General features: G+C 42.2%; 1 pseudogene; it reads left to right on the forward strand.

The window, feature by feature from the left end:
* The first annotated feature begins 26,501 nt into the window (after window positions 1–26,501).
* On the forward strand, window positions 26,502–41,241 carry LOC140711836 (pregnancy-specific beta-1-glycoprotein 2-like; annotated as a pseudogene).
* The last annotated feature ends 30,848 nt before the right edge of the window (window positions 41,242–72,089 follow it).

A 72,089-nucleotide genomic window follows, 5' to 3' on the forward strand; every position in this document is an offset into this window, starting at 1 on the left:
GGCTGGAAACCATCATTCTTAGCAAACTATCACAAGAACAGAAAAACAAACACCGTATGTTCTGACTCATAGGTGGGAACTGAACAATGAGATCACTTGGACTCCGGAAGGGGAACATCACACACTGGGGCCTATCATGGGGAGGGGGGAGGGGGAAGGGATTGCATTGGGAGTTATACCTGATGTAAATGACAAGTTGATGGGTGCTGACGAGTTGATGGGTGCAGCACAGCAAGATGGCACAAGTATACATATGTAACAAACCTGTACGTTATGCACATGTACCCTAGAACTTAAAGTATAATAATAATAAAAAAAAATAAAATTTAAAAAAAAAAGGCAAAAAAAAAAAAATGTTGCAAATCACATAGACAATGGTTTCATGCCCAGAATATATAAAGAACGGGTACAACTCAATAACAGAAAGATAAACCACCCAATTTATATAAATGGGCAAAGGACTCAAATAGACATTTCTTCAAAGAAGATATGCAAATCATCAAGAGGCTCCTGAAAAGAAACTCAACATCATTAGTCATTAGGAAAATACAAAGTCAAAGCCACAATGAGATCCCACACTACACCTACAAATATGTCTACCATTCTTTTAAAATGTTAAATAACAAGTGAAAGCCTTATGTAGACTTTGGAATCCTCACACATTGCTGGTGAGATTATAAAAAGGTGCAACCACTAGGAGTAACAGTTGTGCTTTTCCTCAAGAAGCTAATCATAGAATTCTCATATGAAACAGCATCCATTCTTAGGTATGTACCCAAAGAATTGAATCCAGGGACTCAAACAGGTACTTTCATGGTAATGTTGATTGCAGCATTACTCACAAAAGATAAAATATGAAAACAATCCAAATGTTCATCAACACATGAACAAACAAATGTGGTCACACATACAACAGAATGTCAATCTGCCATAAAGAGAAATGAAGCTCTGACATCCGCTGTTACATTCAAGGACTTTGGAAACATTATGCTAAGTGAAATATGTCAGAAACAAAGTAACATATTTGTATAATTCATATATGTATAATTCAAAATAACATACATGTATAATAATTTATATGAAACATGAAGAATAGGCAAATTCATAGAGACAGAGTAGAGATGATCAAAGTCTAGGTTGGAAAACACAGGGAGTTATTATTGTTTCAAAGATACAAAGTTTCAGTTTAAAATGAAAAAAATTTTCTAGGAAAAATAGTGGTGATGGCAACTAAACACTGTGTATGTGGTTAATTCCACTTGATTGCACATTTTAAAGTGATTAAAATAGCACATTATTCACAGAACTGTGAAAAATCGATTTCTATTATTTACTTCACCCAGGCTAATATAACAGTTATGGCAGCTCAAGCCCATGAATACATCATCTGACCCAGTGTTTTCAAAGAAATGTATCAGTTTTTCAATCAAGCTAGCTGGAAGCTCCTGTCCCCAGAAGAACCAGAGATCCCAAAAGAAGAGCTAAAGCAGGAGTTCAATCAGCACAGGTCCCATAGGGCAGCCTCGATGTCAGGCCCTGGATGGCATGTGAGGCTATAGTGATACAACCACAAGGTGAAAGTGTAAGTGTTTTTTACTACTTACAGACACTGGGGAGCACTCAGCACACCTGGAGACCACAGATACAGAGGTCAGTGAGTCCAGGCAGGGAGGAGAGAAGAGACTGGTAAGCCAGTGGCTTTCGTAAGTCCAGGTGTTATCTGACAGGTTTCCAGCAGGGAGCTTTAATGGATGTGTTTAAAGCAAGCAGCAAACACTGGGACCAGGAGATAGTGCTGTGACTGACAAGTGGTCACTTTAAATGTGAGGGCAAATGTCAGAATTATCCGTTTAAAGAAAGCAGCTGGAGAGAGGGGAGCCCAGCACACCAAGCAGGAGAGATGCCTCTTAGATTTTATATCTGGCCACCAACTGGAGAAACTTGAACCAGATACAGTATTGAAAAGTGCCATGGTGAGCAAGGCCTGCCTCTGATGTGAGGCAAATAAATTTACACTTTAGAAAATGAATGCCAAGGCAGCATGACACTATGAACACTCCTGACATCCTGGGACACCAGCAGGGTGTGGTACTGAACCCTGGAGTCAGAATCCTGGGTTGTGGTCCCTTGGCTTGAGAAAATGAAAATGACTTGTCCCTGCTCCCCTGGCATTGATCCTCCCGACCTGCTGCTCCGTCTTCTGTTCCCAAGCCCATGTGCAGTGCTCAGTCCCAGACATCACTGCCCCCAGGGCATACACAGTGCCGCCTACTGCACACACACACAAACTCACAGGTGACAAACATCTGCATTTGGGACAATCTGCGATTGTGAAAGAGGGAGAACAGTGAACATAGAGCCACAGAGACTGGGACTCACGGGGCTGTAAGGTGATGGAGCTGTAACATAACATACGTGTGACCTTGTGTGAAACGTGCAGATCTTTGTGGAATAAAACACGCAGCCTGGCCTGGGACTTCGGCCACCCACACTTCCCTTCCAGTCCACCAGAGGGCGGCAGAGTCCCTCCAGCCTGGAGCCTTCCCAGGGGATGCCGACCTCCCTCAGCAGAACCCAAAGAGGAGCAGGGTCCACCCTCACCAGGATCACCTGGGCCCAAGTCCTCAGTGCCCTCCATGCTCCCCACAGGGACTCTGTCAGCTCCTCCCTGACCTGGCGGCCGTCAACCTAACACCACTCCCTCTGCAGGCAGCTCCTGCACCACACACCTGCTCCTTCCCTGGGATCAGCTAGAAACACTTCTCCCAGGGCAGCGCTGGTGCAGGTGACACCACACTGGGCGCTTTCCCCTCATGAACTCTCTCCATCCTCATCAACTCTTTCTGTCACTGCTCCCTAAATGCTCGCCCCTGCTCCATGTGTCCTGTTCTCTGGGGCATCCCAGGCCAAGCCTAGCGCTGACACAGAACAGCAGTTGCCTAAGGGCCCACAGACTCCCTGGGAATCAGTCCGGCACCCTGTGACCTGTCTGTCCGCTTCACCCCGGGGGGCGAAGAGCGCGTGTGATCGTCACACACACAGGCACCATCCAGGATGTGGTCACCTACCCCCAGCTATCCCTTGGGAAGACAGACCTCTCCTGTGTCCCTGTCGGGAGAAACGGGTATAATTGCTCTTTGCTCCCAGAACACAACTCACCCCCACCCGCTCTCTCATGGGTGAGAAATGTCCAGGCTCTCTGGTGACTGTCTGTTCCTCTTGTACAGAGAGCAACTTGGCCCGGTCAAAACCCTCAGGACAGACCCCTGGGTATGTCACCACATGGAGGGCTGAGCCCATCATGACCACGGATTAAGTCAGGATGAATCTTTCCAGCTCTGAACCCCTGCTCTGTCCCAGGCTCCCCTTCCTGCATCTCAACGAGCCATGTTCCACGGGGTTCCTGGGTAACTCCCCACTTCCTCCTGCACCACCATGGGGAAGGTGTGGTAATCATAGGACAATCAGCTGGACAGAAACAGAGGACACCAAAGATGGTCAGGAAGAAATGAGAAACCCTGAGCCCCTGCTCAGCCACCAGACCCCAGGGAGCAATAAAGTGACTGAGAACTGTCCCTTTGACCATGGGACTCACAGCCCCCACTAAGCAACCAGCACAGGCCTCTCCTCCCAAGAGGCATGAGTGATTCACGCTGCGCAGCTCCAGGAAGCATAGTTTCCTCTGGGACACCCAGGTCCTGAGAAGCACTGCTGAAAAAGACAGAGGCCTCCACAATTCCCAGGGACCTGACACACAGACAAAAGGAAAAAGAGAAGGAGGGACAAGGAGGCAGGACTGAGAGGGGAAGGGACAGAGAGGTGTCCTGGGCACAGAGCCTGCCCATGAGCCTGAGAAGTGCTCCTGCCTTGGGAAGAGGCTCAGCACAGAAGGAGGAAGGACAGCACAGCTGACAGCCGTGCTCAGAAAGTTTCTGGATCCCAGGCTCATCTCCACAGAGGAGAACACGCAGGCAGCACAGGCCATGGGGCCCCTCTCAGCCCCTCCCTGCACACTGCACATCACCTGGAAGGAGCTCCTGCTCACAGGTGAGGAGAGAACTTCCTGGGAGAGGACAGGAGGAGGAAGCAGAATGATTGGATGAGGTTTCCTGGAGAGGATGGGGTTCTAAGAAATAAAAGAAGCCAGCACTTTGGGAGGCTGAGGTGGGTGGATCGTGAGTTCAGGAGTTGAAGACCAGTCTGGTCAACACAGTGAAGCCCAGTCTCTACTAAAAATACAAAAAATTAGCCAGGTGTGGTGGTGTGCTCCTGTAATCCTAGCTACTTGGGAGGCTGAGGCAGGAAATTTGCATGAACCTGGGAGGCAGAGGTTGTAGTGAGCCGAGATCGCGCCACTGCACGCCAGCCTGGGTGGCAGTACAAGATTCTGTCTCAAAAAAAAAAAAAAAAAAAAAAAAAAAAAAAAAAAGAAAGAAAAAAAGAAAGAAGAAACAAAAAACAGGAAAGAAGGCTCTGTTGTAGCCTGGATAGGGGAAAATACACCAGAGAGGGACAGGGGTTAAAACAGGAAAATCACATTGAACTGGAATTGGTAAGAGGTAGGAAAATCTCAAGTGTTCTGTTTTCCTGGTTAATCAGCACTGGACACCACATTTTGTAAAATGATAATAATAACTATTATGAGATGACACTTCAAATGAAAATATAAGCAGGGCATGAAACACTGTCCTTAGCAAAATGAAACAACCCAGGCATGGAGGGCCCTGGGAACTCTCAAATCTACAGAAGTCTGCAGCCTGTCCCAGGCACTGGGGTGCAACCAAGATCACAAAAGTCACTGTCCTCATGCAGCTCACGCTGTCATTGGCAGGAAGACAGACAAGCAAAGAGATCTAGAATGTGAGGTCAGGTGTTGACAAGAGCTCCGGAGGAAGCAGAGCAGGGAAAGGTCAGAAAGGGAAGGCCCAGAGTCTCTGATGGAGGTATCAGGAAAGAAGTCTAAGGATGTCCTGATGTGAGCAGGACCTGAGGGTGTTGTGGAGGGAGCCATGAAGATCCCTGGGGAAGAGGATTCCAGACAAAAATGCCAAAGTCAGAAGGGTTGAAGGAATGGGGGTCGTGCCGCAGACCTTGAGCCAGTAGCACAGTAGGACACAAACACACAATCACACACACACAAAAAAGGGGTGTGTGTGTGTGTTTGTGTCTGTGTGTGTCTTCAAGGCTGATGATTGAAGAGATCATCTCAGGACACAGGGCCCCATCTTTTCACCCCAATACATAGATCTCAATATTGACTGATGCTCTCTCCACCTCCTAGCATCACTTTTAATTTTCTGGAACTCGCCAACCACTGCCCAAGTCAGGATTGAAGCTCAGCCAACCAAAGTTTCTGAGGGGAAGGATATTCTTCTACTTGTCCACAATTTGCCCCAGAATGTTGCTGGCTACATCTGGTACAAAGGGCAAATAATGGACCTCCAGCATTACATTACAGCATATACAATAGACACTGAAACAATTATATTTGGGCCTGCATACAGTGGATGAGAAACAGTATATTCCAATGCATCCCTGCTGATCCAGAGTGTCAACCAGAAGGATGCAGGATCCTACACTGTAGAAATCATCATAAAGCGAGGTGATGGGACTGAAGGAGTAACTGGACATTTCACCTTATACCGTGAGTGATTCCACATGATCCCTGGGTGTTGGAGGGCGAGGGTCACTTCTACTTTGCACACACAGGATGGTCAGGCCTAGACTGGGCCTGCGTCCCTCTCTGCATTATGTCCTATGTTGGGGTTTCAGCATTTAGTGCAGGACACACACAGAGGAGACAAACTTCAACAGATCAGAATTCCTTTTCTGCCTCCAGACCCTGCAGGCACTTGCTGCATAGGAAGGACAGTCTGATGGGGGAGGTGCTCAGCAGGAAGAGATCAACCTCAGCCAAGCACCTCATGTCTTCTTCATAAAGTTGACCCTGAGAAAGATCCTGGAGAACTGAGTAGGGCTTTGCCTAAGAGGCCCCCAGAGATACTCTCAGAGAAGCTCAGCCCAAGAAGCCTCAAGCCCAGATCCTGTCCCTAAATCCTTACTCCAGATAAAGCTGAGGAGCCTGTGCCAGGGCTGGGTTGTGGCAGGGCTTACTGGGACTGGGGATTCACCAGCGATCTGAGGACTGTGTCTCCTGGAGCTGCTCACCAGCCAGGGCTCAGCCCTCAGAGCCTCATCTGGGCAAGGACAGAGCTTTCTTCACCTGAGACTCAGAGTGGAGAGGACAGAAAGACGAGCTTTGTAGGCCATCAACCAACTGCCTTGTGAGTCTTAGGACACTCCATAGAAAGTCTCATGTCCCCAAAAGCAGAAACAGAAGAGAGAAAATGTACCTGGCAGCAGCTTGTCCACAGGGATCTGACCTAAAGGTGCTCTCTCATGGGAGTGAATAATAATAAATGCTGTTTGTGTGAACACCTCCACTGTGCCAAGCATTAGGTCAGGTGACTGTGAAGAATTTACAATGTATTCACAGATAGCTGAAAAGCCACAGTCCATTTGCCATTTCGCTTTTATGACTGAGAGAAAAGTGAGGCACAGGAAGGCACAGTCACTGAACCAGAGTCACACAAACACAAAAGGCAGATCAGGGTCATATGAGGTCTGTCTGCAGCCACAGGCCCATCCTCTCCTCCACCAGAAGTGAGGAATCATTGGGTTCCAAGGACCCCATAGTCATTTATTGGCTCAAATCCTCTCTTCTTAGGTATCCAAACCTCAGAGGAGGAAGAGCAAACGGTCAGCTGATCAGTCTGTTCCCCAAAACTAAATCACCTGCCTCAACTGTCAGAGTCAGTGCAAAAAATGTCCAGGCCTCCCCCTCAGATCTTCAGCCCTATCACTGAACCTGAAATTGTTTCCCAAAGTGTTCATGTCACTGGCATGACAAGATAAAGGAAAGGAGCTTGTGTTCTTTCCCCACTCACGCCCTGCACCAGCTCAAGTCCAGTGAGAGACACACACTCAGGTGCTCTCACATAACAAATGAAGGAATTGAATGAAGAAATGAATGATCCATAACCTCTTTAGAGACTGGATCTCAGATATAGAATCCTAGGAGGTTCTAGCCACACCTGTCCCTTCTCCTTCAGAGGCTGATGCCCATGTTTCATCCCCCGACAACCTCTTGCCGTTGAAGACACCCCACCTCATGTAACTCTGAAGCTCCTTGGGCACTGGAGGGTTTTCAGGGCTCCCTGGTCCTGGACTATGGAAATGGGGACACCTAGTCCTGGGGGTCTCTGAAGTTACTGTAGGCCCCACTGTTCACTGCCATGCTGTCTCTGCCTCTCTCTGCTTCTCTGTGTCCCTCATCTTCCTCCCACTTCATTCTAACTGGCAAACCCTGTCCTGCACAGCTTCTTCCTCCACCCCTAGGCCTTCCCCAGACACTCCCTCTAATTAGGCTGACTGTTCTATTCCCTTCCTGCTAACACTGTGGAATGGCCCACAACCCAGGAAATGGGAAAGGCACAGAAATCACCCGGAGTTGCCACTACTGCCAGGCTTCATCTTGAGCCAGTGTCCCCAGGTCACTAAGAGAATAAGCTTCCACTGTATCCCCATCCAGAGCTCTTTCCCTTTGTGAGGCTGTTCTTGGACAAGACCATGGAACATGGATAGACAACTCCTCCATCCACTCTTATAATTCCCAGACAAGTTTTTCTGGCCTCCTGCACAAACAAAACCAATTTATCCAGATGGTGATTTGCAGCAAATGAAGATTTTAATGACTCCAAGTCTGCCAAACAGGAGGACAGAGGTTTATTATTACTCAAATCAGCCTCCCTAGTGGATCAGGGGTTAGAGAATTTCAAGGATAGTTTCGGGGGCACAGGAGTAAAAAATGGGTACTGCGGATTGTTTGAGGGTGGAATCATGCGGGCGGAGGGAAATGATCTGTTTGTGCTTGAATCTGACTCTAGGTGGGGACCACGTACCTGGCTGAGTCATTAGTCATGGGTATGGATGAGGTCAGTGGGTTGCCAGAATGCAAAGAATGAGAAACATCTCAAAAGACCAATCTCAGGTTCTACAATAGTGATGTTATCTCGAGCAGCAATTAGTTACAAATTTTGTAAACTCTAGCCAAATGACATTTAAGCAGTAAGAGATTATAGAAATTGTGCCTACATTTTAGCAGAATTCAGTTCCCTCCTATAATCTTACTCTCATGGTCTTTCACCAGTTTTACAAAGGCAATCCCTGGGCAAAGTAAGGGTATTAGTTTTATGGAGGAAATATTATTCTTCCTTCAAAATTAAACCACAAACTAAATTCCTCCCATGGTTAGCCTGGCCTATGGCCAGGAATGAGTGAGGACAGCCAGCCTGAGACTAGATGCCAGATGGAGTCAGCCATACCTGTTTGTTGTCACTGTTGTAATCTTTGCACTGACTCACCAGGGTGTCAGAGGCTGGACAGGCCTGCTGTTTCCCAAACCCATGGGCTGATTTCACCCATTTCATTCGTGACTCCATCCTCAACCTTCTATGGAGCTCACATTTTCCAATCACTTCCTAGAGACTTCTGGTTTCTTGTCAGGCATATAACAAGTTTCAAATTTGTCACTCGCTTCTAAGAGTAAGTAAAAAGCTGAACAAACTCAAAAGTCAACAACTCGTTAAAATCCCTCAGAGATGGCCAGTCACAGTGGGTCACGCCTGTAATCCCAGCACTTTGGGGGACCGAGGTGGGTGGATCACGATGTCCGGAGATCACGACCATCCTGGCTAACATGGTGAAACCCCGTGTGTATTAAAAATACAAAAAAATTAGCCTGGTGTTTCCGGGCACCTGTAGTTCCAGCTCCTCTGGAGGCTGAGGCAGGAGAATGGCATGAGAAGACACAGGACAATCTTCTCTCTGTTATCTGCACAGTGGAGACTCCCAAGCCCTACATCTCCAGCAGCAACTTAAACCCCAGGGAGGCCGCGGAGACTGTGATCTTATCCTGTGATCCTGACACTCAGGACGCAAGATACTTGTTGTGGATAAATGGACAGAGCCTCCGTAACAGTCGCACGTTGCAGCTGTCCAAGAACAACAGGATCCTCATTCTATTTGTTGTCACAAAGGATACTACAGGACCCTATGAATGTGAAATGAAGAACCCAGTGAGTTCCAGCCGCAGTGACCCAGTCACCCTGAATCTCCTCTGTGAGTATCTTCTGTTCCTCTGTGAGCCAGGCTGCCATCCCAAATACACGTGGCCAGAGGCCAAGCCTCTCAGTCCCTCTCAGGTGCAAGTACAGAGACTTTTACCCCTGGACATCAAAGCTGGCCATGATGACGAAGAGTAGGCTTATACTTGATCAACAGTGGGAGAGAAGAGGCTGCTCCTGTCATGGGAGAATCAGGTTCCACAGCTTATGATGGGAAAAACAGGTGAGTGTCTCAGGCTCCAGATCAGTGAACACAGCAGGGATTTGGCTGGGACTTTAATGTTGTGACTTAGCTCACAGGGTCACTGTGGCCCTTCCTCTTTGCTCCAGATGGCCTGCATGCCCCCACCATTTCTTCTGCATACACCTATTACCATCCAGGGGAAGTCCCCAAGCTCTCTTGTCTCACAGACTCTCACCCACTGGCAGAGCATTCTTGGCTGATTGATGGGAAGTTCCAGCAATCAGCACAAGTATTCTTTATGCCCCAAATCACTAAAACATATAGAGGGTGCTATATCTGGTTCATCCATAACTCAGCCACTGGTGGAACAAATCTCATAATCAAGAGGATCATAGTCCCTGGTAAGTGGATCCCTGGAGCATTGGCAATATGTTTTCCAGTGAAGCCTATCTGGCTATCAGGGAAGAGCCGTGTGTCCTCTGCAAAGGGAGAGGGAAAATCAAAATCCCAGTACAGGGAATATGTTTCTGCTTCAAAACCACCAGCTTTTGCCTGTAACCTTCACTCATTCTAGATCATTCTTTAGAGTATGCACTAACAATGAACAATATGAATGGAACTTCAGAAAGAATGTACATTCTATTCATCAGCACATGAAACTTTCTTCAAGATAGGCCATAGAATAGGCCACAAAACAAGTCTCAAAAAATTTAAGAAAATTGAAATTATATGAAGTAATCTCTCAGACAACAGTAGAATTAAACTGGAAATCAACTCCAAAAGGAACCTTCAAAACCATGCAAACACATGGAAATTAAATAACTTGCTCCTGAATGATCACTGGGTCAAATGTGAAATCAAGACGGAAATTTAAAAACTCTTTGAACTGAACAATAGTGACACATCCTATCAAAACCTCTGGAATTCTGCCAAGAGTGTGCTAAAAGTTCATAGCTTTAAATGCCTACATCAAAATGACTGAAACAGCACAAATAGACAGTCTAAGGTTACATTTCTAGAAATTCAAGAAACAAGAACACACCAAAGCCAAACCTAGCAGAAGAAAGAAAATAACCAAGATCAGAGCAGAACTAAATGAAGTTGAAACAAAATAATACAAACTATAAATAAAATATAAAGCTGGCTTTCTGGAAAAATAAATAAAATTGAGAGACTATTGGCAAGATTAACCAAGAAAAGAAGAGAGAAGAGCCAAATAAGCTCACTTAGAAATGAAATGGGAGCTATTACCACACAAAAGATCCTCAAAGGTACTATGAACACATGTATGTGCATAAATTAGAAAACCTAGAGGGAATGAATAAATTCCTGGAAATATAAAACCCTCCTAAATTAAATCAGAAAGAATTCAAAACCCTGAACAGACCGACAAAAAGCAGCAAGATGGAAAAGATAATTTATTTTTTTTTATTTTTATTTTTATTTTATTTTATTTTATTTTTTAAATTTATTTATTATTATTAAACTTCAAGTTGTAGGGTACGTGTGCACAACGTGCAGGTTTGCTACATATGTATACTTGTGCCATGTTGGTGTGCTGCACCCATCAACTCATCATTTACATCAGGTATAACTCCCAATGCAATCCCTCCCCCCTCCCCCCTCCCCATGATAGGCCCTGGTGTGTGATGTTCCCCTTCCCGAGTCCAAGTGATCTCATTGTTCAGTTCCCACCTACGAGTGGGAACATGCGGTGTTTGGTTTTCTGTTCTTGTGATAGTTTGCTAAGAATGATGGTTTCCAGCTGCATCCATGTCCCTACAAAGGACACAAACTCATCCTTTTTTATGGCTGCATAGTATTCCATGGTGTATATGTGCCACATTTTCTTAATCCAATCTGTCACTGATGGACATTTGGGTTGATTCCAAGTCTTTGCTATTGTGAATAGTGCTGCAATAAACATACGTGTGCATGTGTCCTTATAGCAGCATAATTTATAATCCTTTGGGTATATACCCAGTAATGGGATGGCTGGGTCATATGGTACATCTAGTTCTAGATCCTTGAGGAATCGCCATACTGTTTTCCATAATGGTTGAACTAGTTTACAATCCCACCAACAGTGTAAAAGTGTTCCTATTTCTCCACATCCTCTCCAGCACCTGTTGTTTCCTGACTTTTTAATGATCGCCATTCTAACTGGTGTGAGATGGTATCTCATTGTGGTTTTGATTTGCATTTCTCTGATGGCCAGTGATGATGAGCATTTTTTCATGTGTCTGTTGGCTGTATGAATGTCTTCTTTTGAGAAATGTCTGTTCATATCCTTTGCCCACTTTTTGATGGGGTTGTTTGTTTTTTCCTTGTAAATTTGTTTGAGTTCTTTGTAGGTTCTGGATATTAGCCCTTTGTCAGATGAGTAGATTGCAAAAATTTTCTCCCATTCTGTAGGTTGCCTGCTCACTCTGATGGTAGTTTCTTTTGCTGTGCAGAAGCTCTTTAGTTTGATGAGATCCCATTTGTCAATTTTGGCTTTTGCTGCCGTTGCTTTTGGTGTTTTAGACATGAAGTCTTTGCCCATGCCTATGTCCTGAATGGTACTACCTAGGTTTTCCTCTAGGATTTTTATGGTATTAGGTCTAACATTTAAGTCTCTAATCCATCTTGAATTAATTTTCGTATAAGGAGTAAGGAAAGGGAATCCTTTCCCCATTTCTTGTTTCTCTCAGGTTTGTCAAAAGATAATTTAAAAATTAACAACAAAGGAAATTCCAGGAGCAGACAGATTCACAGCTGAATTCTACCAGACATTCAAGGAAGGGTTGGTAGCAATTCATTTGACAGTATTCCACATGCTAGAAAAAGATGGAATTCTCCCTAAATCATTCTATGGAGCCAGTATCACCCTAATACCAAACCCAGAAAAGGATGTAACAAAGAAAACTACAGACCAAAATCCCTGATGCACACAGATGCAGAAATTCTTAACAAAAGACTAGCTAACTGAATCAAAAACATAACCCACATGATCAAGTAGATTTCACCTTAGGGATGCAGGAATGGTTCCACATACACAAGTCAATAAATGTGGTACACCACATACATAGAATTTAAAAATCACATGATCCTCTCAGTAGACACTGAAAAGGTACTTGACAACATCCAGCATCATTTTATGATTACAACGCTCAGCAAAATTGGCACACAAACCCACAGCAAACATAATATTGAATGAGAAAAAGTTGAAAGCATTCACTCTCAGCAAGGGAACAAAACAAGGATGGCCGCTTGCTCTCACCACTTTTATTCAACAGAGTACTGAAAGTCCTAGCCAAATCAATCAAACAAGAGAAATAAATAAAGGGCATCTAAATTGATAAAGAGGAAGTAAAGCTGTCGCTGTCTGCTAATGATATAATCATATACCTAGAAGACCCTAAAGACTCCTCCAGAAAGCTGCTAGAACAGACAAATGAATTCAGCAAAGTTTCAGTATACAAAATTAATGTGCACAAATCAGTAGCTCTGCTACACACCAACAGTGACCAAGCAGAGAATCAAATCAAGAACTGAACCCCTTTTACGACAGCAGTTATAAAGAAATAATAACTTGGAATATATCTAAACAAGGAGGTGAAAGACATCAAGAAAAACTAGAAAACATTGCTGAAAAAAATCACAGATGACATAAAAAATGAAAATGTACCCCATGCTCATTCATGAATAGAAACATTATTGTGAAAATGACCACACTGACAAAAGCAATCTACAAATTCAATGCAATTCCCATTAAAATGCCACCATCATTCTTCACACACTAGAAAAAACAATTCTAAAATTCGTACGGAACCAAACAAGAGCCAACATACCCAAAGCCAGACTAAGCAGAAAGAACAAATCTGGTAGTGTCACATCACCTGACTTCAAACAATACTCTAAGTCCATAGTCACCAAATAGCGTGGTACTGGTATAAAAATAGGCACATAGACCAATGGAACACAATACAGATCCCAGAAATAAACCTAAATACTTACAGCCAACTTATCTTTGACAAAGCAAACCAAAACATAAAATGGGTAAAGGACACCTTATTCAACACATGGTGCTGAAATAATTGGCAAACTGAATGTAGGTGAATAAAACTAGATCCCCATCTCTCACCTTATACAAAAATCAACTCATGAATCAAGGACTTAAATCTAAGACCTGAAACTATAAAAATTCTAGAGGATGACATTGGAAAATCCCTTGTAGACATTGGCTTAGGCGAAAACTTCACGACCAAGAACCCAAAAGCAAATGCAACAGAAGCAAAAATAAGTAGTTGAGACTTCGTTAAACTAAAGAGCTTCTGCACAGCAAAGCAACAGTCAGCAGACTAAGCATATAACCCACAGAGTGAAAGAAAATCTTCACAATCTATACATCTGAAAGATAACCAATATCCAGAATCTACAAGAAACTCAAACAAATTAACAAACAAACAATCCCATGAAAAAGTGGGCTAAGTACGTGAATAAAAAATTCTCAAAAGAAGATATACAAATGGCTAACAAACATATGAAAAAATGCTCAATATCACTAATGATCAGGCGAATGCAAATGAAAACCACAATGTGATACCACCTTACTCCTGCAAGAATGTCCATAATCAAAAAATGAAAAAATAATAGTTGTTGGACAGGCATGGTGGCTTACACCTATAATCCAAGGTGGCCAAGATGGGTGAATCACTTAAGTTCAGGGATTTGACACCAGCGTGTACAACATGGCGAAACCCTGTCTCTACTAAAAATACAAAAAAATTACCTGGGTGAGGTGGCACATGCCTGTAATCCCAGCTACTCCAGAGGCTGAGGCAGAAGAATGGCTTGAACCTGGGAGGCAGAAGTTACAGTGAGCCAAGTTCATGCCACTGCACTCCAACCTGGGTGAAAGAGCAAGACTCCATCCATCTCAAAAATAAATAAATAAAAATAATAGATGTTGATGTGGAAGTGGTGAAAAGGGAACACATCTACACCGCTGCTGGGAATGTAAACTATAAATGAGTAGATAAAGAAATTGTGGTATATATATGATTGAATACTACTCAGCCATAAAAGGCATTAATGAATTAATGGCATTCGCTGCAATCTGGAAGAAGCTGGAGACTATTATTCTAAGTGAAGTAACTCAGGAATGGCAAACCAAACACTGTATGTTCTCACTCATAAGTGGCAGCTAAGCTACGAGGATGCAAAGGCATAAGAAGGATAAAATAGCCTTGGGGAAAAGGGTGGAAAGAGGGTGAGGGATAAAAGAGTACAAATTGAGTCAGTGTATACTGCTGTGGTGATGGGTCACCAAAATCTCACAAATCACCGCTAGAGAATTTATGTAATGAAATACCAAATCCCCAAATAACTATGGAAGTAAAATAATTAAAAATAAAATAAAATAATAAAAAATTTAAAAACATAGTTACTAAAAAATTCTTCTAAAATGTAAAAAAAGTAAAAAAAAAATAAGAAAGGTTCCTGAAGGTCATATACCAGAAACTCCATTGTGTTGCCTCTTAATGTGTGTATTTGAGCCCACTTCCTTGACTTTTGAGAACTTATCAGGAAGCGGCTGATCACCTGTTTCAGGTGTTTTCTATCTGTTGTGAGCCTGTATCTCCCTGTACCTAACTGCAACCAATATTACTTTAGAATTAACAGTCACTTGACTTGACCATCACCTGGTGATGAACACATTTCTAATGTGTGGAGGTGGAAGGATCTCTCCTGCCTTGCTCATGTCTGATCAGCTACCTACTGCAACACTTTTAGATTTTTTTTTTTTTTTTTGGAAGATGGAGTCTCGCTCTCTCACCCAGGCTGGAATGTAGTGGCGCAATCTCAACTCACCGCAATCTCTTCCTCCCGGATTCACACCATTCTCCTGCCTCAGCCTCCCGTGTAGCTGGGACTACAGGTGCACACCACCATGTCCGGCTAATTTTTTGTATTTTTAACAGAGACGGGGTTTCACTGTGTTAACCAGGAAGATCTCAATCTCCAGACCTAGTGATCTGCCCACCTCAGCCTCCCAAAGTGCTGGGATTACAGGTATGAGCCACTGCCCCTGGCCTCAGATTTCTTATTATCAGATTTTAGGTAGGACAAACAGCTGACATTTCTGGCTTTTGATTTTTTTTTTTAACCAAAAATATTAGATCCCAAATGAAACTAATAAGCCTCAACCAAGATTACGGCTTAGCCAAGCATTTATGAGGCATCTCCAAAGAGGTGAAGGAGCACCTCAAAAACTCAAAATTCACACAAATATCAAAACAAATAAGGCTTGTTCCTTCATCTGAAATTAAATCCAGGATGCAGCAGTAAAAGCATAAAATTTTTAACTATTCAATCACAAGGTAAAGTGGATTTTATTCTTATTTTCTCATAGGTTCTAAGGCAAGCAGTTTGAGTTTACAAAAAAAATTAACTTTGTTTAGGTCAGATTTTTGCTCTGTAATTTAGTTAAAAGAAATTTTAAGGCTAGCCATAACACTATTAGGTAGGTATCTTTCTTTGAAATTAAATCCTCTCATCAACCATTTGGAATAAGAGAGCTCTAAAAATTTTTTTTTTGTTTGTTTGTTTTTTTTTGAGACGGAGTCTCACTTTTTCGCCCAGGCTGGAGTGCAGTGGCCCGATCTTAGCTCACTGCAAGCTCCGCCACCCGGGTTCATGCCATTCTCCTGCCTCAGCCTCCCGAGTAGCTGGGACTACAGGCGCCCGCCACCACGCCTGGCTAGTTTTTTGTATTTTTTAGTAGAGACGGGGTTTCACCTTGTTAGCCAGGATGGTCTCGATCTCCTGACCTCGTGATCCGCCCGTCTCGGCCTCCCAAAGTGCTGGGATTACAGGCTTGAGCCACCGCGCCCGGCCTTCTAAAATATTTTTTAACTTAGAAGTCCCAATGTAAAGAATCCGTCTTCTGGCCATGGGCAATTAGAATTTCCAGTGATGTACTGATTCTAAGTGACTCAATCCAACAGCCTCTTTGGTGAAAAATCAACCCCAGTGATCTTTTCCCCTACTCCAACAAAATAAAATATGTACTCTCAGGAACAGGCTTAGGAAAGCAAAAGACTCGTGTTGCCACAGCCCTATCCAAGCAAAAAGACTTGGGATGACCAAAGTCCAAGATGGATGGGATATCTTATGACAAGCCCTCCTGGGAGCTTAACACATTTGGAAAACAAAAGAAAAAATAAAAAACCTCAGGTTCTCAGCCATGTTAAGGCTGGTCACCTAATGTGACTCAAAAATGATTCCTCCCCCTGATGGTGGACCAAGAGTGAGTGCTCCGACTTGGTCACAAATCAAGTCCTCAAGGACATAAAACCACTAGGGCGTAATTGACATTACCGACCTCCTGAGTAGAGAACAATCATACACCTGCAGATAATCAAAGGTTGTTCTTAAGACCATCTGAGTAAACTCCTCTACAATCCTTTGTATCTATACCTTTTAAGAGAATTCAGCTGCCTTCAGCCACATGTTTTACTGAAGCTATGCAACCTCCCCGGCCTTCCAAGAAGGTTTATGACTATTTCCTATAACTATCTTTATAATTTTTCCTCTAAAATCGTTTCCACCACCCTGACTGAACTCCCACATCTCCCCCTTTTCTGTTTCTTGTATCTCTCTCTCTCTCAAAAAAAAAAAAAAAAAAAAAAAGATTTCTCCCCACTTGTTCCCAAAGCTCTACGTCTAGCTTACCTTCTTTCAGGAACCATGGGTTAAGTGATACAATTTGCATTAGGTCCCTTAATTGAGCCTGCAAAACCGAGGCTCCAGTGGCTTTAAGCAGCTGTTTGAATACTTTTATATACTGCTCCTGTTGTGCTGATAACTGTTGTCCCGTGATAAAAGCCTACCCTGAACAATTCCCTCAAAATTGGAGATCCCAAGCGGGCATCAATGACCTACTACTGACTTAGTGACTTATCGACTTACTGGCTTATCGACCGCACAGTCTTCTCCTTAGTTTCCATAGGTTCTGTCACAATTATTTGCAGGTATACCTCAGACCTGGGCACCAACATGTCAGGTCCTCACATGGGGCACCAACTGTCTGGGTCCAACCAACAGACCCTGACCCAGCAATGGATGAACAAATACACTCAGACACTAATATACAGTGAAGGAGCAGGCTAGGTGGGTGAGTCACTCACGGATACCTAGAAGGGTCCAGTAAAGTGTGAACAGCAGCAGCCCTGATCTCAGTGAAGTTCGCATTTTTTTAGTATGGATTAAATGACAAAGGTCTTCAGTAAACACCACCAGAAGGTAACTGACATTGCCGACCTCCCCAAGAGTAGTTCCCCCAGCATAAGATTAAATGTTGGCTTTAGAACCGCCTGAGTAAACAAGCTATTTAGATAAACTCCTCTACATTCCTGTGTATCTATGCCCTAAGCTTTTAAGATAATTCAGCTGCCTTCAGCCAAACCTTTTACTGAAGCTATGCAAGCCTCCAGGTTCCAAGAAGGTTTGTGACTATTTCCTATAACTACCTTTATAATTTTTCTTCTAAAATATTTTCCAAGACCTTGACTGAAGTCCCAAAGTTGAGAAGACAGGGAAGGGCATCAGACAAGCAATAAAAAATTAGAACAAGTTTGGCCATAAGAAGTAAAATGTTGGTCAGGTCTTTCAACACAGATCAAAAAAAAAAAAAAAAAAAAAAAAAAAGGGAGATTAGGGCCATGCTATGAGGACACTGAATGGTAGCCTTCGTAATGGGAACTTCATCCTACAGATAAGAGAAGTCACTGGAAAGTTTTGAGAAGGTCGCAAACATGACAAACAGCATTTCCAGGAAGATTACTCTGACCAGCATTAGGTAAGAGAAGTTGGGAAATGATCTTTAACTTTGGACACTTAATAGAAATATCTAAAAGATCTATATTCCTTTTCTTTTCACATTTAATTTTGAAATAATTTCAGACTTTCTAAAGTGTTCCAAAAATAGGCAAAGTCCTTCTATGCTTTTTATTCAACTTCCCCAAATATTAACATTATAGATATGCACCCAATAATCAAAATCAATAAATGATTATTAACACTGTAAAATGAATGCCTGTACAGACCATATTCAGATCCCCTCTATCTTCTGACTAACGTCCTTTTTCTGGACCAGGAGCCAATCCTGTATCACATATTGCTCTTCATTGTACTGTTCTGTCAGTCTCCTTTAATCTGGGAAAGTTAGGATTTACCTTTAAGAGCTTCACAATTTTGAAGAGTATTGATTATTTATTTTGTAACATGACCCTCAGTTTGGACTTTTCTAATATTTTCTCAAGATTAAACTCAGGTTATACAGTTTGTAGAAGAATACCACAGGGATGATGCTGCACCTTCTCCATCCATTATATTAGAATGCCCTAAGATGTCGTTATCTCTGACTACTGGAGACGTTAACTTTGATCACTGGGTTAAAGTTCCTCCACTGCAAAATGACTCTTTTCCTTCAAAGCAGTTTTAAACAACCAATCTCTGGGATACACCACACATCAGCCATATCAGATAGGCTTGAGAGATGGTACAGGCATTGGTAGGCTTTAAATGCTCTACAAGTGACTGTAATCAATATCTGGAAATGCAAACATATGGCTTAGACAGTGAAGATTAGAATCCTGAAAATCAGCTAGGAGACCATTCCTAAGATTTCTCTTTAAAAAAAAAAAATCTAATTCTAAACAAAAGCAAATACATGTGGATTTTGGCATGGACATATGGTTGAGACATTGAGGAAAAATAGAAATCACCTGATCGGGAAAGAGATGTGTGAGTCGACTGCAGTCCAATTAAATAAAGAAAAGGCAGAATCAGGTGTGGTGACACTGGCTTGTAATTCTAGCAATTTGGGAGTGAAAGTGTGCAGATAGATGACTTGGGCCCACAAGTTTGAGAAAAGCCTGGGATTTCACCAGCCTGGGTGAAACACCATCTCTACAGAAACTAACACAAAAAATTAGCTAGACATGGGGTCACGTGCCTGTGATTCCAGCTACTCAGGAGGCTGAGGCAGTAGGATCGCTTGAGCTCACAAGGTTGAGATTGCAGTCAATTATGATCTCGTCACTGCACTTCAGCCTGAGTATTAGAGTGAGACAACCGCTCTTTAAATTAAAAACAAAACAAACAAAAAAAACAAGTAAAAACAATGTTCTAAGGTGAGATCTAGTACAAAAACTGCATCTTATTCTGTGATGTTTAGATGCTATAATTAAAATAGAACATGGAGGTGTTTCCATATGAATAGCTGACAGATGCTACACTTTTTATGCAGCTGCATCATATTCTATTGTGTAGATATAAGGTAATCTGTTGAATTAGCATCGTGCTGGTGAAAGTCTAGGTTGTTCCCAACATTTTGCTGTTAAACAAACAATACAGTGAATAACCCTGATTAGGTGTCATTTTTCATGACTGGTAGTGTGATAAATTTTTCCCAGTAAAGTTTGGGAGGCAAAAATATGTACTTTTAAAATTTTGACATGCATTAAGAAATTTTACTCTCCAAGGTTTGTACATATTTTTATGTTCCAAGAAAAGTAGGTGAGGGTAATATCACCTCAGCTGCTCTCACACAAAAGTCCTGAGTGACAGGACGTTTAGGGACACAGGCACATGGCCATATCCCTGGTGCCCACACAGGGCAGGGGCATTTGGATCCTGGGAAGCTCCAGGAAAGGTGGGGATCCCCTCTAGAGGACACCCAGCTAAGGATCAGAAAGGGGCCAAGGAAGTCAAGAGATTACAACAGGTCTTAAACTATGGGAAAGCTCCAGTGGAGGGCACTAAGGTTCAAGGAGCAAGCTGAGGTGAGAAAGTGGTAGAGACTGATGGAAGGAGAAGGTAAAAACTCTAGGGAAGCTAAGGAAGTCATATCAGGTTCTCCACTCCTCCTCAGCATTGAACTTTGTAGTGGTCATGCTGGTTGGGCTCTGTGAGGTCTAAAATGTTCAACACTATCTGGGGACTCTACCCACTCAAGGCCAGCAGGACTCCCTCCCCCAGCTCTAACAACCAGCAATGTCTACAGACTTTGTGGAATGATTTTCCCAATGAAAAATTTTACCCTGGCCGAAGCATTAATCTACACTAATCTATAAAAGCAAATCACCACTAAAATCCATCACCTCTTGGTAGAAGAATTACAAGTGTGAGAGGGGTAAAATGGAGGTCTTCAATATCTACTGAAATGACTTTTACTTATTCAGCAATTTGATGTCCCAGAAGGCATGTTTAGCGGTGATGCCACATGGCTGCCTGTACCTCACAGCAGAAATGCTGTGGGTTTTCAGAGGGTTTTAACCGTGAACTGGAAATGTCTGTAATTGTCAAAGGAAATGACACCCACTGGGTTACATTAAAAAATTGATGTAGGGAATTCTGTAGATATTGGGAGAAAAAAATACATAATGTAAACCCAAACACCATGCTGATTCTCTCACCATCTTAGGGCCATCTTTTCTATGTATGAATGGTAGCACAGAGATTTTTGTATATTTTCAAAATGGTATACTGTTGGATCATTTTTAAAATAGGAATAAATCCCAAACTGGATGAGGTATCTGGACACTACTGGAGTCTCACTTTTGCACAGAGAGCTGACAACATCCTGCTCCTCCTGGCCTGGACACTCTCTGACTCAGGGGCCTAAATGCTCTTCTATTATGGAGAAAGAAGATGTTTTGAACATTCTCATCATTCACCCATTCACCTCTCACACCCGTTGACCTCTCAAACCTCTTCTCCACTCCTGGATTTCATTCTCAATTTACTGAGCTCCATTTCTGTCTCTCATCCATTCCAACATGTGGTGGGTCCAGGTGGCGGCTTCTGCCCATGGTTTTGCAAAAACAAAAAAACAAAACAGAAAACAAACAAACAAAAACAATGAAAAAGACTTTCAAAATTGCTTTGCCTGAATCCTCCTTAGACTGACCTCCACCTGAAGCACCATGATCATACCAGCAGAATTTGGACACTTTTTCTGGTAATCAGATGCTTTCCATCTCTCATTAGGAAATGTGACTCTCTCCACCCTGCATAAAGATTTCCCAGTAGAAATCAACACAGAGATACTGCCTGTGTGTTCCCAAAGGAAATGGATTCTATCAGAACATGTGAAAGCTGCAATTATAGAAAAGACCATGTAAAACATACATTATGTAGATGATTCTCACCTTTCCTTTAAGAGATACTTTGTAAAACACGACATTAATAATTACTCAAAAGAATAAAGCGTAAATACTGTTTTCTTAAATTAATTTTAATAAGGTGGTTCCTCCCATGTGCCCAGGCTGGGACTCTGAACAAAATCCTCCATCTTCAGGGGCAATGCCTGAGAGGATGACATGGACTTAGGCCTGATATGCAGCCATTTCTGTCCACCCTGCCCCTGCTGCAGGACAGTACCAGCCCAGGGCCTAATTCTCCTGCTGAAGAGCTGAGAGAGAAAATGGAATATCCAAAGCCTCTTACCTTTTTCCAGTCCACTTGAATGCGTACCAGTGCAGTCCATTTGCCCCTGAGGACACCCACCTGCTGGTCTTTGGCTTTTAAGAGTCAGACCTCCCTGGCTTCTCTGAGTCTCAGCTGCTTTCACTCTGCTGAGCCCTACTCTTTCCAATGGGGTTCACTCCCCTTCCAGGCATGTCCTCCAGCTCCAGCTGACAGGTCAGCTAACTCAGAACCAAGAGAATCAACAAAGATTTCAATATCTAGTGTGTCCAGCAGAGATCTAAACTGCACAAAAAAATAAGGAAGTAGAGAGGCACACAGCTCCCCTGACAACATTGTGTCCCAAAGCAATGTCTTCTGTGCCCCTCATTAAGGAGCTAACTGTCTCTCACCACAGAGGCAAGTGGCTCCAGGGCCTCTGAATTCCTCAATGGGAGGCAACACACATTTTAACCCAGTACCCTCCGCAAAGGAAGTGGTGATAATTTACCTACTTGTGATAAAGTTCCTGAAAAGATCCCTAGACTACAAAATTCCCCTCCAAAATACGACAGAAAAAGCTTTCCAACTGCAAAACATTGGCCTCCTTGCTGTTAAAGAAGTACCCCTGAAAGAGCCAAAACAACTTTGCCAAAATAAATTGCAGAACTTGAACTTTCTTATTTGAAATCTCACAAAACGTTACAAGTACTAAAAACAGAAACTGCTGGCATAAGAATACAACTAGCGACCAAAGTGATAGAATTGAGAGTCCAGAAATAAACCCTCACCCTTATAGTTCATTTCTCTTGAATAAGGGTGTCAAGATAATTTAATGGAGGAACAATCATCCTGTCAAATAATGGTGCAGAAACAACTAGATAACCACATGCAAAACAATAAACTTAGAGAACTATACTTCCAACCATATCAAACAATTATCTAAAAATGGATAAGTGAGTTAACTGTAAGATCTATCACTACAAGAACATCTTAGAAAAAGACATGGGGGTAAAAGTTAATGACCTCAAATATGCAATGGATTCTCATGTATGACCCAAATGCATGAGAAAGAAAAAGGAAAAATAGATAAATTGGGCTAAAGATGCAAGCCTTTTGTGCATCAAAGGATATTATCAAGAAAATGAAAAGACCAAACAGAATGAGACATAACAGTTGCAAATCACAGAGACAATGGTTTCATGCCCAGAATATATAAAGAACTGATACAACTCAATAACAAAGAGACAAACCACCCAATTTATATAAATGGGCAAAGGACGCAAATAGACATTTCTTCAAAGAAGATATGCAAATCATCAAGAGGGACATGAAAAGAAACTCAACATCGTTAGTCATTAGGAAAATACAAAGTTAAAGCCACAATGGGATCCCTCAGTAAACCTACAAATATGGCTACCAATCTTTTCAAATGTTAAATAACAAGTGAAAGCCTTATGTAGAATTTGGAATCCTCATACATTGCTGGTGAGATTATAAAACTGTGCAGCCACTAGGAGAAATAGTTGTGCTGTTCCTCAAGAAGCTAACCATAGAATTCTTGTATGAAACAGCATCCATTCCTAGGTATATACCCAAAGAATTGAATCCAAGGACTGAAAGAGGTACTCGCATGGGAATGTTGATTGTAGCATTACTCACAAAAGAGAAAATATGAAAACAATCCAAGTGTTCATCAGCATATGAATAAACAAATGTGGTCACACATAAAACAGAATGTTAAACTGCCATGAAGAGGAATGAATCTCTGACATCCGCTGGAAGATGCATGGACTTTGGAAACATTATGCTAAGTGAAATATGTCAGAAACTAAATAACATATACATATAATTCCATTTATATGAAACATCAAGAATAGGCAAATTCACAGAGACAGAGTAGAGATGATCAAGGTCTAGGGTGGAAAATACAGGGAGTTATTATAGTTTCAAAGATACAAAATTTCAGTTTAAAATGATAAAAATTTTCTAGGAAAAATAGTGGTGATGGTAACTTAACACTGTGTATGTGGTTAATTGCATTTGATTGCACATTTTAAAGTGGTTAAGAAAGCACATTATTCACAGAACTGTGCAAAATCGATTTCTATTATTTAATTGACCCAGGCTAAGGTGTTTGTTATGGCAGCTGAAGTCCATGAATACATCATCTGACCCAGTGTTTTCCATGAAACATATGACTTTTTCAGTCAAGTTAGCTGGAAGCTCCTGTCCCCAGAAGAACTGCAGGTCCCAAAACAAGAGGTCCAGCAGGGGTTCAACCAGCACAGGTCCCACAGGGCAGCCTCGATGTCAGGCCCTGGATGGCATGTGAGGCTATAATGATAGAAACACAATGTGAAAGTGTAAGTGTTTTTACTACTTACAGACACTGGGGAGCACTCGGCACACCTGGAAACCACAGATACAGAGGTCAGTGAGCCCAGGCAGGGAGGAGAGAAGAGACCGGTAAGCCAATGTCTTTAGTAAGTCCAGGTGTTGTCTGACAGGTTTCCAGCAGGGAGCTTTAATGGATGTGTTTAAGGTAAGCAGCAAACACTGGGACCAGGAGATCATGCTGTGATTGAGAAGTGGCCACTTTAAATGTAAGGGCAAATGTCAGAATATCACCTTAAAGAAAGTAGATGGAGAGAGAGGAGCCCAGCACACCATGCAGGAGAGATGCCTCTTAGATTTTATCGCTGGCCACCAACTGCAGCCACTTGAACCAGATACAGTATTGAAAAGTGCCATGGTGAGCAAGGCCTGCCTCTGATGTGAGGCAAATAAATTTACACCTTAAAAAAGGAATGCCAAGGCAACATGACACTATGAGCATTCATGACATCCAGGGACACCAGCGGGTGTGGTACTATGTCCTGGAGTCAGAATCCTGGGTTCTGGTCCCTGGGAGTGAGAAAATGAAAATGACTTGTCCCTACTCCCCTGACATTGATCCTCCCGCCCTGCTGCTCCGTCTTCTGTTCCCAAGCCCATGTGCAGTGCTCAGCCCCAGACATCACTGCCCCCAGGGTATACACAGTGTCGCCTACTGCACACACACACAAACTCACCGAAGGTGACAAAAATCTGCGTTCGGGACATCCGATCGTGAAAGAGGGAGAACAGTGAACGTAGAGTCACAGAGACTGGGACTCAGGGCTGGAAGGTGATGGAGCTGTAACATAGCATATGTGTGACCTCGTTTGAAACTTGCAGATCCTTGCGGAATAAAACAGGTAGCCTGGCCTGGGACTTCAACCACCCACACTTCCCTTCCAGTCCACCAGAGGGCGGCAGAGTCCCTCCAGCCTGGAGCCTTCCCAGGGGATGCCGACCTCCCTCAGCAGAACCTGTAGCCAAGCAGGGTCCACCCTCACCAGGGTCACCTCGGCCCAAGTCCTCAACGTCCTCCATGCTCCCCACACGGACTCTGTCAGCTCCTCCCTGACCTGGTGGCCGCCAACCTAACACCACTCCCTCTGCAGGCAGCTCCTGCCCCACACACCTTCTCCTTCCCTGGGCTCAGTTAAAAAGACATTTCCCAGGGCAGCGCTGGTGCAGGGGACACCACACTGTGCGCCTTCCCCTCGTGACCTCCCTCCATCCTCATCAACTCTTTCTGTCACTGCTCCCTAAATGCCCACCTCTGCTCCATGTGTCCTGTTCTGTGGGGCATACTAGGCCAAGTCTAGTGCTGACACAGAACAGCGGCTGCCTGAGGGCCCACAGCCTCCCCGGGAATCGGTCAGGCACCCTGTGACCTGCTTGCCCGCTGCACCTCGTGGGGCCCAGAGCGCATGTGATGGTCACACACAGGCACCACATAGGATGTGGCCACCTACCCCCGGCTGTCCCTTGGGAAGCAGACCTCTCCTGTGTCCCTGCCGGTAGAAGGGGGTATTATTGCTCTTGGCTCCGAGAACACAACTCACCCCCACCCGCCTTCTCAGCTGTGAGCGATGTCCCTTCAGAGAGGCTCTCTGGTGATTGCCTGTTCCTCCTCTACAGAGAGCATCTTGGCCAGGTGAAAATCCTCAGGACAGACCCCTGGGTATGTCAGCACATGGAGGGCTGAGCCCATCACGACAATGGCGTAAGTCGGGATGAATCTCTCCAGCTCTGAACTCCTGCTCTGTCCCAGGCTCCCCTTCCTGTATCTCAGGGAGCCATGTTCCACGGGGTTCCTGGGTAACTTCCCACTTCCTCCTGCACCACCACGGGGAAGGTGTGGTGACCACAGGACAATCAGACGGCCAGGGAAGAGAGGACACCAAAGATGGTCAGGAAGAGATGAGAAACCCATCCACCAGTCCCAAGGGAGCAATAGAGTGACTGAGAACTGTCCCTTTGACTATGGGAATCACAGCCCCCACTGAGCAACCAGCACATGCCTCTCCTCCCAGGAGGCATGAGAGATTCACCCTGCACACCTCCAGGAAGGACAGTTTCCTCTGGGACACCCAGGTCCTGAATGTCCATCCTTGGAAGTTGCAGCCAAGCTAGACACAATTAGAGAAAGGAAGGGTCCCTGTCACCAGGCAACACACAGCTCACCCACAGCACAATGTGGTGTCCCTATAACAGGGACCTGATGCAGCTCCAGCCTCCTGCACTGAAGGGGAGAGCCAGATGGGGATGAAAGAGGGCAAGGGGTGTGAATGTACACCCCGACTCAGAGCCACTGGGTCAACAGGAGGCTGAGGCCCAGAACTGTGCTTGCCCAACCTACAGGATATGTGTGTAACTATGTGTGTCTCTGCGCGTCTCTTTTTTGTGTATGTTTGTTGTTTTGCACATAGTGTGTACCGAGGTTTGGTGACAAAATCACTGCTGAAAAAGGTAGAGGCCTCCACAATTCCCAGGGACTTGACACACAGACAAAAGGAAAAAGAGAAGGAGGGACAAAGAGGCAGTACTGAGAGGGGAGGGGATAGAGAGGTGTCCTGGGGTCAGACCCCGCCCATAAGCCTGAGAAATGCTCCTGCCCAGGGAAGAGGCTCAGCAGAGAAGGAGGAAGGACAGCACAGCTGACAGCTGTGCTCGGAAACATTTTGGATCCCAGGCTCATCTCCACAGAGGAGAACACACAGGCAGAAGAGGCCATGGGACCCCTCTCAGTGCCTCCCTACACACTGCACATCACCTGGAAGGAACTTCTACTCACAGGTGAGGAGAGAACTTCCTGGGAGAGGACAGGAGGAGGAAGCAGAATGATTGGATGGGGTCTCCTGGAGGGGATGGGGTTCTAAAAAATAAAATAAGCCAGCACTTTGGGAGGCTGAGGTGGGTGGATCATGAGGTCAAGAGTTCAAGACCAGTCTGATCAACACAGTGAAGCCCCGTCTCTACTAAAAACAGAAAAAATTAACCAGGTGTGGTGGTGTCCTCTTGTAATCCTAGCTACTCAGGAAGCTGGCACAGGAGAATTGCATGAATCTGGGAGGCAGAGGTTGCAGTGAGCCGAGATGGCACCACTGCATGCCAGCCTGGGAGACAGTATGAGACTCCATCTCAGAAAGAAAAGAAAACAAATAAATAAAGGAAAGAAGGCTCTGTTGGAGCCTGCATTGGGGAAAATATACCAGAGAGGGACAGGGTCACAACAGGAAAATGATATTGAACTGGAATTGCTAATAGGTAGGAAAATCTCAAGTGTTCTGTTCTCCTGGTTTAGCATCACTGGCCACCATATTTTGAAAAATGATAATAATAACTATTATCAGATGACACTTCAGATGAAAATATAAGCAGGACATGAAACACTGTCCTCAGCAAAAAACCTCAACAATTGGGGAAAGAAAAAAAAATATCCCTGGCTTGGAGGTCCCTGGGAACCCTCACATCTGCAGGAGTCTGCAGCCTGTCGCAGGCACTGGGGTGCAACCAAGATCACAAAAGTCTCTGTCCTCATGGAGCTCATGCTGTCATGCGAAGGAAGACAGACATGCAAAGAGATCTGGAATGTGAGGTCAGGTGTTGACAAGAGCTCCGGAGGGAGCAGAGCAGGGAAAGGTGAGAAAGGGAAGATCCAGGGTCTCTGAAGGGGGTGTCAGGAAAGAAGTCTAAGGATGCCCTGATGTGAGCAGGACCTGAGGGCAGTGTGGAGGGAGCCGTGCAGACCCCTGGGGAAGAGGATTTCAAAGAGAAAAATGCCGAGGTCAGAAGTGTTGAATGAATGGGGGTCGTGCTGCTGACCTTGACCCAGTAGGACGGTAGGACAAAAACACACAGACACACATACACACAAATAGGGGTGTGTGTGTTTTTGTGTGTGTGTGTCTTCAAGGCTGATGATTGAAGAGATCTTCCCAGGACCCAGGGCCTCATCTTTTCATCCCAATACATAGGTCTCAATATTGACTGATGCTCTCTCCACCTCCTAGCATCACTTTTAATCTTCTGGAACCCGCCCACCACTGCCCAAGTCACGATTGAAGCCCAGCCAACCAAAGTTTCTGAGGGGAAGGACGTTCTTCTACTTGTCCACAATTTGCCCCAGAATGTTGATGGCTACATCTGGTACAAAGGGCAAATAATGGACCTCCAGCATTACATTACAGCATATACAATAGACACTGAAATGATTGTATTTGGGCCCGCATACAGTGGACGAGAAACAGTATATTCCAATGCATCCCTGCTGATCCAGAATGTCACCAAGAATGACACAGGATCCTACACCATTCAAATCACAAACCGATGTGATGAGACTAAAGGAATAACTGGACATTTCACTTTATACCGTGAGTGATTCCACATCATCCCTGGGTGTTGGGGGGTGGGGGTCACTTCTACTTTGCACACACAGGATGGTCAGGCCTGGACTGTGCCTGTGTCCCTCTCTGCATTATGTCCCATGTTGGGGTTTTGGCATTCAGTGCAGGACACACACAGAGGAGACAAACCTCAACAGATCAGAATTCCTTTCCTGCCTCCAGACCCTGCAGACACTTGCTGCACAGGAAGGACAGTCTGATGGGGGGGGGGGGGGGTTGCTCAGCAGGAGGAGACCAGTCTCAGCCACGCACCTCATGCCCTCTTCATAAACTTGACCCTGAGAAAGACCCTGGAGAACTGAGCCAGGCTTTTCCTAAGTGGCCCCTTGAGATACTCTCAGAGAAGCTCAGTCCTAGAAACCTCAACCCCAGTCCACTGTCCCTAAATCCTTACTCCAGATAAAGCTGAGGAGCCCGTGCCAGGGCTGGGTTGTGGCAGGGCTTACTGGGACCAAGGATTTACCGACTGTCTGAGGACTGTGTCTCCTGGAGCTGCTCACTGCCAGAGCTCAGCCCTCAGAGTCTCATCTGGGCAAGGACAGAGCTTTCTTCACCTGAGACTCAGAGTGGAGAGGACAGAAAGACAAGCTTTGTAGACCATCAGCCAACTGCCTTGTGTGGCTTAGGACACTCCATAGAAAGTCTAATGTCCCCAGAAGCAGAAACAGAAGAGAGAAAATGTACCTGGCAGCAGCTTGTCCACAGGGATCTGACCTAAAGGTGCTCTCTCATGAGAGTGAATGATAATAAATGCTGTTTGTGTGAACACCTGCACTGTGCCAAGCATTAGGTCAGGTGACTGTGAAGAATTTACAATTTATTCATGGATAGCACGAAAAGCTACAGTCCATTCGCCATTTAGCTTATTTGACTGAGAGAAAACTGAGGCACAGGAAGGCACAGTCACTGAACCAGAGTCACACAAACACAAAAGGCAGATCAGGGTCACATGAGGTCTGTCTGCAGCCACAGGCCCATCCTCTCCTCCACCAGAAGTGAGAAATTATTGGGTTCCAAGGGCCCCATAGTCATTTATTGGCTCAAATCCTCTCACCTTCGGCATCCAAACCTCAGAGGAGTGAGAGCAAAAGCTCAGCTGATTAGTCTGCACTCCAGAACTAAATCACCTGCCTCAACTGTCAGAGTCAGTGCAAAAAATGTCCAGGCGTCCCCCTCAGATCTTAACCCCTATCACTGAACCTGAAATCCTGTTTCCCAAAGTGTCCATGTCACTGGCATGACAGGATAAAGGAGAGGACCTTGTTTTCTGTCCTCACTCACACCCCGCACCAGCACAGGCCCAGTGAGAGACACACACTCAGGAGCTCTCACATAACAAATGAAGGAATTGAATGAAGAAATGAATGACCCATAACCTCTTTAGAGACTGGATCTCAGATGTAGAATCCTAGGAGGTCTAGGCCACACCTTTCCCTTGTCCTTCAGAGGCTGACACCCATCTTTCATCCCCCCACTACCTCTTGCCCCTAAAGACACCCCACCTCATGTAAGTTGAAATCCTTTGGCAACTGGAGGGTTTTCAGGGCTCCCTGGTTCTGGACTGTTGAACTGGGGCACCTGGTCCCTGGGGTCTCTGAAGTCACTGTAGCCCCCACTGTTCACTGCCATGCTGTCTCTGCCTCTCTCTGCTTCTCTGTGTCCCTCATCTTCCTCCCACTTCATTCTAACTGGCAAGCCCTGTCCTGCACACCTTCTTCCTCCACCCTTAGGCCTTCCCCAGACACTCGCTCTAACTAGGCTGACTGGTCTGTTCCCTTCCTGCTAACACTGTGGAATGGTCCACCTCCCAGGTAATAGGAACGGCATAGAAATGACCTGGAATTTCCACTCCTACCAGGCTTCATCTCGAGCCAATGTCCCCAAGTCAGTAAGAGAATAAGCTTCCACTGTATCCTCATCCAGGGCTCTTTCCTGTTGTGAGGCTGATCTGTGCACAAGACCGTGGGACAGGGATAGGCAGCTCCTCCATCCATTCTTATAATTCCCAGACATGTTCTTCTGGCCTCCTGCACAAACAAAATCAATTTATCCAGATGGTGATTTGCAGTAAAGAAAGATTTTAATGACTCCAAGTCTGCCAAATAGGAGGACGGAGGTATATTATTACTCAAATCAGCCTCCCTAGTGGATCAGGGGTTAGAGACTTTTTCTTTTTTTAATTTTGAAATCTTTTTTTTAAAAAATATACTTTAAGTTCTAGGGTACATGTGCACAACGTGCAGGTTTGTTACATATGTATATATTTGCCATGTTAGTGTGCTGCACCCATCAACTCGTCAGCACCCATCAACTCATCATTTACATCAGGTATAACTCTCATTGCAACCCCACCCCCAACCCCTCCCCATAATAGGCCCCCGTGTGTGATGTTCCCCTTCCCGTGTCCCAGTGATCTTATTGTTCAGTTCCCACCTATGAGTGAGAACACACGGTGTTTGGTTTTCTGTTCTTGCGATAGTTTGCTGAGAATGATAGTTTCCAGCTGCATCCATGTCCCTACAAAGGACGCGAACTCATCCTTTTTTATGGCTACATAGTATTCCATGACGTATATATGCGAAATTTTCTTAATGTGGTCTGTCACTGATGGACATTTGGGTTGATTCCAAGTCTTTGCTATTGTGAATACTGCCGAAAAAAGCATGCGTGTGCATGTGTCTTTATAGCAGCATGATTTATAATCCTTTGGGTATATACCCAGTAATGGGATGGCTGAGTCATATGGTATTTCTCCTTCTAGATCCTTGAGGAATCGCCATACTGTTTTCCACAATGTTTGAACTACTTTACAATCCCACTAACAGTGTAAAAATATTCCAATTTCTCCACATCCTCTCCAGCACCTGTTGTTTCCTGACTTTTTTTTTTTCATTTATTTATTTTTTTAAATTATACTTTAAGTTCTAGGGTACATGTGCATAACGTGCAGGTTTGTTACATATGTATACTTGTGCCATGTTGCTGTGCTGCACCCATCAACTCGTCAGCACCCATCAACTCGTCATTTACATCAGGTATAACTCCCAATGCAATCCCTCCCCCCTCCCCCCTCCTCATGATAGGCCCCGGTGTGTGATGTTCCCCTTCCCGAGTCCAAGTGATCTCATTGTTCAGTTCCCACCTATGAGTGAGAACATGTGGTGTTTGGTTTTCTGTTCTTGTGATAGTTTGCTAAGAATGATGGTTTCCAGCTGCATCCATGTCCCTACAAAGGACACAAACTCATCCTTTTTTATGGCTGCATAGTATTCCATGGTGTATATGTGCGGCATTTTCTTAATCCAATCTGTCACTGATGGACATTTGGGTTGATTCCAAGTCTTTGCTATTGTGAATAGTGCCGCAATGAAGATACGTGTGCATGTGTCTTTATAGCAGCATGATTTATAATCCTTTGAGTATATACCCAGTAATGGGATGGCTGGGTCATATGGTACTTCTAGTTCTAGATCTTTGAGGAATCGCCATACTGTTATGCATAATGGTTGAACTAGTTTACAATCCCACCAACAGTGTAAAAGTGTTCCTATTTCTCCACATCCTCTCCAGCACCTGTTGTTTCCTGATTGTTTAATGATCGCCATTCTAACTGGTGTGAAATGGTATCTCATTGTGGCTTTGATTTGCATTTCTCTGATGGACAGTTCACCAGCACATCAAAAAGCTTATCCACCATGATGAATTGGGCTTCATCCCTGGGATGCAAGGCTGGTTCAACATTCGCAAATCAATAAACATAATGCAGCATATAAACAGAACCAAAGACAAGAACCACATGATTATCTCAATAGATGCAGAAAAGGCTTTTGACAAAATTCAACAGCCCTTCATGCTAAAAACGCTCAATAAATTCGGTATTGATGGAACGTACCTCAAAATAATAAGAGCTATTTATGTCAAACCCACAGCCAATATCATACTGAATGGGCAATCGGGCAAGAGAAAGAAATACAGGGTATTCAGTTAGGAAAAGAAGAAGTCAAATTGTCCCTGTTTGCAGATGACATGATTGTATATTTAGAAAATCCCATTGTCTCAGCCCAAAATCTCCTTAAGCTGATAAGCAACTTCAGCAAAGTCTCAGGATACAAAATTAACATGCAAAAATCACAAGCATTCTTATTCACCAGTAACAGACAAACAGAGAGCCAAATCATGAATGAACTTCCATTCACAATTGCTTCAAAGAGATTAAAATACCTAGGAATCCAACTTACAAGGGATGTAAAGGATCTCTTCAAGGAGAACTACAAACCACTGCTCAGTGCAATAAAAGAGGACACAAACAAATGGAAGAACATACCATGCTAATGGATAGGAAGAATCAACGTCGTGAAAATGGCCATACTGCCCAAGGTTATTTATAGATTCAATGCCATCCCCATCAAGCTACCAACGAGTTTCTTCACAGAATTGGAAAAAACTGCTTTACAGTTCATATGGAACCAAAAAAGAGCCTGCATCTCCAAGAGAATCCTAAGTCAAAAGGACAAAGCTGGAGACATCACGCTACCTGACTTCAAACTATAGTACAAGGCTACAGTAACCAAAACAGCATGGTACTGGTACCAAAACAGAGATATAGACCAATGGAACAGAGAACAGAGTCCTCAGACATCATACCACACATCTACAGCCATCTGATCTTTGACAAACCTGAGAGAAACAAGAAATGGGGAAAGGATTCCCTATTCAATAAATGGTGCTGGGAAAATTGTCTAGCCATAAGCAGAAAGCTGAAACTGGATCCTTTCCTTACTCCTTATACGAAAATTAATTCAAGATGGACTAGAGACTTAAATGTTAGACCTAACACCATAAAAACCCTAGAGGAAAACCTAGGTAGTACCATTCAGGACATAGGCATGGGCAAGGTCTTCATGTCTAAAACACCAAAAGACATGGCAACAAAAGCCAAAATTGACATCACTGTTTCCTGACTTTTTAATGTTTGCCATTCTAACTGGTGTGAGATGGTATCTCATTGTGGTTTTGATTTGCATTTCTCTGATGGCCAGTGATGACGAGCATTTTTTCATGTGTCTGTTGGCTGTATGATTGTCTTCTTTTGCGAACTGTCTGTTCATATCCTTTGCCCACTTTTTCATGGGGTTGTTTGTCTTTTTCTTGTAAATTTGTTTGAGTTCTTTGTAGGTTCTGGATATTAGCTCTTTGTCAGATGAGTAGATTGCAAAATTTTTTTCCCATTCTGTAAGTTACCTGTTCACTCTGATGATAGTTTCTCTTGCTGTGCAGAAGCTCTTTAGTGTAATTAGATCCCATTTGTCAATTGTGGCTTTTGTTGCCTTTTCTTTTGGTGTTTTAGACATGAAGTCTTAGCCCATGCCTATGTTCTGAATGGTATTACCTAGGTTTTCTTCTAGGGTTTTTATGGTATTAGGTCTAACATTTAAGTTTCTAATCCATCTTGAATTAATTTTCATATAAGGAGTAAGGAAAGGATCCAGCTTCAGCTTTCTTCTTATGGCAAGCCAATTTTCCCAGCACCATTTATTAAATAGGGAATCCTTTCCCCATTTCTTGTTTTTGACAAACGTCTTGAAATTTGTCACTCGGTTCTAACAGTAAGTAAACAGCTGAACAAACTCAAAAGTCGACAACTCGTTAAAATCCCTCAGAGATGGCCAGGCACAGTGGCTCCCGTCTGTAATCCCAACACTTTGGGAGGCTGAGGCGGGCGGATCACGAGGTCAGGAGATCGAGACCATCCTGGCGAACACGGTGAAACCCCATCTCTACTAAAAATACAAACAAATGAGCTGGCCGTGCTGGCGGGTGCCTGTAGTCCCAGCTACACGCGAGGCTGAGGCAGGAGAATGGCATGAACCCGGGAGGCAGAGCTTGCCGTGAGCCAAGATCATGCCACTGCACTCCAGCCTGGGCAATGGAGCAAGACTCCGTCTCAGAAAAAAAAAAATAAATGCTGTTAGAGAAATGAAGAATGCTTTTGATGCTTACTGGTAGAATGCACACAGCTGAGGAAAGAATCCCTAGCTTGAGGATGTGTCAATAGAAACTTCCAAAAATGAAACACGAAATTTCAAAAACAGTACGGGAAAAAAGTGGAGCAATATATTCAACTTCATATTTACCATTTTGTATTGACCATCGCAATTTTTAAATTTTGTAGTTATGGAACAACTACCAAGGCTGTAACATTCATGGAATGGGAATACTGCTTGGTTCGGGGACCTGTTGGAGGTGACCAGGGGGTGCTACCTGATGGTTTTCCTGCCTGGGCCACATTCGATTGTTTCTTCATGATGATGCCATTTTCATAAGGTGGGATTCTTCTTGTGGGGGACACATGACCCAATGGCATCTCACTTAGACTCTTCTTAATTCACACAAACTTAAACTCTAGTTGTATTTCCTTAGGTTGAGAGAAAATGAAGAAGCACTTCACATACCTGTTTTGGGCTCCTCCCCATTTTTCCTAATTCTGCACAGAAATTAGAAAGAGGGAGTTCTTTCTATATTTACTAACATAACAAACAAACATCACTTCTTTTAATTCGGCATCATTCCTCCCTTTATGTAATTGACACACTGACAAGTTCTGTCCCTTTAACGGGACTCTTTCTACTCAAGGACTTGCTAATTTCAAATCACCTTTGGCATCTTTCTTTGAGCATAATGTGATCCTGCTGAATTCACCCCACACCTAAACCTTAATTGGGTATCAAGAGAAATACTACTACCAGCAATTCATCTTAGATACTTGGACCATCAGTAAAAATTTCCACTGATGACAACATTTTAATGTTCCTTCAAATTTTGTTTTGTTTTGTTTTGTTACTAGAGTCACATCATAACATGAGGTCTAAACTCCTGACAACTTTTTATGGAAAAATTACAATATTACAAATTGAGCATCCCAAATCCAGGAATCCAAAATCTGAAATGCTCCAAAATCTAACACTTCTGACCACTGATGTGGTGCTAAAAAGAAGTGCTCACAGGAGCATTTTGGATTTAAAATTTTTCAGATGTGGGATGCTAACCCAGTACATCTACTGCAAATATTCCAAAATAAAAAAAGTTAGAACTCCAAAACACCTGGTTTTAAGCTTTCTGCATAAGGAACACTTTATCTGTATGAACTATAGGTATGAAGATCTATAGGAGATCTCTGGAACCTCCTCATCCTGCATAACTGAAAGCGCACACCCACGGAACAATGTCCTATTCCCCTCACCCCAGCTCCTGGAAACTACTATTCTACTCTCTGATTTACTCTGGAATCCACTGAGATGAGGTACATAGAGTAGTCAAACTCACAGAATCAGAGAGAAGAATGTCTACTGAGAGAAAGTATCTGCAAGACTTCTTCCCAAATATTAGTCTAATAGCCACCAAACGCAAACGGTCCATAAGGGCCAGACCTCCATGATCAGTTCATGCTCGCGCTTTCCACTAGTCAGTTCTGCATTTGCAAACATCCACATGTATTTCTAGAAAGATCCACACGGTCCTCACCTGCCCTTTACAGGGGGAAGGGCAGGTGAGGGCATGGACACAAGACAGGGAATATGGTCTTGGTCCAAAGCTATCAGCTCTTGCCTGTCCCCTTCACTCTTTGTAGGTCATTCCTTGGACTCTACTCTATCTTTAGAGGTCACTGGCTCAAGTCAGTCACTATGAGACAGCTGGGAAAACTGCCCCAACTTGTAGCTCCACTCCCTGATGACTGAATTGACCTCCAGGCTTGACTCTGGTCTCCCCTGTATTATTTCTGCTGAAGTACCCAATCCCAGTCCAGTTTTCCCACTACCCAAAGGGTTTAAGAACAATGGGAAGTTCCATCATCCATCTCTAGGATGCCCTTGGAAAGGGAAGCTGTAGAGAAAACATACCTTTGGAGCAAAGTAAGACTGAAACTAAGAAGATTCTAGCACTGCATGCTCCAGGTGAGGATCACAAGGTGGGCCAGGCAGGCAGTTGGAGAGGGAGGGACTCAGAGAGGCACCAGGGGCTCTGACTGCTGAACCCATGTTTTTCCATGATGCAATGCTGCTGCTCAATTCACACTTGAGAAAGTCTGTGCTTCTCCCACATACAGAAGGCAGCCTCACAATCTCTGAGGCCTCAGATTGCCATGCGTCTGTCTTGTAACACACACTCCTGCCATGAATTTTTAAGGACTTGGGTGGGCTGAAGTGGGAAATGCCATCTCTGATTGAAAAATGTCTTTGGAGGAATCAAAGGTGCCACATAGGACAATCTTCTCTCTGTTATCTGCACAGTGGACACTTCCAAGCCCTACATCTCCAGCAGCAACTTAAACCCCAAGGAGGGCGCGGAGACTGTGATCTTATCCTGTGATCCTGACACTCAGGATGTAAGCTACCTGTGGCGGATAAATGGTCAGAGCCTCCCTATCAGTCACAAATTGCAGCTGTCCGAAAACAACAGGACCCTCAGTCTATTTGATGTCACAAAGGATACTGCAGGACCCTATGAATGTGAAATGAAGAACCCAGGGAGTTCCAGCCGCAGTGACCCAGTCACCTTGAATCTCCTCTGTGAGTATCTTCTGTTCCTCTGTGAGCCAGGCTGCCATCCCAAATACACATGGCCAGAGGCCAGGCCTCCCAGTCCCTCTCAGGTGCAAGTACAGAGACCCTTCTCCCCGGACATCAAAGCTGTCCATGAGTCCTAAGAGTAGGCTTAGGCTTGATCACCAATGGGAGAGAAGAGGCTGCTCCTGTCATGGGAGACTCAGGGACCAAAGCTTATGATAGGAGAAGTAGGTGAATGTCTCAGGCTCCTGATCAGTGAACACAGCAGGGATTTGACTGGGACTTCAGTGTTGTGACTTAGCTCACAGGGTCACTGTGGCCCTTCCACAGACCAGTATTTTCCCTTCCCTCTGACAACATCAGCTGTGATTTTATTCTCTTTGCTCCAGATGGCCTGGACGCCCCCACCATTTCTTCTTCATACACCTATTACCATCCAGGGGAACTCCCCAAGCTCTCCTGCCTCACAGACTCTCACCCACTGGCAGAGCATTCTTGACTGATTGATGGGAAGTTCCAGCAATCAGCACAAGTGTTCTTTATCCTCCAAACCACTAAAACATAGAGAGGGGTCTATATCTGTTTCATCCATAACTCAGTCACTGGTTGAACAAATCTCATAATCGAGAGGATCATAGTCCCTAGTAAGTGGATCCCTGGAGCACTGGCAATATGTTTTCCAGTGAAGTCTATCTGGCTATCAGCGAAGAGCCACCTGCACTCTGCTAAGGGAGAGGGAAAATCAAAAACCCAGGACAGGGAATATGTTTCTGCTCGAAAACCACCAACTTTTGCCTGTGCCCTTCACTCTTTCTAGATCATTCTTTAGACTATACAGTAACAATGAACAATGTGAAAGGAAATTCAGAAAAGAATTTCCATTGTCATTAACATCAAAAGGAATAAAATATTTTGGAATAAGTTTAAGCAAAAAGGTCTAAGGGTTATACACTGAAAACTACAAAACGTTACTGAATGAAATTAAAGACGACATCAATATGTGGGAAGACATTTCATTTTCATGGACTGGAAAAATCAACGTTGTTAGGATGACAATACTACCCAAAGTGAGCTACAGATTCAATGCAACCCCTATCAAAATCCCAGTAACATTTTTTTGCAGAATTACAAAAATCTGTCCTAAATCTGACCTGATAGGCTCTTATTGATGACTGCCACAACAGAGACACTGAGAAAAAGATACAAACATGGAAAGGTGGAAAGTGTTGACGACATAGAAAACAGCAATCATTATTTCTCACATCCCAAAGCCTTCAAAAACATACAAGTGCAGCATGGCCAGTATGGAATTGACCAAAAACTAATCACCAAGCTAGAAAAGTGGTGAGGAAAAAAAAGGGCAAGAATGTATTTAGCCTATCACCACACACTTTTGCTGACTAATCTGACGCTGAAAAGAAATGCTCACTGGAGCATTTTAGATCTTGAATCTTTCAGATTTGGAATGCTAAACCAGTAAGTATGTGACAAAGATTTCGAATCAAAAAATGTCAGAAATCCAAAACACTCTCTGTCCTAAGTCTGATGCGTAAGAAACAATCTGTGTGAACTGTAGACATCAAGCTGTACAGCAGATCTCTAGAACCTCCCCGTCTTGCATAACTGAAACTGCACACACATGAACAACTTCTGATTCTCCCCACTCCCAGCTCCTGGCAACCAGCAGTCTCTTCTCAGATTTACTCTGGAATCCACTAACATGAGGTCCCTAGAGTAGTCAAACCCATGGAATCGGAGAGTAGAGTGTCCAGTGAAAGAAAATATTTGCAAAATTTCTCCCCAACTGTCTCATATCCATCAAGCACATATGGTCCACAAGGACCATATTTCCAGCAGTTAATTCCCACCCTTTCCACCAGTCCGTTCTGCATTTGCAAATGTCCACATGTATTTCTGGAAAGATCCATTTAGTCCTCACCTGCCCTCTGCAGAAGGAGAGGAAACTTAAAGAACCCAAAACAGGGAACATGGTTCTGCTCCAAAGCCACCAGCTCTTGCCTGACCCCTTCACTCTTTCTAGATTATTCCTTGCACTCTGCTCTATCTTTGGAGGTCACTGGCTCAAGTAAGTCATCATGAAACACCTGCAGAAAACTACCCCACCTTGTGCCTCCACTGCCTGATGACTGAACTGACTTCCAGACTTGACTCTGGTCTCCCCTGTCTTCTTTCTGCTGAAACATCCAGTCCCAGGCCAGGCTGCTCAGTATCTTCAGGGTTTCAGGACAATGGGAAGTCCCATTATTACTCATCTCTAGAATGTCCTTGGAAATGGAAGCCGCAGAGAAATCACATCTAGGGGGGCAAAGTTGGATGGAATTTGGAAGGAGCCCAGCAGTTGCACATTCCAGGTAAGGAACCCAAGGTGAGCCAGCCAGTCAGCTGATTAGAGAGGGACTGGGAGGTGTATCAGGGACTGTGACTCCCACTTATGTGTCTGTCCATGACCCAACACTGCTGCTCAATTCACACTTGAGAAAGTCTGTGCTTCCCTAAGACAGAGCAGGCGGCCTCACAGTCTTTGAGCCCTTAGATCATCATCATGCATCTGTCTTGTGACACACACACCAGTTATTGGTTTTCAAGGACTCGGGTGGGCTGAGAGGTGGGAGATGTTAACTCTGATTGAAGGATGCCTGTGGAGGAATCAAAGGTGCCACACAGGACAATCTTCTCTCTGTTATCCACACAGTCCCAGGCTAAAGCAACCCGGTGAAAACAGGATCCTCATTCTAGCCAATGTCACAAGAAATGACACAGGCCCCTATGAATGTGAAATATGGGACCAAGTTGGTAGCACCCCCAGTGACCCAGTCATGCTGGATGTCCTTTGTATCTTTGGTTCCTGTGTGGACCAGGCCACCCGCTGAAATCCAAATGAACACAGGCCAGGCATCTCAGTCTCTCTCAGGTCCAAGTACAGACACTTTTATTTCTGGACACCAGGGTTGGCCATGGCTCCCTGCCCTGGGAAATTCTGGGTATGCACAGCCTTAAACAAAAATATAAGGGGAGGAGATGCTCTTGTCATGGGAGACTTGGGGTCTACAGCCTGTGATGGGAGAAACAGGAGAATACCTCAGGCTTTGGCCCAGTGAACACAGGAGCGGTTTGGCTGGGCCTTGAGCGTGTGTCTTGGCTCAGAGGGACACTATGTCCCTTTAAGAGACCAGGAACATCCCCTTCCTTCAGATGACATCACCTGTGACTTTATTCTCTTTACTCCAGATGGTCCACACATCCCCAGCATTTTCTCTTCATCCCCCTATTACCGTTCAGGAGAAAAACTCTACTTGTACTGCTTCACGGACTCTAACCCACCGGCAGAGTATTCTTGGACGATTAATGGGAAGTTTCTGCAATCAGGACAGGAGCTCTCTATCCGCGAAATTACTACAAAGCATAGCGGAATCTATGGTTGCTCCGCTCGTAACCCAGCCACTGGCAGCGAAAGTTCCGCATTCAAGACGATCCAAGTCTCTGGTAAGTGGATCCCTGCATCACTGGCAATAGGGTTTTAGGTGGAGTCTATCTGGCTTTCAGAGAAGACCCAGGAAAACATTTTAATTCCCAGCCTGTGGCCCATTGGCAGAAGCAAATCCTAAATTCTCCTTCTGAACCCTCCCAATCTGTCTCTACGGACTCTCTTCTCCTTGTTTTTCTGTTTTCTCATGGCTGACCTTGTGTCCAGTCTGAGAAGCCTAGGGAGGGGACTTTGTCATCCCTGAGCCCTATGTGATGGAAGAGGCTTCACAGAGGGACAAGAAGGAGAGTCCTCAAGGTCAAGTTGCTTCTCGCTGTCACCAACACATCCCTTTCTGCCACATCTTTATTTTTTTCCCCTACTGCATGAGCTACAAGGAGCATCCGAGGCTTTGAAACAAGCTCACATTTTTCCCCCAAATGAGAGTAGGAAAGCCCTTGGATGAGAAAGGGGCAGCTCAGACCACTCTCTAATCTGCTCCAGGCTTCTCCGGTGACTGGCCCTGCCTGACTCCACCTGGTGTGGGACCAGCATGTGTGGAGAAAGACCCCTGGTGGCCTGTCCTGAATTCGGCTAAATCGAGCTGCCAGTTGGTGTGAAGGCTAGGCTGCAGGGAAATTAAAAGAGAGGGAGCCTCGGGGCAGACTCTTGAGCTGTGTCCTGGCTCTGAAGTCACCGGCTGTATGAGGCTGTTGGTACAGCACGTGGGACACAGCACAGAGGACAGTGAGTGATGCACACTTGGAGACATAGGGAGATTCACCTCTGGGGTTCTGCATGGCAGGAAAGGGGTTATGCCAAAGAGTGTGTATTTATAGAGTGTAAGACTACCAGGACACTTTACATATATCCAATATAAGGCTTATCATTAACTATTTCTAAGTGTGCAATTTAGTGTTGTGTGAACATCACACTATCCATTTCTAGAACTTTTTCTCTTTACCATATTAAACCTCTGTACCCAATAAACAGTAACTCTCACTCCTTCTCCCCCTAACCCTTAGCACATACCATTCTACTTTCTGTCTCTATGTAACTGGCTATTCTATCTTTTATAAATGGAATTATAGAATAATTATCCTTTCGTGTCTGGCTTATTTCAGTGAGCATAATGTCTTCAAGGTTCATCCACTTTGCACGGTGTATTGGAATTTTATTCCTTGTTAAGGTTGAATAACATTTCGATGTACAGATATACCTCATTTCCCTACCCACTTATCTTTCAATGGACTTTTCCATTGTTTCCATTTTTGGCTATTGTGTGTAATGCTTCTCTGAACATCAATGTGCAAATATTTGTTCACATTTCTTTCAATTCTATAGGGAGTATGTCCAGAAGTGGAATTGCTGGATCGAATTGTAATTTATTGTTTAAATTTTTGAGAAACAGCCACACCACTTTTTACAGTGGTTATAACATTTCCCATTCCCATCAGCAGTGCACTAGAGCTCCAACTTTTCCGTCTATTTGAAAATACTTTTCGTTTTGTGTTGCTGTCATTGTTGTTGTTTATCAAAGCCATCCTAAAGTGTGTGCGGTGGTGTCACATTGTGGTTTTGATTTGCATGTCTCTAAGTATTCGTGATGCTGAGGAGCTTTGCTTGGGCTTATTGGATATTTGTATATCTTCCTTGGAGCAAACTCTATTTTAATCCTTGGTTCATTTTGTAATTGTGTTTTTGGATGTTTGCTGTTGTTAACTTGTAGTTTTTTGTGTATTCTGGAAATTAATTTCTTATCACACTTATAATTTGCAAATATTTTTCTCATTTTATGGGTTGCCTTCTTACTCTCTTGAAAATGTTCTTCGATATATAAAACGTTTTGATTTTTATGAAGTCCAATTTATCCATTTTATTTGTTGCCTATTCTTTTGTTGTTACAACCAAGAAATCATTGTGAAATGCAATATCATGAAGTTTTTATCCTATGTTTTCTTCTAAGAGTTGTATAGATTTTGCTCTTACATTTAGATATCTGATCTATTGTGGGTTAATTTTTGTATATGATGCTAGGTAAAGGTTCCACTCATTCTTGCCCTTGGATATCCAGCTTTTCCAATATCTTTTGGTGAGAACACTATCCTTTCCCCATTGAATGATCTTGGCACACTCGATGAAAATCATTTGGCCATATATGCAAGTATTTCTTTCTGGAGTCTCTGTTCCATTTCATTAATTTCTATGTCCTCTTTTATGCCAGTACCACACTGTATTGGTTACTGGGGCTTTGTAGTAAATGCTGAAATCAGGAAGTGTGAGTCCTTCAGTTTCATTCTTCCTGTTCAAAGTTGTTTGTCTATTTAGGGTCATGAGTTTCAATATAAATTTTAGGACGCATTTTTCTTTTACTGCAAAAATGTCACTGAGATTCTGAGAGGAATTATATTGAATCTGCAGCTCACTTTGGGTTTCATTGTCCTCCTGACAATAGTGAGTCTTCTAATTCATGAAAACAAAATGTCTTTCATTTTATTGATGTCATCATTAAGCAATATTTTATGGATTTCAGGTATAATCATTTCACCTCTTTGGTTAAACTTATTCCTAAGTATTTTATTCTTTTTGATATTAATACAAATTAAAATTTTTTTCTTAATTTCCCTTCAGATGGTCCATGGTTAGTGTATTGAAATACGACTGATGTTTGAATGTTGATTTTGTATTGTGGAACATTACTGAATTCATTTATCAATTCTAACAGGTTTGTCCATCTTTAGGATTTTCTAGATATAAGTTCAAGTTATCTATGAACAGAAATAATTTTACTCCTTTCTTCCAATTTGAATGTCTTTTTAAAAATACTTGCCTAATTTTTCTGACTAGACCTTTCAACACTACATTGAATAGAAGTGTCCAAAGCAGCAACCTTGTCTTGTTCCTGCTCAAACAGGGAAAGCTTTCATTCTTTCTCCGCTGAGTATGATGCTAGCAGTGGGTTTTTCACATATTGCCTTTATGTTGAGGTGGTTTCCTTACATTCTTAGTTAGAATGTTTTTATTATGAAAAAATATTGAATTTCATCAAATGCTTTTATTGATTCAATATTATTACTGGTTATAGTTCTAGTCATATTTTTGTGTTTTTCTAGGAATTTGTCTATTCCATCTAGTTTATACAATTTATTGGCATACAATTACTTACAGTAATTTCATAATCATTATTTTATTAGAATTGGTAGTAACCATTTCATTTTCTGTTTTTTCTTTTTTACTTTTCTTTTCTTTTCTTTTTTTTTAGAGAAAGAGAGAGAGTCACTCACTCTGTAGGCCAGCCCAGGCTGAAATACAGTAGTGTGAATGTGCCTCACTGTAGCCTCAAACTCCTGGGCTGAAGAAATTCTCCTTCTTCAGCCCCCCAAGATACTAGGACTACAGATGCATGCCACCATGCCCAGCTAATTGGTTTTAAATTTTTTTTGTAGAGACAGGGTCTCCCGAGGTTACCTATGCTGGTCCAAACACCTGTCTCAAGAAATCCTCCCATTGTGACCTTCCAAAGTGCTAGGATTAAAACATGACCCACCATGCTCAGACTCCATTTCCATTTCTGATTTTACTATTTTTAATCTTCTCTCTTTTTTTCTAAGTCCAGTTAATGGTCGTCAATTTTGTTGATTTATTTTGAAGAATCAACTTTAGTTTCATTAACTTACTGTATTCTTTTTCCATTCTCCATTTTATTTTTATCCACTCTAACCCATATTGTTTACTTCATTCACTGTGCTTGGGTTTAGTTTGTTCTTCTTTCATATCCTGAAGCATGAGAGAGCTTGCTTCATACGATTCTTTTAAAGGTTTATTGCAGTCAATGAAACAAGATGCCACACAGACGAACCAACGTCAGCTGCTATATTACTACTATCATCCTTAGCCTTGAGGTCAAATAGTCCCAGAATGTAATGAAACAAGATGCCACACAGACGAACCAACGTCAGCTGCTATATTACTACTGTCATCCTTAGCCTTGAGGTCAAATAGTCCCAGAATGAAATCTCAGATCCTCCTATTAGTAGCCATATGACACCAGGAAAGTTTTTACACTACTCTAAGCTTCTATCCTTTCATCGGTAATATGAAAATAATATGTAGTCCAGGTGCGGTGGCTCAAGCCTGTAATCCCAGCACTTTGGGAGGCTGAGACGGGTGGATCACGAGGTTAGGAGATCGAGACCATCCTGGCTAACATGGTGAAACCCCCTCTCTACTAAAATACAAAAAACCAGCCGGGCGATGTGGCGGGCGCCTGTAGACCCAGCTAGTCGGGAGGCTGAGGCAGGAGAATGGCGTAAACCCAGGAGGCTGAGCTTGCAGTGAGCTGAGATCCGGCCACTGCACCCCAGCCTGGGCGACAGAGCAAGACTCCATCTCAAAAAAAAAAAAAAAAAAAAAAAAAAGAAAAGAAAATAATATGTAACTGACAGGGTTATTGTGTGAATTAAATGAGGTACAGGTAAAGTATTTAGCACAGGGTCTGACACATAAGATGTGCCCCTCAACAGTACCTATTTCCATATATATAGAAAAAGAGGTAACACATAAAACACTAGGACATGGTTACTGACTACTTGTGGGAGGGAAAGGAAAAAATCTAAGTGTAAAGAATCAATCCTGGTATGCTTTTTTTTTTTTTTTTTTTTTTTTTTTTTAACCAACTGAAATGCATCCAGGATAGGACTAGACAAATAAGATAAATTATCAGGGAAGACACCTGTGAGGGAATGTGGGGCAGGCATGAAGGTAGTATGGGAGAACACACAGACCACTATGCAGAGCTGACTTCTGTGAAAAAGAAAGGGAAAGAAATTTTAGGTATCAATGCAGTTCTAAGAGAGTTTTTGCAAGGCTGATGGGGAGTCCTCCAACCAGTCACCCATTAAAGTTAAAGAGAGCCTCAGAGAACTAGGCTTGCTTACACGCCCTTGCTGCGAGCCTGTGGGAAGGAAGCTTTCTGTGCAAAGGAGGTGGTGAATTTGAAATGCACTGACCTGGGCCTTTTGTCAATCAGGTCCCTGCCATGGAGACCTGGCAGGGTCTGATTCATGGCTGCCACCACAGAGACACTGAGACAAAGATGCAGCCATGAAAAGTTGTAAAGGTGGATCGTTCTACTGACATAGAAAATAGCGATCAGCCTTTCACACATCCGAAAGCTTTCTGAAATATCTGAGTGCAGTAGAGAATTGACAGAGGACTGATAAAAAACCTAGAAACAAGGTAAGAGAGGAAAAAAAACTGCAGGAATATAATCACCTCCCATCAACTTTCCAACAGAAATAATGCTTTCCTTGAAGAAACAATTATAGACTACCTCATGTTACATGCTGTTTCCTGAGGTTCCCCCCTGTAAAGTAACATCATCTCCATTCCTTCTTTTCTTTTCTTTCCATGATAGCTTCTTCAGGAAGAGGACATCTATCCTGGCATTAATCCGACATAGCAGCCGTGATGTCATTTCTGTATTTCAGGAAGTCTGGCAGGTATGATGGCCTTTTCTCTTGTACCGCTTCCTGCAGGGCTGACTGCCATGCTTGGGAGAGGGAAAAGACTTATTGGCCTGTATCTGGGACTGGATCTCCTCCTTCTTCCACTAAACTCCTGCTTCTCAGCACTAATTCCTGCAGTTCCCTTTCTCCCTGGCCTTTATGCTCCCTCTACCCCAATGTCTTTTAGCCATAATTGTCTCGTTTATTTCTCAGATTCAAATCAGAAACACAGTTTCACATTGTGAAACCCTCTTCATTACTTTTCGCATCTCTCAATAGTGTAATTCTCTCCATTCCCATAAAGACCAACCACTTCTCAAAGTGTTGCTTGACTTCTTGTCTCCAGACTTTGAAACCTTCCTTGCATATGACTGCCTCATTACCTTTCTAAAATCTAGTTAATTCACTTAATCAAGAATCTCCAGGGGTCTACACTAGCCTATTTGGTAAGTTCACATTTCTTCTATTTACTAATCCTTCTCACTTCCTTTACCTCTACTTCCTAGTATAATTCCTCCATCCTAATTAGAACTGTCTTCCTACATATCCCTGCCCCTTCACCCATATAGACATAAAATTCTTAGTTCCAATGCTATGCCTAAAAACAGCGTGAACTCCCCTCCACCATCTGCACTACAGATTTAACCACTCCCTTCATCACAGGCAACCTCTGACCTCGTGGAGGAAAAGACTTTAGGATTAGCCTGTGAACCTGAGACTCACAACACAATGTATGTGTGGTGGAGACCTTTTCCTGATGACTAATTCACTTGTTCAAAAAAGATACAGAAACGAAGAAGGCAAGGTCCCTACCCCAGGGGACATAAAGCCTAGGACAGGAAATGAGACCTGAAATTCATCATGATACCGAAATAGAAAAAAAGTGAAGGCCACAAGAAATCAGAGAAATCTGATGGGAAATATAGCTACACGTTGGAATCACTGGAAAACATTTTTAAAAGTGGACGCTCAAGCCCCACCCATGAGTTCCAGTTTAAAGGTCTGGAGAGGGACCCAGGCATTGATAATTTTTAAGTCTTCCCTGACACCACTAACATGTAATGAGGATGGAGAACTCGAATTATAACAGGTAGAACTTACAACTAAGTCAATGATTTTGAAGTATAAGTACTGGAATTACCTAAGGACGTTTTTGAACATATGTAAGACTATGCTTTTTGGCCCTAATTATTAATGGGCTACACCAAGAATTCAGGAATCCAGCTTGGAAACAGAAGCTGAATGGAAAAGCCACCTTATTTTATATGTTAAAATATATATAAAGCATTTTCAAATAAGTGATAAGTGTTGCTAACCCTTCTCTAAATAACGTTTATGGGAATGTTAATAATATGAGTATTCTAGGCTGGGCGCAGTGGCTTATGCCTGTAATCCCAGCACTTTGGGAGGCAAGACTGGCAGATCATGAGGTCAGGAGATCGAGACCATCTTGGCTAACACGGTGAAACCCCGTCTCTACTGAAAACACAAAAACAAAATTCGCCGGGTGTGGTGGCAGGCACCTGTAGTCCCAACTACTCCGGAGTCTGAGGCAGGAGAATGGCGTGAACCCAGAGGTGGAGTTTGCAGTGGGTGGAGATCCTGCCACTGCACTCCAGCCCGGGCGACAGAGTGAGATTCCATCTCAAGGAAAAAAAAAATTGAAAAAAAAAAAAGATTTCTAAAAACCGTATGAAATTTCTAGAAATAGAATATGTTATCAGTCATAGTGTCGTATGCCACAGAAGTAATTAGATTTCTATGTGAGTTGTGTCTTTACCATAATAAACCTAATAAAAATCTCATTAGATTTTTAACCATGATCATTTTAAATCTTTGTCATTCCCAGACAGTTGCTTTGATTCTTCCTCGAAGTATTTACAGTCAGCTACAGTCCAAAATTGCTTTTTCTTCAAGGAGATATATGGAAAAGACTCTGACAACGACTCTTGAATACAAGTTTCTGATAACTTCAGGATCATACCACTGGGCTCTCTGAGAACTTTCAAAATGTTAATGAACAGGCTGATACCTTCATGAAATTCAAGACAAAGAGGAAAAAAACTCAGTTATATTGGACTTAATAATCAAAAGGATAATATTCTCATAATTTTTTATTTGAAAACGTGCTGATTCGTTGAATGTTTTATTCTCCAGATTTATGGACTTTCTCTTTTAAGCTCTTATACTTTACAGAAATTTAATAAAGTATACTTTTGTAAACAAAAGTCAAAACATTTGCTTTTGTTCCGAATCTGAGTACCTCAGAATTGGGAAACTATTTGTGAGTATTCATATGCTTATGGTAATAAAGTTATTTGCACAAGTTCAGTAAGAATCTACTCTCTTTATAACAGGACACATTTGAAAAGATTGGTTATATTACTAAGGCTTTGACTGGGATGTTCTATTTGAGAATATACATAGAATAAACCCATACGGAATGCAGGGAAAGTCTGAAGTTGGCCTTGATTTGGCTTCCGAGTCTCAAGAGGTTTTTGGAAACTTAATCTGAGAGTCTTATAAAACTTCTAAGAACGCAAAGTTTAAAAAGATCTTCTATGGTTCATTGCCACTCTTGCTGAACTTAGGTAAAAGATCTAGGCAAGTTTGGTGAGAGTCAACCTATTTTGCAAACAATTCATCCTACTGGAATTATCTTTGGTAAAAATACAGACTCCTATTTAGAGAAAAATTATGTTGAAAAGAAAAACTGTAGTACACCTGTTACCAGATTGAACCACTGTTCATTATCTTTGAGCATTTACAATCTACTGGTAGACTGGACTGGACCCTGAATTCTTTTAGTTCTTCCAATTAAATTTTCTCTAATGAAATCACTAAGAACAAGAAGAGCTCTGTTCCTGAAGCCATATAAGCTAGAGGTGGACAACTCAACGTAAATTTCATGGGAAAACCCTCGTGTCTGAGGTGTGGGCCACTCAGAGCTCACCAAATGTTCAACACCATCACTTAGACACTTATACTGCAAAGCACGACATCAAGTTGATGACTGTACACTGTGGACAGCTTTTCTCAAGATGTCAGAACAAGACTGTCAATCATGATGAGACTCTTACCTCTCTTAATTTGTCCTTGCTTATGCCTGTCTCCTTTGCTTCCCAGAATAATGCTGTATTTAGGATTTCACAAGAAGTAACTTCTGAGAGTAAGTTAACAGTGTCAGATATATCATGTCAACCACATTATTATTCTTTTTAAGATGGAGTTTCTCTGCTGTTGCCCAAGCTGGGGTGCCATGGCAAAATCTTGGCTGACCACAACCTCTGCCTCCTGGGTTCAAGTGAATCTCCTGCTCCAGCCTCCCTAGTAGCTGGGATTATAGGCATGCACCACGACACCAGGCTAATTTTGTATTTTTAGTAGAGACCGGGTTTCTACATATTGGTCAGGCTGGTCTTGAACTCCCGACCTCAGGTGATCCGCAAGCCTTGGATTCCCAAAGTGCTGGGATTACAGGCATGAGCCACTGCACCTGGCCCACACATTTTTACATAACAGGAGATCCTTTAGTATATGGAGTTTTTTTTAGGCTTTTACTTCTATACTTGCCTATTTTTCTCACTCCCTGTTTTAATTTAACATAGGCAAGCAATGCTAGAAAATAGAATTGCTCTCTACCAGCTAAGCAGGGGGGAGACTGTGCAGTTTCTGACACTTCTCGTTGCACATGGATAAATACATCGGTTATTATAGAGACTCAGTTGTAAAAATCAACAAATGTGCTGCCTGGTTAAAATGACTAGACTCTTCTGGCTTCTTCTTTGATCTATTCTATTGTAGTTGGCTTGCATCTTGCCTAAGGCGCATATTCCAAACTCTTGATATTTTCATCCTGATAGTCATACTGGTAGTCTCCCTCGTGTGGTGCAATCTACAAACATTTTTATTTGTGTGCAGCCATTCCTCAAATAGCAAATTGTTTCTCTTGGGCTGGAATTCGAAAACTCAAAGAAATGTGTGGTTTATGTGTCGGTTGCAGTGGCTCACGTCTGTAATCCCAGTACTTTCAGAGGCCACGGCAGGTGGATCACAAGGTCAAGAATTTGAGGCCCGCCTCATCAATATGGCAAAACCCTGTCTCTACTAAAAATACAAAAATTATCCGTGTATGGTGGTGCGCACCTGTAGTCCTGTAGGGAGACCCCCTTGAAACCATTGCTATGGAACAAAAGATGAAATGCTCCTGATTGTTGTAAATTCAAAATTGCATGCAGGATTGTGTAAAGACAATGCCAGGTTTGGCTGCCAGAATGAGCCAACAGTGCGTGATGTACATCCCCCTGCAGAGAGCTTATAAATGGACGTGTAGTCAGGGAAGTTTCACATAACCAAGATTCCTATCTCAGAAAAGTAGATGTTCATAGCTCTGGAAATGGAATGCAACCCTGTGGAGAGTCTATAAATTGACACATGAGGGGCATATGTTCATATGGATAAGATAGGGTTATAAATACCCTTATCTGGCCACAGCTCTTCTAGGTCTCTTCACGGTTTAGGCATACTCCCTTCTGAGAATTTTTTGGTTTAACTGGTTGTCTAGCTTCATGTCCTGTTTCTATTGATTGTTTGGAACCAGCTTTTCCTGCAACTGTTACTGCTGATTAATATCTTGTTAATTATAGGAAACGGATAGACTGTGTTTCTATTTTAAGGCTCTGTTAGAAATTACTGATGCACACACTATAATGTAAATTCTTATCCCTGTATACTGTACTTCTGCATACCGATGTTATGTTAAAGAATTATTTCAACCCCATGTGACCATCTCACCTCATAATCAAACTATCCTAAATCCCTCACTAACCTACCCCCGCCCTCACTAAACTTAATAATAAATGCTGGTTTATCCAGTGCATTGGTGGCATCGCAGGACCAGAAGGCAATGCCCCCCCGGAACCACTTTCACTATCGTGGGTGTGTCTTTTATTTCTTGAACAGCCAATCCACCTGGGAACAAAGAAAGAGGCCTGTTACACTGTAGGCTGCTGGCCAGATCCCACAATATAATCTCAGCAACTTGGGATGCTGAGGTGGGAGAATCACTTGAATCCAGAAGATGGAGGCTGTAGTGAGCCAAGTTCATGCCACTGCAATCCAGCCTGGGCCACAGAGTGAGACTCCATTTAAAAAAAAGAAAAGGGAGGGTGGCGCCAAGATGGCTGAAAAGGAACAGCACCAGCCTCCAGCACCCAGCGCCAGCAACACAGAAGTCAGGTGATTTCTGCATTTCCAACAGAGGTACGAGGTTCATCTCACTGGGGCATCTTGGACACTGGGTGCAGGACAGTGGATACAGCCCAACGAATGAGAGCGGAAGCAGGGTGAGCCATCACAAAGGGGAAGGGAATTCCCTTTCCTAGCCAAGGGAAACTGTGACACACAACACTTGGAATATCAGGTCACTCCCACCCTAGTACTGTGCTTTACCAAGGGTCTTAGTAGACGGCACGTCAGGAGATCATATACCGCACCTGGCTCTGAGGGTCCCATGCCCATGGAGGCTCCCTCATTGCTAGCAGAGCAGTCTGAGATCTAACTGCAAGGTGGCAGCAAGGCTGGGGGAGGGGCACCTGTCATTGCTGAGGTTTAAGTAGGTAAACAAAGTTGCCAGGAAGCTTAAACTGGGTGGAGCCCACCGCAGCTCAAGGATGCCTGCCTCCCTCTGTAGACTCCACCTCTGGGGACAGTGCATAGCCAAATAAAAGGCAGCAGAAACCTCTGCCAATGTAAATGTCCTGTCTGACAGCTTTGAAGAGAGTAGTGGATCTCCCAGCACGGAGTTTGGGATCTAAGAACGGACAGACTGCCTGCTCAAGTGGGTCCCTGACTCCTGAGTAACCTAACTGGGAGACATCCCCACTAGGGGCAGACTGACACCCCACACCTCACACAGCCAGGTACACCTCTGAGATGAAGCTTCCAGAGGAAGCTTCCAGAGGAATGATCAGACTCGCTGTTCAGCAATATTCACTCTTCTACAGCTTCCACTGCTGATACCCAGGCAAAAAGGGTCTAGAGTGGACCTCAAGGAAATTCCAGCAGACCTGCAGCTGAGGGTCCTGACTGTTAGAAGGAAAACTAACAAAGAGAAAGGACATCCACACCAAAACTCCATCTGTATGTCACCATCATCAAGGACCAAAGGTAGATAAAACAGCAAAGATGGCGAAAAAGCAGTGCAGAAAAGCTGAAAATTCTAAAAATCAGAGTGCCTCTCCCCCTCCAAAGGAACACTGCTACTCACTAGCAACGGAACAAAGCTGCACAGAGAATGACTTTGATGAGTTGAGAGAAGACTTCAATCAAACTTCTCCGAGCTAAAGGAGGAAGTACGAACCCAGTGCAAAGAAATTAAAAGCCTTGAAAAAAGATTTGACAAATGGCTAACTAGAATAACCAATATAGAGAAGTCCTTAAACGAACGATAGAAAAGAAAACCATGAAACAAGAACTACGTGACAAATGCACAAGCTTCTGTAACCAACTCGATCAACTGGTAGAAACGGTATCAGAGATTGAAGATCAAATGAATGAAAATAAGCGAGAAGAGAAGTTCAGAGAAAAAGGAGTATAAATAAATGAGCAAAGCCTCCGGGAAATTTGGGACAATGTGAAACCCCCAAATCTATATCTGATTGGTGTACCTGAAAGTGATGGGGAGAATGGAACCAAGTTGGAAAACACTCTACAGGATATTATCCAGGAGAACTTCCTCAACCTAGCAAGGCAGGCCAACATTCAAATTCAGGAAATACAGAGAATTCCACAAAGATACTCCTCGAGAAGAGCAACTCCAAGACACATAATTGTCAGATTCTCCAAAGTTGAAATGAAGGAAACAATGTTAAGGGCAGCCAGAGAGAAAGGTCGGGTTACCCACAAAGGGAAGCCATCAGACCAAGAGCTGATCTCTCAGCAGAAACTCTACAAGCCAGAAGAGAGTGGGGGTCAATATTCAACATCCTTAAAGAAAAGAATTTTCTTCCCAGAATTTCATATTCAGCCAAACTCTGCTTCATAAATGAAGGATAAATAAAATCCTTTACAGACGAGCAAATGCTGAGAGATTTTTTCACCACCAGGCCTGCCCTACAAGAGCTCCTGAAGGAAGCACTAAACATGGAAAGGAACAACCAGTACCAATCACTGCAAAAACATGCCAAAATGCAAAGGCCATCGATGCTAGGAAGACACTGCATCAACTAATGAGCAAAATAACCATACAGCATCATAATGACAGGATCAAGTTCACACATAACAGTATTAACCTTAAATGTAGATGGGCTAAATGGTCCAATTAAAAGACACTGACTGGCAAATTGGATACAGAGTCAAGAGCCACCAGCCTGCTGTATTCAGGAGACCCATCTCACGTGCAGAGACACACATAGGCTCAAAATAAAGGGATGGAGAAAGATCTACCAAGCAAATGGAAAACAAAAAAAGGCAGAATTTGCAATCCTAGTCTCTGATAAAACAAACTTTAAACCAACAAAGATCAAAAGAGATAAAGAAGGCCATTACATAATGGTAAAGGGATCAATCCAACAACAAGAGCTAACTATCCTAAATATATATGCACCCAATACAGGAGCACCCAGATGCATACAACAAGCCCTTAGAGACTTACAAAGAGACTTGGACTCTCACACAATAATAATGGGAGATTTTAAAACCTAACCGTCAACATTAGACAGAACAATGAGACAGAAAATTAACAAGGATATCCAGGAATTGAACTCACCTCTGCACCAAGCAGACCTAATAGACATCTACAGAACTCTCCACCCCAAATCAACATAATATACATTCTTCTCAGCACCACATCATACTCATTCCAATATTGACCACATAGTTGAAAGTAAAGCACTCCTCAGCAAATGTAAAAGAACAGAAATTATAACAAACTGTCTCTCAGACCAGAGTGCAATCAAACTAGATCTCCGGATTAAGAAACTCAGTCCAAACCACAAAACTACATGGAAACTGAATAATCTGCTACTGAATGGCTACTGGATACATAACGTAATGAAGACAGAAATAAAGATATTGTTTGAAACCGATGAAAAGAAAGATACAACATTCCAGAATCTCTGACACATTTAAAGCAGTGTGTAGAGGGAAATTTCTAGCACTAAAGGCCCATAAGAGAAAGCAGGAAAGATCTAAAATTGACACCCAGAGATAGACCAATGGAGCAGAACAGAGCCCTCAGAAATAATACCACACATCTACAATCATCTGACCTTTGACAATCCTGACAAAAACAAGACATGGGGAAAGAATTCCCTATTTAATAAATGGTGCTGGGAAAATTGGCTAACCATAAGTAGAAAGCTGAAACTGGATCCCTTCCTTACAACTTATACAAAAATTAATTGAAGATGGATTAATGACTTAAATGTTAGACCTAAAAAACCAAAAAACCCTAGAAGAAAACCTGGGCAATACCATTCAGGACATAGGCATGGGCAAGGACTACATGTCTAAAACACCAAAAGCAATGACAACAAAAGCCAAAATTGACAAATGGGATCTCATTAAACTAAAGAGCTTCTGCATAGCAAAAGAAACTACCATCAGAGTGAACAGGTAACCTACAGAATGGGAAAAATTTTTTGTAATCTACTCATCTGACAAAGGGCTAATATCCAGAACCTACAAAGAACTCAAACAAATTTACAGGAAAAAGCAAACAACCCCATCAAAAAGTGGGCAAAGGATATGAACAGACACTTCTCAAAAGAAGACATTTATGTAGCCAACAGACACATGAAGAAATGCTCATCATCACTGGCCATTAGAGAAATGCAAATCAAAACCACAGTGATATACCAACTCACACCAGTTAAAGTGGCAAACATGAAAAAGTCAGGAAACAACAGGTGCTGGAGAGGATGTGGAGAAATAGGAACACTTTTACACGTTGGTGGGATTGTAAACTAGTTCAACCATTGTGGAAGACAGTGTGGCGATTCCTCAAGGATCTAGAACTAGAAATATCATTTGACCCAGCCATCCCATTACTGGGTATATACCCAAAGGATTGTAAGTCATGCTACTATAATGACACATGCACACATATGTTTATGGTGGCACTATTCACAATAGTAAAGACTTGGAACCAACCCAAATGTCCATTAACGACAGACTGGATTAAGAAAATGTGGCACATATACACCATGGAATACTATGCAGCCTTAAAAAGGGATGAGTTCACGTCCTTTCCAGTGACATGGATGAAGCTGCAAACCATCATTCGGAACAAACTATCAGAAAGACAGAAAACCAAACACCGCATGTTCTCACTCATAGGTGGGAATTGAACAATGAGAACACTTGGACACAGCACGGGGAACATCGCGCACCAGAGTCTGTTGTGGGGTGGGGGAAGTGGGGAGAGAAAGCACTAGTAGATATACCTAATGTAAATGATGAATTAAGGGGTGCAGCACACCAACATGGCACATGTATACATATGTAACAAACCTGCACATTGTGCACATGTACCCTAGAACATAAAGAATAAAAAAAATATTTTTCAGACAAAGGAAATTTAAAAAAGAAAAGAAGAGAAATGATGGAAGCCCAAAACTACAGTTACTGAGACTAATGTTAATTCTTTAAGTTTTGATCATATTTTCACCTAAGTGAGAGTACAGACACTTCAAAATCGAGCCACACAGGCTGGATGTTATATACTCCCACTGAAATTTTAAGGATTCAGATAGCTCTCAAAACAGATCATATTTTCCTGTAAATAGAAGATTCCAGTCTACATGAGTGAACATAATAAGGAAGTCCTCTCTGCTTTAACTTTTACCAAAATAAGTGACCTGAAGTACTCTGATGTTAACCAATCAATTTATTTCTATGGCTTTGTTTACTGATTCGCATTTGACAAAACCCACTGTTTTGTTATTGTATTGCCCAGGGGGAGTTATCACTGTATCTGTAGAGGGCGAGCTGCCCCAAATCATAATGACAAATTAAACCCAATTCCATGTATAACTAAATTTGTTGAAATTTTGTCTTGTCACACATGTTCACTGAAAGCAATGGCCAGTGGAGTCTCTCAGCCTGCATCCTTCTCACTCTGTCTCTCCTGTCTTTCTCTTTCACTTACAAGGACCTTTATGATGACACTGGGAGAAACCCAGAGAACCCAGAATAAGCTTTCCATCTCAACATACTCAACTTTATCACCGTTGAACAGTGCTTTTTCCAAGAAAAGTAAATGCATGTGTTCCAAGGCTTAGGATGGGAATTGTTTGTTGTTGTTGTTGTTGTTGTTTTTTTTTTTTGAGACAGAGTTTCACTCATGTTGCCCCAGCTGGAATGCAGTGGAGTGATCTCAGCTCACTGAAATCTACACCTCCCAGGTTGAAACGATTCTCCTGCCTCAGCCTCCCAAGTAGCTGGGATTACAAGTGCCCGACACCATGCCCAGCTAATTTTTGCATTTTTAGTGGAAACAGGTTTCACCATGTTGGCAAGGCTGGTCTCGAACTCCTGACCTCGTGATTTGCCAATCTCGGCCTCCCAAAGTGCTGGGATTACAGGCGTGAGCCACTGCACCCAGCCCGGATGTGGACATTTTTAAGAGGCCATTATTCTGTCTCATACAAGTCACTTTCATAAACATTACCTACAACGAAAGTACATTTTGCCTTCCTTCCATGTCTCACTTTTCTGTCTGCACAAACCACAGTGAAACATACTAGCTCTGCTATGAAGTGGCTGGATGACCCTAGGTCCCTCATTTGACCTCCCTCAGTCTCTTTCCTCATCTGCAGTGTAAGGCTGACTCTTACTGCATCAGAAAATGACAGTGGAACAGTAAATTAACATGTGTAACACATTAGTCACAGAGCCTGGTACCTGATGAGCCCTTGGTAAACATTCCTTTCAGTTCTTTCCTTTCACCACCTCATTTTTCTTGCCTTCACTCATCTTTTCCTTCAACTCCTTTCTCTTCAATAACTTTCTCAGTCTATCCTGCGAATTAAAGACGCCACACTACCCATTCTCTCATGACTCTGATGGTGTGTTCTCGTGACACAGTCTGCTATCCACTCAAGGCAATGGTATTATGTATATGGAGAGGTCTGTTTGCAACAAGAAATCCTTTTTATGTTCACATAAAATTTATATGCGATTTCTCTTAACTTAAACATACCAGTCTCAATTCTACCCTGTTATTTCCTACATGCACTTCACTATTTTATTCTTCAGTCTTTCTCCTTACACCCTAAAAATTAGGATAGTACAAAAACAAAAATAATAGTCTGGGCCGGAAGAGGGTATTCCTTTAGGAAGATGAATGCTATCTGCAAGGCAGCCCTGAAGCCCATTTCTGGGCTTGGCTTACATCACAGCCATTCCACTCTAGGACACATTCATAGATTCCCAGGAGATAATGATTCTCACGGAAGCCACACCCACTCTGAGCATTCCTACTGTTAGGTAAATGAATGTTTAGGGAACGTTGTGCATGAGTTACTCCTCCCAAATTCTTCTACTCCTGGAAGTTAAACTTCCCCACTAATCATCTTCGTCCCCAGCTGGTCTGCTTGGACCCTGACTGGAAAGTACCCCCCACTCTGGATGGCCAGGGTGGCACTTTTGCCTATTCCCATAATTATAATAGCTCACACAGTGATACAGCACTCACTATGCACCAGGCACTATCCTAAGAGCTTTTCATGTAGCTACAGTCCTGACAAAAATATCCTAAGTGCCACCACCCCATTTTTAGAGATTAAAAAAAAAAAGAAAAAAGAAAAAACCATGGCAGAGAAGTGTGTGGCCACTGTCACCTAACTCTATAATTTAACCTCATTCTCCACTTCATCTGGTAAGAGGACACTCTAAAATTAACATGGTCTCCTGAATGACATCCACTTTCAAAAATGATTTTTGTCCCATTTGCTTTCAGGATTTGACAGCCAGCATTTTGTTTTCTGTCTCATCCTTCACTTATGCACCTGTTCCCTAACACTACACTCACAACTGCACAGCCCTGCATAAAAGCTAGCTTTTAGAAACCTCAATCTTTTTTGGAAAAAAGAAAGGCCAGGTTCCAAGTCTCACAAAAAGTCATTTTTTATTCTATTGTCAACTATTTGCATGGCAATTCTCTGGCCATAAACAAGTACACTAGAAACAGAAAGTGTAATGAGAAGAAAGTAGGAGGAGAGTGAGTTTCTAGATAGACACAAAGGGAAAAGATTCCAAATCCAGAAAAATTCATAAAATGCACCCAGGGAGTGTGGCTTTGATCAATGACAGCCTCACCTGCCATGTTCCACGGTGTTGGTCTCTTACTTCCTTCTCAACCTGCCCTTCCTGGTCTTACTTTCTTAGACCAATACAAACAACCTGGGAGCTGGGTCAGATCAGAGCACACAGCACTGACTGTTAGGGTTGGGAAAGGCAGAAACGGAAGAAGAGAGTTTGACTCATGTAGACCTGGCTCACCTAGGTACACATCAACTAGGCAGGCAACAGATTACTGAAGGGCTTTCCAGACTCATGGTTTTTATCCAGAATGACTGACTGAGGTAAAGTTCTTGAACCATCGAGTTTATTGAGCCAGAGCTTGATGCTGCACCCTAGGAAAACATAAGTTTCAAAAAACCTCAGTGGCTTCTGTTCTCTCTGAAGAGGTTTCAGGAGGTTTAGTATTTATACATTTGATTAAAAGAGAGAAGGCAGGTAGGAAGAGATGGAGTGGGCAAAGAAACAATTGATCTAATCTTCTCTTCCTTCTCTGCCTCAGAAAATAATAAAGTTATAATCAGCATGTCTTTCTTTCACAAAGAAATATACATCTTGAAAGGTTTTGAGGTCAAGAAAAAACAATTTGTTCAGGCAATCATCCAGAGATGCCTCAGATCTTTGGCTTTCTTGTTTACTCCATTCTTTATCTTTTCTTTTCTTTTTTTTTCAAGAGACACAATCTTGCTCTGTCACCCAGACTAGAGTGTACTCACTGCAGCCTTGAACTCCTGTGCTGAAACGGTCATCCCATCTTAGCCTCCCAAGTATCTGAGACTATAAGCATGCACCACTGAACCTGGGTAACTTGATTTATTTTGTTTAGTAAAGATGTGTCTCTCTTTGTTGCTTAGGCTGGTCTTAAACTCCTGGTTTCAAGTGATCCTCTTGCCTTGGACTCTCAAAGTGCTGAGATGACAGGTCTGTGACAGCACACCTGCCATCCCAATTCCTCAAAAGCTCTCAGAGAAAGCATCGTAGAAGACCTTTGTGGCTGTATGTTAAATCTGATCCTACCTGACTAGGAAAGCTCATTCTTAAGAAGTCACGTCCCATGGTAAAGAGGATGAAGTCAAATCAGAAAGGGCAAAGGGAAGCTAAAAGGTGACAGTATAATCCTGGAACCTCATTAAAGTCACACAACTGCTGCTTCAATGATAGCAATTTGTTTGGCACACATGGCTCTAACCCTTTCAGTTGTATGTTGGCTCACCTGTAATGTCTGGAGCAGCCTATAGACTAGATTTTCTAGAGTTTCTGAAGCATCTTCCAATTGCAATTACAATCTGACACAATTCTCTGAATTGCAGTCTGAGTCCAGTGTTCATGTGTACCTTTTGTGTAGTCTACACATCAGCAGGCATAACGGTTTTTTATATATAAGTTGCTATGATTTCTCCAGAATTTTATGTAAGTCATCCAGTTTCAACTTGCAAGGTTTAATCTATCCATCTGACAAAAGGATAATATCCAGAATCTACAAGAAACTTAAAAGAATTTACAAGAAAAAAAAAAGAACAACCCCATCAAAAAGTGGGCGAAGCACATGAACAGTGTCTTATTTTGAAAGACACTTTTCAAAATAAGACATTTATGTGACCAACAAATATATGATAAAAAACTCATCATCACTGGTGATTAGAGACATGCAAATCAAAAACACAATGAGATACCATCTCATGCCAGTTAGAATGGTGATCATTAAAAGGTCAGGAAACAACAGATGCTGGAGAGAATTGTGGAGAAATATGAACGCTTTTACACTGTGGGTGGGAGTGTAAATTAGTTCAACCATTGTAGAAGACAGTGTGGCGATTCCTCAAGGATCTAGAACAAGGAATACCATTTGACCCAGTAATCCCATTACTGGGTATATACCCAAAGGGTTATAGATCATTCTACTATAAAGACGCATGCACACATATGTTTATTGTGGCACTATTCACAATAGCAAGACTTGGAACCAACCCAAAGGCCTATAAAAGAGAGACTGAATAAAGAAAATGTGGTACATATACACCATGGAATTTGATGCAGTCGTAATAAAGGATGAGTTCCTGTCCTTTGCAGGGACATGGATGAAGCTGGAAACCATCATTCTCAGCAAACTAACACAGGAACAGAAAACCAAACACCACATTTTCTCACTTATAAGTGTAGTTGAACAATGAGAACACGTGGACACAGGGAGGGGAACATCATACACTGGGGCCTGTTGACGGGTGGGGGGCTAGGGGAAGGATAGCATTACGAAAAATCCCTAATGTAGATGATGGGCTAATGGGTGCAGCAAAACACCATGGCACGTGTATACCTATATAACAAACCTGCAGGTTCTGCACATGTATCCCAGAACTTAAAAGTGCAATTTTTAAAAATGATACAAATTTTAAAATCACAGTTTTAAGTTATAATACACCAAAATGGAAGAAAAATGGAAGAAAATTCTGAAACCATTAGTTTTGAAAATTGTATCCAGGAAAAAAATTAGGATTCAGTTCAAATTGTAGGTAAATAACAAGATTCAAAAAAAAAAATGAGCATGTCTAAAATTCCATAATTGTTGTTCTGTTGTTTTCTTCTGAAAAATAATTTTCCCCTCCTGTTTCCCATTTTTATGAAACAGAAATCATATGGGACCAATGTATTTCCAAAATAAGTTTTAGTCTTATACCTGGATTGTTTACATAAAGTGCAGCAAGTATGTAGATTCAAGGCCTCTATTAGTACCGATATGTTATATATCTATATTTATACACATGTTATATATATTTTTATATGAATAAATATAAGAATATATATATATTCTATCATGAAGAATGGCACTAAAGTATATTAGAAAATCTGTACAAGTTTTCAGCAGCCTCAATTCTTGTTTCTTCAGAAGAAAGGATTCAACTAAGGGTCATAAAGCAGAAGAAGAGACCGAGGCAAGTTTTACAGTAAGACTGAAAGTTTATTTAAAAGCTTTAGAGCAGAAATTAAAGAAAGTAAAGTATACTTAAAAGAGGGCCAAACAGGCAATGAGATTTCACCTGTGTGGTTTGAACTTGGACTTAGGCTTTTGTATGATGGAATAATTCTGGAGTCTGCATCTCTTCTTCCCTGATTTTTCCCTTAAAGTGGGCTGTCTGCAAGTGCAGTGGCCCATCAGCACTTAAGAAGGGAGCCTGTGTAGTGTGTCTCCTGGAGTACAGTTGGAAAACACAGACCAAAATAAAAGCTATGTATGTCAATAAAATTGGTCTCCTTATAAAATCCTGTTATAAATTTCTATCATTTTTGTGTTACCTTGGCATCTATTTTTAATCTTCTTTGAACACACCCAAATTCCTTCTTTCTCTCTCTCTCTCTCTCTCTCTGCTTTGAGATGTAAATTTACTATCTACTTTCTCTAAAACTCAACAAGGGTTTCCTCAGAAAAATGTTGACTTTTTCTATTTACAAAAGCACAATTTAAATACAACTTTTTTTTAAATAGTGAGTTTTATGGGTTCCATGCATAAAGTTTTAAAATAAAAAATCTGGAGGGGCGGAGCAAGATGGCCGAATAGGAACAGCTCCAGTCTCCAGCTCCCAGCGCCAGTGACACAGAAGACAGGTGATTTCTGCATTTTCAACTGAGGTATTGGGTTTATCTCACTAGGGAGTGCCAGACAATCAGTGCTGGTCAGCTGCTGCAGCCAGACCAGCGACCAGTAAGAGCTGAAGCAGGGCGAGGCATCGCCTCACCTGGGAAGCACAAGGGGGAAGGGAATCCCTTTTCCTAGCCAGGGGAACTGAGACACACAACACCTGGAAAATTGGGTAACTTCCACCCCAATACTGTGCTTTACCAAGGGTCTTAGCAAACGGGCACACCAGACGATTATCCCACACCTGGTCGGGAAGGTCCCACCCCCACGGAGCCTCCATCATTACTAGCACAGCAGTCTGTGCCAGGGCAAGGCAGCAGCGAGGCTGGGGGAGGGGCACCCGCCATTGCTGAGGTTTAAGTAGGTAAACAAAGCCACTGGGGAGCTCGAACTTGGTGGAGTTCACAGCAGCTCAAGGAAGCCTGCCTGTCTCTGTAGACTCCACCTCTGGGGACAGGGCACAGCTAAACAACAACAACAATAACAACAACAATAACAAGGAAAGCAGCTGAAACCTCTGCAGATGCAAACGACTCTGTCTGACAGCTTTGAAGAGAGCAGTGGATCTCCCAACATGGAGGTTGAGATCTGAGAATGGACAGACTGCCTGCTCAAGTGGGCCTCTGACCACTGAGTAGCCTAACTGGGAGACATTCCCCACTAGGGGCAAACCTACACCCCACACCTCACACGGTGGAGTACACCCCTGAGAGGAAGCTTCCAAAGCAAGAATCAGACAGGTACACTCGCTGTTCAGCAATATTCTATCTTCTGCAGCCTCTGCTGCTGATACCCAGGCAAACAGAGTCTGGAGCGGACCTCAAGCAATCTCCAACAGACCTACAACTGGAGGTCCTGACTCTTAGAAGGAAAACTAACAAACAGGAAGGACACCCACACCAAAACCCCATCAGTACGTCACCATCATCAAAGACCAGAGGCAGATAAAACCACAAAGATGGGGAAAAAGGAGGGCAGAAAAGCTGGAAATTCAAAAAATAAGAGCGCATCTCCCCCTGCAAAGGAGCGCAGCTCATTGCCAGCAATGGATCAAAGCTTGACGGAGAATGACTTTGACGAGATGAGAGAAGAAGGCTTCAGTCCATCAAACTTCTTAGAGCTAAAGGAGGAATTACATACCCAGCGCAAAGAAACTAAAAATCTTGAAAAAAGAGTGGAAGAATTGATAACTAGAATAATTAATGCAGAGAAGACCATACACGAACTGACAGAGATGAAAACCATGACACGAGAAATATGTGACAAATGCACAAGCTTCAGTAACCGACTCGATCAACTGGAAGAAAGAGTATCAGTGATTGAAGATCAAATGAATGAAATAAAGCAAGAAGAGAAATCTAAAGGAAAAAGAAGAAAAAGAAATGAACAAAGCCTGCAAGAAGTATGGGATTATGTGAAAAGATCAAATCTACGTCTGATTGGGGTGCCTGAAAGTGAAGGGGAAAATGGAACAAAGTTGGAAAACACTCTTCAGGATATCATCCAGGAGAACTTCCCCAACCTAGTAGGGCAGGCCAACGTTTAAATTCAGGAAATACAGAGAATGCCACAAAGATACTCCTCGAGAAGAGCAACTCCAAGACACATAATTGCCAGATTCACCAAAGTTGAAATGAAGGAAAAAATCTTAAGGGCAGCCAGAGAGAAAGGTCGGGTTACCCACAAAGGGAAGCCCATCAGACTAACAGCAGATCTCTCAGCAGAAACTCTACAAGCCAGAAGAGAGTGGGGGCCAATATTCAACATTCTTAAAGAAAAGAATTTTAAACCCAGAATTTCATATCCAGCCAAACAATATTTCATATGTGAAGGAGAAATAAAATCCTTTACAGATAAGCAAATGCTTAGAGATTTTGCCACCACCAGGCCTGCCTTATAAGAGACCCTGAAGGAAGCACTAAACATGGAAAGGAACAACCAGTACCAGCCATTGCAAAAACATGCCAAACTGTAAAGACCATCGAGGCTAGGAAGAAACTGCATCAACTAACGAGCAAAATAACCAGTTAATATCATAATGGCAGGATCAAGTTCACACATAACAATCTTAACCTTAAATGTAAATGGACTAAATGTTCCAATTAAAAGACACAGACTGGCAACCTGGATAAAGAATCAAGACCCATCAGTTTGTTGTATTCAGGAGACCCATCTCACACGCAGAGACATACATAGGCTCAAAATAAAGGGATGGAGGAAGATTTACCAAGCAAATGGAGAACAAAAAAAGCAGGGGTTGCAATATTAGTCTTTGATAAAACAGACTTTCAACCATCAAAGATCAAAAGAGACAAAGAAGGCCATTACGTAAAGGTAAAAGGATCAATTCAACAGGAAGAGCTAACTATCCTAAATATATATGCACCCAATACAGGAGCACCCAGATTCATAAAGCAAGTTCTTAGAGACTTACAAAGAGACTTAGACTCCCATACAATAATAATGGGAGACGTCAACACCCCACTGTCAACATTAGACAGATCAATGAGACAGAAAGTTAACAAGGATATCCAGGAATTGAACTCAACTCTGCACCAAGCAGACCTAATAGACATCTACAGAACTCTCCACCCCAAATCAACAGAATATACATTCTTCTTAGCACCACACTGCCCTTATTCGAAAATTGACCACATAGTTGGAAGTAAAGCACTCCTCTGCAAATGTACAAGAACATAAATTATGACAAACTCTCTCTCAGACCACAGTGCAATCAAACTAGAACTCAGGAATAAGAAACTCAATCAAAACCGCTCAACTACATGGAAACTGAACAACTTGCTCCTGAATGACTACTGGGTACATAACGAAATGAAGGCAGAAATAAAGATGTTCTTTGAAACCAATGAGAAAAAAGACACAACATACTAGAATCTTGGGACACATTTAAAGCAGTGTGTAGAGGGAAATTTAGAGCACTAGATGCCCACAAGAGAAAGTTGGAAAGATCTAAAAGTGACACACTAATATCACAATTAAAAGAACTTGAGAAGCAAGACCAAACATATTCAAAACCTAGCAGAAGGCAAGAAATAACTAAGATCAGAGCAGAACTGAAGGAGACAGAGACACAAAAACCCTTCAAAAAATCAATGAATCCAGAAGCTGGTTTTATGAAAGATCAATAAAATTGATAGACCGCTAACAAGACTAATAAAGAAGAAAAGAGAGAAGAATCAAGGAGACACAATAAAAAATGATACAGGGGATATCACCACCGACCCCACAGAAATAGAAACTACCATCAGAGAATACTATAAACACCTCTACGCAAATAAACTAGAAAACCTAGAAGAAATGGATAATTTCCTGGACACTTACACTCTCCCAAGACTAAAGGAGGAAGAAGTTGAACCTGAATAGACTAATAGCAGGCTCTGAATTTGAGGCAATAATTAAGAGCCTACCAACCAAAAAAAGTCCAAAACCAGATGGATTCACAGCCGAATGCTACCGGAGGTACAAGGAGGAGCTGGTACCATTCCTTCTGAAACTATTCCAATCAATAGAAAAAGAGGGAATCATCCCTAACTCATTTTATGAGGCCAACATCATCCTGATACCAAAGCCTGGCAGAGACACAACAAAAACAGAGAGTTTTAGACCAATATCCCTGATGAACATCGATGAAAACTCCTCAATAAAACACTGGCAAACCGGATTCAGCAACACATCCAAAAGCTTATCCACCAAGATCAAGTGGGCTTCATCCCTGGGATGCAAGGCTGGTTCAACATACAGAAATCAATAAACGTAATCCAGCATATAAACAGAACCAAAGACAAAAACCACATGATTATCTCAATAGATGCAGAAAAGGCCTTTGACAAAATTCAACACTGCTTCATGCTAAAAACTCTCAATAAATTCGATATTGATGGAATGTATCTCAAAATAATAAGAGCTATTTATGACAAACCCATAGCCAATATCATACTGCATGTGCAAAAACTGGAATCATTCCCTTTGAAAACTGGCACAAGACAGGGATGCCCTCTCTCCCCACTCCTATTTAACATAGTGTTGGAAGTTCTGGTTAGGGCAATTAGGCAAGAGAAAGAAATCAAGGGTATTCAGTTAGGAAAAGAAGTCAAATTGTCCCTGTTTGCAGATGACATGACTGTATATTTAGGAAACCCCATCGTCTCAGCCCCAAACCCACTTAAGCTGATAAGTAACTTCAGCAGAGTCTCAGGATACAAAATCAGTATACCAAAATCACAAGAATTCTTATACACCAATAACAGACGAACAGAGAGCCAAATCACGAATGAAGTACCATTCACAATTGCTTCAAAGAGGATAAAATACCTAGGAATCCAACTTACAAGGGATGTAAAGGACCTCTTCAAGGAGAACTACAAACCACTGCTCAGTGCAATAAAAGAGGACACAAACAAATGGAAGAACATACCATGCTCATGGATAGGAAGAACCAATATCGTGAAAATGACCATACTGCCCAAGGTCATTTATAGATTCAATGCCATTCCCATCAAGCTACCAATGACTTTCTTCACAGAATTGGAAAAAACTGCTTTAAAGTTCATATGGAACCAAAAAAGAGCCTACATTGCCAAGACTATAATAAGTTAAAAGAACAAAGCTGGAGGCTTCACACTACCTGACTTCAAACTGTACTGCAAGGTTACAGTAACCAAAACAGCATGGTACTGGTACCAAAACAGAGATATAGACCAATGGAACAGAACAGAGCCCTCGGAAATAATACCACACATCTACAGCCATCTGATCTTTGACAAACCTGACAAAAACAAGAAATGGGGAAGGGATTCCCAATGTAATAAATGGTGCTGAGAAAATTGGCTAGCCATAAGTAGAAAGCTGAAACTGGATCCTTTCCTTACTCCTTATATGAAAATTAATTCAAGTTGGATTAGAGACTTAAATGTTAGACCTAAAACCATAAAAACCCTTGAAGAAAACCTAGGTAATGCCATTGAGGACATAGGCATGGGGAAGGACTTCTTGTCTAAAACACCAAAAGCAACAGCAACAAAAGCCAAAATTGACAAAAGGGATCTAATTAAACTAAAGAGCTTCTGTATAGCTAAAGAAACTACCATCACAGTGAAAAGACAACCTACAGAATGGGAGAAAAGTTTTTCAATCTACTCATCTGACAAGGGGTTAATATCCAGAACATTCTAAGAACACAAACAAATTTACAAGGAAAAAAACAACCCCATCTAAAAGTGGGCAAAGGATATGAATAGACAGTTCTCAAAAGAAGACATGTGTACAGCAAGCAGGCTCATGAAAAAATGCTCATCATCACTGGCCATCAGAGAAATGCAAATCAAAACCACAATGAGATACCATCTCACACCAGTTAGAGTGGCAATCATTAAAAAGTCAAGAAACAACAGGTGCTGGAGAGGATGTGGAGAAATTGGAACACATTTACAATGTTGGTGGGATTGTAAACTGGTTCAACCATTGTGGAAAAGAGTATGGGGATTCCTCAAGGATCTAAAACTAGAAGTACCATATGACCCAGCCATCCCATTACTGGGTATATACCCAAAGGATTATAAATCATGCTACTATAAAGACACATGCACACGTATGTTTATTGCGGCACTATTCACAATAGCAAAGACTTGGAATCAACCCAAATGTCCATAAGTGACAGACTGGATTAAGAAAATGTGGCACATATACACCATGGAATACTATGCAGCCTTAAAAAAGGATGAGTTCGTGTCCTTTGTAGGGACATGGATGCAGCTGGAAACCATCATTCTAAGCAAACTATCGCAAGAACAGAAAACCAAACACTGTATGCTCTCGTTCATAGGTGGGAATTGAACAATGAGATCACTTGAATTCTGGAATGGAACATCACACACTGGGGCCTATTATGGGGAGGGGTTAGAGATGACATTGGGAGTTATACCTGATGTAAATGACAAGTTGATGGGTGCTGACGAGTTGATGGGTGCAGCACACCGACATGGCACAAGTATACATATGTAACAAACCTGCACGTTGTGCACATGTACTCTAGAACTTAAAGTATAATAAAAAAATGAAAATTGAAATTATATGAAGTACTCTCTCAGACAACTGTAGAATAAAACTGGAAATCAATTCCAAAGGAACCTTGAAAACCGTGGAAACACATGGAAAATAAATAACTTACTCCAGAACGATCACTGGGTCAAATATGAAATCAAGATGGAAATTCAAAAACTCTTTGAACTGAACAATAGTGACGCATCCTATCAAAACTTCTGGAATTCTGCAAAGAGTGTGCTCAAAGTTCATAGTTTTAAATGCCTACATCAAAATGACTGAAAGAGCACAAATAGACTATCTAAGGTTACATTTCTAAATATTCAAGAAAAAAGAACATACCAAAGCCAAACAGAACAGAAGAAAGAAAACAACGAAGATCAGAGCAGAACTAAAGGAAGTTTAAACAAAATAATACAAACTATAAATAAAATGCAAAGATGGCTTTTTGGAAAAATAAATAAAATTGATAGACCATTGGCAAGATTAACCAAGAAAATAAGAAAGAAGAGTCAAATAAGCTCATTTAGAAATGAAATGGGAGCCATTACCACCAATGTCACAGAAAAAAAAATGATCATTCAAAGGTACTATGAACACATTTATGCACATAAACTAGAAAAGTTAGAGGGGATGAATAAATTCCTGGAAATATAAAACCCTCCTAGATTAAATCAGAAAGAATTCAAAACCCTGAACAGACCAACAAAAAGCAGCAAGAAGGAAAAGGTAATTTAAAAATTAACAACAAAACAAATTCCAGGACCAGACAGATTCACAGCTGAATTCTACCAGACATTCAAAGAAGAGTTGGTAGCCGTTCATTTGACACTATTCCACATGTTAGAAAAAGATGGAATTCTCCCTAAATCATTCTATGAAGCCAGTATCACCTAATACCAAACCTAGAGAAGGACATAACAAAGAAAACTACAGACCAAAATCCCTGATGCACACAGATGCAGAAATTCTTAACAAAAGACTAGCTAACTGAATCAGAAATATAATGCACCATGATCAAGTAGGTTTCACATTAGGGACACAGGAATGGTTCCACATACACGAGTCAATAAATGTGGTACACCACATAAACAGAATTTAAAAGTCACATGATCCTCTCAATAGACACTGAAAGGGTACTTGACAACATCCAGCATCGTTGTATGATTAAAACACTTAGCAAAATTGGCACACAAATCCACAGCCAACATAATATGGAATGAGAAAAAGTTGAAAGCATTTACTCTCAGCAGGGGATCAAAACAAGGATGGCCACTCTCACCACTTTTTTTCAACAGAGTACTGAAAGTCCTGGTCAAATCAATCAAACAAGGGAAATAAAAGGCATCCAAATTGATAAAGAGGAAGTAAAACTGTCGCTGTTTGCTGATGATATAATTACATACCTAGAAGACCCTAAGGACTACTTCAGAAAGCTGCTAGAACTGATAAACGAATTCAGCAACATTTCAGTATACAAAATTAATGTACACAAATCAGTAGCTCTGCTACAAACCAACATTGACCAAGCAGAAAATCAAATCAAGAACTGAACCCCTTTTACGACAGCAGTCATAAAGAAACAATAACTAGGAATATATCTAAACAAGGAGGTGAAAGACCTCAAGAAAAACTACAAAACACTGCTGAAAGAAATCATAGATGATGCACAAAATGAAAATGCACCCCATGCTCGTGGATGAATAGAATCATTATTGTGAAAATGACCACACTGACAAAAGCAATCTACAAATTCAATGCAATTCCCATTAAAATGCCAACATCATTCTTCACAGAACTAGAAAAAACAATTCTAAAATTCATATGGAACCAAACAAGAGCCAACAAACCCAAAGTGAGACTAAGCAAAAAGAACAAATCTGGTGGTGTCACATCACCTGACTTCAAACAATTCTCTAATTCCATAGTCACCAAATAGTGTGGTACTGGTATAAAAATAGGCACGTAGACCAATGGAACAGAATACAGATCCCAGAAATAAACCTAAATACTTATAGCTAACTTATCGTTGACAAAGCAAACAAAAACATAAAATGGGTAAAGGACACTTTATTCAACAAATGGTGCTGAAATAATTGGCAAATCAAAAGTAGGAGAATAAAACTGGATCCCCATCTCTCAACTTATACAAAAATCAACTTAAGATGAATCAAGGACTTAAATCTAAGACCTGAAACTATAAAAATTCTAGAAGATGATGTTGGAAATATCCTTCTGGACATTGGCTCAGACGAAAAGTTTATGACCAAGAACTCAAAAGCAAATGCAACAAAATCAAAAATAAATAGGTGAGAATTAAACTAAAGAGTTTCTGCACAGCAAAGCAACAGTCAACGGACGAAATATATAATCCACAGAGTGAAAGAATCTTCACAGTCTATACATCTGAAAGATAACCAATATCCAGAATCTACAAGAATCTCAAACAAATTAGCAAACAAACAATCCCATGAAAAAGTGGGCTAAGTATGTGAATAAACAATTCTCAAAAGAAGATATACAAATGGCTAACAAACATATGAAAAAATGCTCAATATCACTAACGATCAGGGAAATGCAAATGAAAACCACAATGTGATACCACCTTACTCCTGCAAGAATGTTCATAATCAAAAAATGAAAAAATAATAGTTGTTGGACAGGCACAGTGGCTAACACCTGTAATCCAAGGTGGCCAAGATGGGCGGATCACTTAGGGTCAGGAGTTTGACACCAGCGTGTACAACATGCTGAAACATGGTGAAACCCTGTCTCTACTAAAAATACAAAAAAATTACCTGGGTAAGGTGGCACATGCCTGTAATCTCAGCTACTCCAGAAGCTGAGGCAGAAGAATGGCTTGAACCTGGGAGGCAGAAGTTACAGTGAACCAAGATCATGCCACTGCACTCCAACCTGGGTGAAAGAGCAAGACTCCATCCATCTCAAAAATAAATAAATAAAAATAATAAATGTTGATGTGGAAGTGGTGTAAAGGGAACATGTCTACACCGCTGGTGGGAATGTAAACTATAAATGAGTAGATAAAGAAATTGTGGTATATATATGATTGAATACTACTGAGCCATAAAAGGAATGAATTAATGCATTTCGCAGAAACCTGGAAGAAACTGGAGACTATTATTCTAAGTGACATAACTCAGGAATGGAAAACCAAACACTGAATATTCTCACTCATAAGTGGGAGCTAAGCTACGAGGATGCAAAGGCATAAGAAGGATAAAATAGACTCGGGGAAAAGGGTGTGAAGGGGGTGAGGGATAAAAGACTACAAATTGAGTTCAGTGTCTACTGCTCTGGTGATGGGTGCACCAAAATCTCACAAATCACCACTAGAGAATTTATGTAATGAAATACCAAATCTCCAAAGAAAAGATTTAAAAATAAAATAAAACAATAAAAAATTTAAAAACATAGTTACTAAAAAATTCTTCTAAAATGTAAAAAAAATAAAAAAATAAAAAAAGTTTCTGAAGGTCATATACCAGGAACTCTATTACGTTGCCTCTTAATGTGTATATTTGAACCCACTTCCTCAACTTCTGAGAACTTATCAGGAAGCTACTGATAACCTATTTCAGTTGTTTTCTATGTATTGTGAGACTGTATCTCTCTGTACCTAACTGCAACCAATATTACTTTAGAATTAACAACTGCTTGACTTGACCACCACCTGGTGATGAACACTTGACATTTCTAGTGTGTGGAGGTGGAAGGATCTCTCCTGCCCTGCTCATGTCTATCCAGCTACCTACTGCAGCACATTCAGATTTTTTTTTTTTTTTTTTAAAATGGAGTCTCGCTCTCTCACCCAGGCTGGAATGTCGTGGCACAATCTCAACTCACCGCAACCTCTTCCTCCCGGATTCACACCATTCTCCTGCCTCAGTCTCCCCTGTAGCTGGGACTAC

This window comes from Chlorocebus sabaeus, chromosome 6 (assembly GCF_047675955.1).
Source record: "Chlorocebus sabaeus isolate Y175 chromosome 6, mChlSab1.0.hap1, whole genome shotgun sequence".
NCBI classification, from domain to species: Eukaryota; Metazoa; Chordata; class Mammalia; order Primates; family Cercopithecidae; genus Chlorocebus; species Chlorocebus sabaeus.